Source organism: Pongo pygmaeus, chromosome 3, assembly GCF_028885625.2.
Source record: "Pongo pygmaeus isolate AG05252 chromosome 3, NHGRI_mPonPyg2-v2.0_pri, whole genome shotgun sequence".
Classification (NCBI taxonomy): domain Eukaryota; kingdom Metazoa; phylum Chordata; class Mammalia; order Primates; family Hominidae; genus Pongo; species Pongo pygmaeus.
This window is the reverse complement of record NC_072376.2, coordinates 10,373,665-10,445,753: the sequence shown is the minus strand read 5'-3', so window position 1 is coordinate 10,445,753 and position 72,089 is coordinate 10,373,665. Positions and strand designations below refer to the sequence as shown.

At 41.6% G+C, this 72,089-nt stretch overlaps 1 protein-coding gene across 1 annotated transcript; it reads left to right on the top strand.

The window, feature by feature from the left end:
* The first annotated feature begins 24,929 nt into the window (after window positions 1-24,929).
* Window positions 24,930-55,414, top strand: HS3ST1 (heparan sulfate-glucosamine 3-sulfotransferase 1). Its single transcript, XM_054486887.2, has 2 exons — window positions 24,930-25,317; window positions 54,053-55,414. The coding sequence occupies exon 2, from the start codon at window positions 54,161-54,163 to the stop codon at window positions 55,082-55,084; it is 924 nt and encodes a 307-aa protein (XP_054342862.1). The 5' UTR covers window positions 24,930-25,317; window positions 54,053-54,160; the 3' UTR covers window positions 55,085-55,414.
* The last annotated feature ends 16,675 nt before the right edge of the window (window positions 55,415-72,089 follow it).

Sequence of the window (72,089 nt, the reverse complement as noted above, 5' to 3'; positions counted from 1 at the left end):
ATGTATTGTGGATTCATCCATGTTTTTGTGTATATCTGTAATTTGTTCTTTTTTATAGTCCTATAGCATTGTATTATACGGATATACCAGTATTTGTCCATGCATTAGTTAAAGAACATTTGGGGTGTTTTCAGGTTTTGGTGACTACCAATGAAACGGCTCTAAACATTTATGAGCTTTTCTATGACATAAATTCACTTCACTTGAATAAATACCTGTGAGTAGGATTGTTGAATCATGTGATGAGTATGAGTTTACATTTATAAGAAATTGCCAAACTATATTATTAAAAAGTCAAGGGCTGTGTGCAGTGGCTTATGCCTATAATCCCAGCACTTTGGGAGGCCGAGCTGGATGGATCATCTGAGATCAGGAGTTCGAGACCAGCGTGGCCAACGTGGTGAAACCCACCTCTGCTAAAAATACAAAAATTAGCTACTTGGGAGGCTGAGGCAGGAGAATCACTTGAACACAGGAGGCAGAGCTTGCAGTGAGCCAAGATCATGCCACTGTACTCTAGCCTGGGTGACAGAGTGAGACTCTGTCTCAAAAAAACAGGTCAAAAAATAACAGATGCTGGCAAGGTTATGCAGAAAAGCAAACACATATACACAGTTGGTGGGAGTGTAAATTTTCTCAACCATTGTGGAAAGCAGTGTGATAATTCCTCAAAGAGCTAAAAACAGAACTAACATTCCACTCAGCAATCCCATTACTGGGTATATACCCAAAAGAATATAAATCATTCTATTAAAAAGAACACACATATGTTCATTGCAGCACTATTCACAATAGCAACATGAAATCAACCTACATACTCATCAATGGTAGACTGGATTAAAAAATGTGATATATATATATATATACACACACATATATAATATATATATATATACACATATATATAATATATATTATATATATGTGTGTGTATATATATATATATACACCATGGAACACTATGCAGTCATAAATAAAGAATGAGATCATGTCCTTTGCAGGAACATGGATGGAGCTAGAGGCTATATCTTTAGCAAACAAATGCAGGAATAGAGAGCCAAATGTGGTATGTTCTCACTTATAAGTGGGAGTTAAATGATGAGAACACATGGACACAAAGAGGGGAACAACAGACACCGGGTTCTACTTGAGGGTGGAGGGTAGGAGGAGTGAGAGGATCAGATAAAATGACTACTGTGTACTAGGCTTAGTATCTGGGTGATGAAATAATCTGCACAAGAAACTCTCATGACGTGAGTTTATCTATACAATAAACCTACCCATGTAATCCCGAACCTAAAATAAAAGTTTAAGAAAAAGAAACTGCCAAAGTGTTTTTCAAAGTGACTATACAATTTTGCAATTCCATCTGCAATGTATGAGAGTACTAGACCAGTAGAGAGTCTACAACCTCATCAACTCTTAATATTGTTAAGTATTATTGTTGTGGTTATTATTATTATTACTGCAATTCTAATAGTTGTGTAGTGTCATCTTATTGTTGTTTTAATTTGCATTCACCTAGTGACTAATGATGTACCTCTTTTCACATGTTTTCTTCAGTGAAATATCGGTTTAAACCATTTTTCTAATTTTAAATGATTTTTCTTTCTGCTGAATTTGTTAAATAATTTCTAAACTTATGATTTTTTTTGGTGGGGGGATGGAGCCTCACTCTGTCACCAGGCTGAAGTGCAGTGGTGTGATCTCGGCTACTGCAACCTCCACCTCCCGGGTTCATGCGATTCTCCTGCCTCAGCCTCCCGAGTAGCTGAGAATACAGATGCGTGCCACCATGCCCAGCTAATTTTTGTATTTTTAGTAGAGACGGGATTTCACCATCTTGGCCAGGATGGCCTTGATCTCTTGACCTCGTGGTCCACCCACCTTAGACTCCCAAAGTGTTAGGATTACAGGCTTGAGCCACCGTGCTCAATCTGATGTTTTATCAAGTAAAAGCTACATAGTCAGAATCATAATACATAGAATTTGAGTTAATGATAACAATATGAAGCTAGATTTTAAGAAGTCGAAAGGCTTACAGTTCTAGATCACAGCTTCTCAGAGTTTAGTGTGCAAATAAGTCACATAGGGATCTTGTTCAAAATGTGTGTTGTGATTCCTCAGGTCTGGGTGGAACCTGAGAATGTGATTTCTAATACAGCCCCAGGTGATGCCAACGTTGCTAGTTGATGCATCACATTTTAAGTAACAAGAGACTAAAGGAATCTGGTTCAAATTACCTTTTTAGAACCCCAAAGCTGAACAACACTCAGCATGTAATTATGTTTACCTTTATTTTTGGAAGAAATAGAAACATGTAATTAATAAATACATCAAGATAGTTGCAGCTCCTTTAAGACACAGTGCGAACAGCTAGAACTTGAATAGGTATGTCACAAAGTCCCTGTAACAAAAACCTGTCCAAAAATTATGTTGTCATGTTTAATTGGTTAAAAAAAAATCACTGGGGGTTCCTTTCATTGAACTCAATCCAATGAGAAAATAATTCTATTCATCGCTCACTGGAATGATTTTTTTTAACCCCAAAATATTTTAATGTAGTCACTGGTTATAGTCAAAACTTTCTGTGTCCTTCTCCTATAAACATACATACACATGGAGTGAGTGAGTGGTGTTCAAATGGTCTAGGACCTTACTTAAAAAACATCATATACAGGGGATTGGAAATAATGTGAGTACTATATAAATGCTGCTTAACATTGCATAAGATATAAAATAAACTGACAGTAGAAAAATCCTTTTATTTTGCAAGTCTTATCAGAGCCTAGAATTTTTGTTGCACTTCTAATTTTAAAAGACAGAGATCTGAAGATTCCAGAGAAGAGAATCACCTACGATTTTGCCAATGCAAACACTGGTCTTTAAGAAGGTAATTTGTGTTTTAAGGCATAAAAAATATGATCCATTGAGATTCAGGAAGAAAATATTAGAGCTTTTATTTTCACATATTTTTAAATTGAAAAAATAAGAAAATTATATTACACCAATGTTTACTTTATCACTTGACACATGGACCTTCATTCAGTCTCTATGTCATAGACTTACCTTGAAGAATTTCATTTTGGATATAAGTTTGAAATATTTTGGGGACATCCAAACAAGGACGTCAAGGAAGCAGCTAGACAAGTGATCACAAAAGAGAAGGGCAGATCCATAAGCCAAGAAGGTGTCTGAATATAGAAGGAGTGGATGGGATGCCTTTGGTGACAAAAGCAAGTGTAACTAGGAGGGGAGTGTAACATTTAGAGTTTTGGTACAAGAGGAAGAAATGAACAAGGAGAACTGAGAAGGAGGCAAGGGTCAAGGGTGGCAACAGAAGCAGGCGGGTTTCCAGGAAAAAATGATAGCATGTCAAGAAAGATGGATTAACCACATTAAATACTGCTGGAGGGTTGAGGAAAATGAGGGCACAGTGTGCGTACTGGATTTGGTTGCACAAGCACTATGGTGAACTCAGCAAGAGAGCAACTATCTCAGAAGATCCCGTGAAAACTGGAAGCTGTGGGTCCATTGTTTAAGCAAGGACATTTTCTCCTTTGGTTGTTAGCAAAAGTTGATTTTATTCTGGTGTAAAGAAATGCATGCATCTTGTTTCAGTGTGCTCAATGTGAACATTTTGGAAGATCAAAGAAATGCAAAAGGCAACAACAATATTTTTAAATCAATCACCAAGAATCCTATTATCTAAAAGCAATCCCTGTAACAGTGCTGTGTCTAACTTCTGCGTCTTCTCACTTGATAAGTTTTTATCCTTTTAACTTATTCTACGTAATTGTGATTATATTTTATGCAGCATTTTATGCACTGACTTTTTCACTTCACTTTTTAATAAACATTTTCCAAGTTTTAAATGCTTTGTAAGCATAATATATCATAAAGTGAGCATACCATGGAGATACTCATCCCATTTAGGTTGTTTCCAATTTGAAGGCTGTTATAAATAAAGCTGAAATGAGCATTTTTCTGTATAAACTTTTTCCCCAATTTTTCTAGATTATTTTCTTACAGAGGAATATCTGCAGGGAAATTTCTGAGTTAAATGTTAGAAGGGCCCTCAAACTCTAAGGCCTATTTTAAATGAACATCTGTGTGCTGTGGATTGGAAAGAAGAATCCAAATCAATGCTAAAGCAAGGTGATAAACTCTTAGTGGTTTTAATTCATTAACTCCCATGGACACATCTCATCCCAATTTCCTTTCTCACAACCTAAAATCTTACTTTTCCACTTCCTCCTCCAAGTTCATCTGGAACTTTCCTAATACTGAACAGAAGAACATAACTGCCAGTAAAATGAGAGGGAGAAAAGAGAATAAGAGGCAAAGAGAGAGAAGAGAAAAAGAGGGAATGGGAGGAGGGGGAGCAAAAAGAGGGAAAGAGAGGAAGATAAGGCCACTTGGTGCATTCATTGATATGGTTTGGCTGTGTCCCTACCCAAATCTCACCTTGAATTGTAGTAATTCCCATGCAGGGCATGGCTAAGTGGAGATGATTGAATCATGGAGTGGTTTCTCCCATAGTGTTTTCATGGTAGTGAACAAGGCTCATGAGATCTGATTGTTTTATAAGGGGCTTTGTCCCATTTTGTTCAGCACTTCTCTTACCTGCTGCCATGTAAGACATGACTCTGCTTCTCCTTTGCCTTCTGAGGTGATTGTGAGGCTTCCCCAGCCATGTAGAACTGTGAGTCCCTTGAGCCTCTTTCCTTTATAAATTACCCAGTCTCAGATATGTCTTTCTTAGCAGCATGAGAACAGACTAATACATTAATTTTTTAAAAGCCTTTGAGTTTTGTGTAATTTATATTTTTCTCCAAACACTTCAATTTTTTTAAGGCTGGAGCATTGTCATAGAAGACACATCAATTTTAAATTCTTTGACAGCCAAGCTTCTTTTTCTATTATCTCACCACTTTCTCCCTTTTGAGAAACTCCTCTTAGTGAAGTCTTGGTGAAACGCTCCAGTCTATCACTTAAAAAAAAAAGCAAGCGCAGCTCTTCCCGCCCTGTCCTGGGTCAACAGGAAGCTGGCACATGAATTGGGCTTCTTCAGTTATCAGTTAATTCTGGGGTTTGTATCCTGAAAGAGTGGCCAAATAATGCGGAGGCCTCAGCAGCCAGCTCATGCTTCTGTTGTGACCCCTGCTGCAATCTTCGATGATCAGCTCCCCTGGTGATTACCGGTTCCTAAGTCTGGTCCTCCTGCTTCTAGTTTCTTCTATAGATCCCCGAGAACCCTTCCAATAATCTCCCTTTTCACTGAGTCCATCTTTGTTGCTTGTAAAGAAGCCTCTGTCTGAATCAAGTAGGCAGAACCGGGCCTCATTTAGAAATTTGGACTTTAGAGCAGTGGGAAACCACTGCGCGAGTAAAAACTCTTTCTGCACTCATTGCCCAGGGGGAAAACAGAGACATGGAGTATGAAGGGAGTTAGGGGGGGAAAAAAGGAAAGAAAAAAGAGAGAGAGAGAGAGAGGGGAAGAACCAGAGGTCACACACGTGGAATAGCCCGGAAGGGTGGGGAGCAGACAGAAGGCTTCCGAGAGTGGCCGACACATCGAGATCAAGAACATTCAAGGACATTCTCGCTTTAGCGTCACACTCAGACTCGGGGGACCAGGAAGTGAAGACGAGGACTGAGAGACTGTAAAAACTTCATGTGTCTGAAAGCAATGGTAAGGGCAAATGAGGATGCCAGGAGAGACACTTTACGCAGCTCCTGAGCGATTTTGCAGGGCTTCATGTAGCTCACTTCAGGGGAACAGAAAGAATGAACAGTTTGGTAATAATTTGTCCTTCTGACAGCCTCTGACCCCGCAATACTCATCTCCAATATATACGACACAAAAAGGCCACCCCAGCATAGAGCTATCTCTCCTCAACTTCTAGAAGAGAGTTTCTTAAACTTTGCTGATAAGATTCACTTGCCACTCCGGTTAAAAATTTAGCTTCCCGGCTGGGCACGGTGGCTCATGCCTGTAATCCAGCACTTTGGGAGGCCAAGGAGGGTAGATCATGAGGTCAGGAGTTCAAGACCAGCCTGGCCAAGATGGTGAAAACTCATCTCTACAAAAAATACAAAAATTAGCCGGGCATGGTGGTGGGCGCCTGTAATTTCAGCTACTCAGGAGGCTGAGGCAGGAGAATTGCATGAACCCAGGAGGCGGAGCTTGCAGTGAGCCGAGATCGCACTACTGCACTCCAGCCTGGGCAACAGAGCAAGACTCCGTCTCAAAAAAAAAAAAAAATAGCTTCCTAGGTTTTGCCCCTGGAGATTCCTATACAGAGGGTCAGGGAGGGATCTGAGAAATTTTTTAACCAGTTCTACCACATAATTCTTGTCATCATAAAAGCGTGGAAAACACTACCATACAATTAGTTACTTGGTGCAGGTATGTAATAGACACCTAGCAGGGTCTATCAGGTGTCTATTGGAGCAGGGGCTAGAGGAAAGGATTGGCATAAAGTAAAAATGATGCTTTCCCTGCCGTGGGAAGGATTACAGTCTTATGGGATGGACAGAACTATTCATAACTAATTTGAATACAAGCCAAACTACAAGCATAGGAGTGACTGTCCAGTTAAGGGGCTATAGAAGACAGAAGACAGCATTGAAGGGGTAGATGGCAAATTGTGGAGACTTGGTGAGAAAGGAGGCCTTTGATCTAGGGCCTAAATGGATTTTGAGCAAAAATAAAAATCAATCCCTTTGAGGCTGGCACTGGAAAGAAAATATCCTGGAGGAAGAAGCACCGGATTCTGGAGCTCCAAACTTGTTTTCAGATCCTCTCTTGCTTCGCCTCCTTCTCTGGTTCCACTATCACCATCCTGCTGGCCTTAGAGGGTAGTAATCTTCAAATACTCTGGCCCACACAGAAAAAAGAAAGCCCTTTCAATGAACTCCCCATTGTCCAGCTGAGGCTGAGGCAAGGCTGAAATTAAAAATAATGAAAATCAATAGGCCCTTTACTAAATGCTGAAGAGCAGAAACAAGGAAATAAACAGTCCTATAAAATCAAAACACCTAAGAGGCCCACTCCATCCACATGGAACCCCTAAGGAAAGGGAATTATTCCTGACTCCTTCTCTTCCTATGTCCTGATCGCCCTTGACTTGACAGGTACTATTTTCATCTTTGTCTATCATTTGGACTCCTGAAAGTCTAGACAACGAGAAGGAGAATCATTCTCCTTGAATGGAGTGTTTCCCCTCCCAGGTCCAGCTGCCTTAGTTAGAACTCACCTCTCCTCCAAGCAACTGAGAGTGACTGACTTTCCTTTCTGAGCTTCAGTTTCTTTATGGCCGTTCAAAGAACACCGTGGCTACTTTGTCTGAAATCAAGTCTGGATGCTGTCATTAATTAACTGCATAAATTCTGTCTACGCATTTAACCTTTCTGAGTTTCTATTTTTCTGTAGGTAAAATTAAAGGTTTATATTAGAGCTTAGCTCCGTCCCATTTCTGATCTGTCTATAATTCTAGGAACATCCATGGGCACGACTCAAATTGTTCATAATATATGTTTTGCCTCAGCAGTAACACCTTAAATGAAATAGCCTGAACCTAAAAGCTCAAGTCTAAGAGGGCTCACGTACCTAAATTCAAAAATCCCTCTGCTTTTAGAGAGCAAGCCCAGTGTGTGGGAACTGAGCTCTTGGATTCTCTACATCTCTATGTATAGCATTTAAAGTACATTAGTACTGAGGGACTCCAGAAGACCTTTCTCTCTCTGGCAAACTTAGCTGCATGCAAAAATAGCTTACTGGTACAAACAGAAAAAGTGAGTCATCAGCTTCTCCCTCAGGCCCCCGTGTCCAGTGTCTGAACCATTAGAAATGAAAAGCAGGATTCAAGCTAGCCTCATGGCATCAAGCAGTTCCCCAGGATCTACAAACCATAGTACTTACAACTTCCTTTTCATACATAATATGTGTACAGGGCTTTAGTATGATGATGATGATGATAATGCTCAAAGATGAAAAGAATCTCAATGGAAATAACAAAATGGCTTGAGGTGTCTTCCTTGGCGTCTCCCATATCTATTCTTTTGCTGAAGTTCACACTGCCTAATACGGTTTTTTTTTTTTATCATTAAAGGAGCGTAGAGCATTAGAATCTTCTTTAACAGGAGATCTATAAGAGCTAGACCTAGAAAATATAGACAAAACAGAAGCTAGATTAAAACACTTCCCGTTGAGAGTATGGAAGTGATCAAAATTGGGAAACCCTGCTCCAATGATGAATCAAAGTTAGAAGGCCTGGAGGACAGGAAGCAAATATTCACAGCTAGGTATGGAACCAAGAAGTCCGAAAGGAAGGCAAAGAGGAGAACTGGGACATTGGAGAAGATGGGTGAGCAGAAAGTTAGTCTGGGGAAATACTAGAAAACAGCTCTACTGGGCAGGCACAGTGGCTCACACCTGTAATCCAACACTTGGGGAGGCTGAGGTGGGTGCATCACCTGAGGTCAGGAGTTTGAGACCAGCCTGATCAACATGGAGAAACCCCGTTTCTACTAAAAATACAAAATTAGCTGGCCGTGGTGGTGCATGCCTGTAATCCCAGCTAGTCAGGAGGCTGAGGCAGGAAAATCACTTGAACCCAGGAGGCGGAGGTTGCAGTGAGCCGAGATTACTCCATTGGACTCCAGCCTGGGCAATACGAGTGAAACTCTATCTCAAAAAAAAAAAAAAAGAAAGAAAAAAGAAAAGAAAAAACAGCTCTGTTACTACTACTACTACTAGTACTACTACTGATAAGTGGCCTTTTAACATTCTCATGGTGTAGGCCATGGAAATTATTAGGGGTTCTATAAGTCAATGCAACCCTTCAAAAAGAGACAGCAAGCCAGTGGGTATATATATATATATCTATATATATATATCTATATATATCTATATATATATATATAGATATATATAGGCTACATGATGTCATAGGCTTCCAATTGAATTTGGTTTCTACCACTTAATTGCATATTGCAGATAAACAATTTACAACAAATTTAGCAGCATAAAACACCACACATTTATTATATCACAGTTTCCATGGATGAGGAGTTGGGCCTGGCTTTGTTGAATCATCTGCCTCAGAGTCTCATCTGGAAGCTGCAATCAAGGCATCAGCCAGTGCTGCAACCTCACTTCAAGGTTGGATTGGGAAAGCATCCTTTTCCAGGCCCATTTGGTTGTTGATGGCATCCTGTTTCTGGCAAGCTGTCAGGTTGAGGGCCTCAGCTTCTTGCTCGCTGTCAGCTAGAAGTTGCCCTCAGTTTCTGACTATGTGGCCTCCTCCCAGGGAACAGCTCACAGCCTAGAAGCTTGCTCCTCACAGCCAGCAAGGAAGCAATGTTACAATCACACCAAATATAATCATGTACATGCAATCACATATATCCCATCGGCCTTGTCATATTCCATTGGTTAGAAGCAAGTTACAGGACATGTCTATACTCAAGCCAAGGGGATAATCAAAGAGCATGATTACTGGGAGGCAGGGGTCATGGGGAATACCTTACAGTCAGTCTATATGTCACACATAGGGCTTCTTGTTGGCGTGTGCTATTGATGCTACTCTTCTGTTCTCCTTGAGAAACCAAGCAACGACAGCACAGTACTAGAAATGAGCTACCTCACATAGTGAAGTATATGTTGCCAAACCTGAAAATGGAGCTCTCTAGCCATACCAGGATTAATGAGACACAGTTGTTTCTCCTTTGTGTGGACTACCTGCTGCATTTCCTTTTCCAGAAACCAAAGCCTTCATTTCCTCAAATACTGTAGACAGAAATCACTAACTAGATGAAATGAGGGGAGTAAGCAAACAGGGAAAAGTATAAAGATCTACATTTGGGTTCCCCAAACCACCTGCACAAGTTGAGGCAGAGCTTGACAATAAAGGCTCCTGGAAAAGAATTAAGGGATTTGGTTGACTCTACATGGGTCAGCAGCATGATGGGGCTGCTGAGACCAGTGAAGACAACTGGAGGCTGTGTTAGACTCAGTAGAATTGGTCTAGACAGAGGGAGGAAACACTCCTTCCTCACCCTGTGCTACTCTGACCACACATGGAGAATGATGCTAATTGCAGATCCCATGTGCTAAGAGAGACATGCATCAAGAGCACCTGCAAAGCGGACCTCCAGGAAACCAAGGACATTAAAACCATGGGAGATACCAAAATGGATAAGGACTGGGAATACCTATTCTGCAAAGATACAATCCTAAGATGAATAGTAGCACTGCTTTCAGGCATTAGAGGGCTGTCATATGGATGAGGAATTAGACGGTTTTATATGAGCCTAAGGGATATAACTAAAACCCATAGTGGAAGTACAGGAGGATTCAATTTCTGCTCAGGGTAAGAAACATTCTCCAGTCAGCACAAATTGCCATAGCAGGTAATAGATGCTTCTCACTGGGGATCTTCATTGAGTCATTCACTTATTCCACAAACATTTATTAGCGCCCACTGACTGCCAAGCTCCAAACTATGCAGACATCCAACGAAGAACATGTATTTCCTGAATGCACCTTGAATAAGACAAGCAAACAATTTCAATAAAGTGCTAAGTGCTGAAAGTGCTAAGTACTGAAGTAACCAATGACCCCAAACCTCAGATATTTCTTTCTTGCTCATGTCACATGTAGGAGGCCACATCTCAGGTCCCATGGTTCCATGTGCCTTCTCATTCTTGGGACCAAGCTGAAGGAATTTGGCACAGGAAAAGAGCAATGAAGCTGGTAAAAACTTATAATGCCTTTGAAAACTTCCTCTCAGAAGGAATTAATCTGCTCCCCTTCCATTGACTGAAGAATGTCACTTGGCCAAGCCTGGCGCCAGTGACAGAAAAGCACAGGGGGCCACTGAAAGTCATATAGCAAGAGGCAGGTATGTCTCATCCTCTATGGAGACGCAGGGAGCAGATGATCAAGAAAAAAAGAACTAATCAACTATAATGCCCTTGGAGACATGCTGGGGGATTTGAAAGAGAAAACTAGTCCTTTCCCCCAGAAGAAATCAGAGATTGTGTGGAAAAGATAACGCTTCAGAAGGATCTTTGAAGATGGTAGCCATTCTTCACAGGCTAGGACTATCACTGTCACTTTCTAAAGTCACTCTATATTCACACATATATGCATTATACAGAATAATACAATTTAATGTGAATGTTTATAAATCAGCACTGGTCTAAGCAGGATAGTTTCATTGCTTGGGGAGAAAGGTGAAAGAGTGAACAATCAAACTTTCCACTTGGGGAGATAAATCTACAGAAATTTAAATGAGGTAAATGAAATTTTACAGTTGAGAAATTATAGTTATAAAGATCTAGGTTAATCTGGGAACGAAAGTGGGTGAATCAAGAGAAAAATATAAGAACCTGAATTTAATTAAGAAACCTAGAAGGAAGATATTAAGAGCTGTTGTCCACGAGGAATAATAAATGAAAGATTTTTCTGTTATTTTTGGTTTCAAAGGCCTAAATTGTGTTTTTTCCATCCTCCTCAAAAAACTTTATCTGTGAAAATTCCACTGATAGAAGGAGAATAACCATGCTGATTAAAGTTTTTTAATTTGTTTATAGGAAATTTTTATTGTCTGGCTACTGGGAGCAAAACAATTTTCACTAGGGTGGAAGATAAAAATTGTCCCTTTTTTCTTAAGTGTGGCCAGTGAACCAAGGGAATTTGGATGAGACAAGAATGGGCACTTGGCCTAAAACACTTAATTGCTCCCATTGTGCACCCTTTAATTTTTAATACATTTTATTTCTGCATTCGGGGAGTAGTTTTTACTTTGTTTTGTTGTTGTTATTGTTGTTGTCTTCCTCTTCCTCCTGCTGCAATGCTATTCTTTTAAAACTTTTGCAATGAACATGCTAAATGCCAATTGTACCATGCAGTGCCTGTGAGAATAAGTGCCTCCCTATTAATTTTCAGCTTGAAAACTGCCTTCTTCTCCAAGGAAAAATACAATTTTAAAAAATAGTGTTGGGATTGTTACAAAGTTATCACAGTACTTCTCACTAAAGCTAGTACTGGGGCACAATTAGGGGCGAGTATAGTGAGTTTCAGAACTTCTGAATTGGTAAAGTTGTTGTGCAAGGCAAAATGTGTTGAATGGAAGTCAGAAGGCCTCTTTGGATTTCTGTGTCCACAGTTGTTAGCAGTGTACTTTCGGCTAATCACAATAATACTGAGCACTTACTCTGTGCCACATTTGGCTTGAAGCTTTTGTGTGTATTAACTAATACACTCCTCATAACAATGTCATATGTGGGGAGCATTATTATTTCTATTTTATATGTTAAAAAACTGAGTCACAGCCACTTATCCCAAATATATAGAGACTTTTTAGAAATCGGTAACAAAAATACAAACAAGCCAATAGGAAACAATAGGCAAAAGACAAGAATAGGCACTTCATGAAAGAAGAGACCCAAATAGCCATTAAACACTGTAACTAATTACAAGTAAACTAAACTGAAAGTACAGCTAAGTAAAAGTGTTCAACTTCATTTGTCATCACAAAATCCAGTGAAAACCAAAATGACACACTACTACCTACTCAACAAAATGGCTAATATTGCAAAGACTGATACTACCAAAATCTTTGAAAAAAAACCCAGAGAAACACAACTGGTAGGGTATGAGTTGGCCTCACTTCTTTGGAAAGCAGTTCAACATTAACCATTTGAGCATTTGAAAGTCCTGTGATGTGACAATCTCACTCTTAGGTTTACACCAAACATATGCTTGAAATCGTGTACCAAAAAGCATATCTGTGAGTATATTAGTCAGGGTTCTCTGGAGGAACAGAACTAATAGGATATATGTATATATGAAAGAGAGTTTATTAGGAAGAATTGGCTCACACGATCACAAGGCAAAGTCCACGATATGACTTCTGCAAACTGGGGAAGAAAGAAGCCATTAGTGCCTCAGTCTGAGTCCAAAAGCCTCAAAACCAAAGAAGCTGACAGTGCAATTTTCAGTCTGTGGCCAAAGGCCCAAAAGCCCCCAGCAAAACCACTGCTGTAAGTCCAAGAGTCCAATGGCAGAAGAACATGGAGTCTGATGTCCAAGGACAAAAACCATCCAGCACAGGAGAAAGATGAAAGCCAGAAGACTCAGCAAGCCAACTTATCCCACCTTCTTCCACCTGCTTTTTTTTTTTGTCTGAGAGAGGACTGCTGGCAGTGGATTGGATGGTTCCCACCCACATTGAGGAGCATGAGATCTTCCTCTCCCAGTCCACTGACTCAAATGTCAATCTCCTCTGGCAACACCCTCACAGACACACCCAGGAACAATGACCAGCCATCTAGGCATCCTCAATCTAATCAAGTTGACACCTGATATTAACCATCACAAAGAATGTTCATGAAACCATGATTTGTGAAAGTCCTAACGAAACAGCACAAATACCCTCAACAGAAGGATGACTAAGAATATTTAGTACATTCATACAATAGGACATTATTCAGCAATAAAAATGAGCCTTAGCCCATGCAACAACATGGATGAACTTCATAACAACGTCAAAAAAAGGACTGAGACGCAGAAGGATGCTATATGACGGTAGTGAAATAAAGTGTCAAGATTGCAAAAGTAAGCTCTAGTTTTAAAATTCGGGATAGTGGTGACTTTGGGGAAAGAAGAATATTATTATTTCTAATTTTTGTAAATTTCCCAATTAGCTATAGTGAACAGGTAGTAATATACAATGAAACAAATGCAAAAGTAAACTTTTAAAATTCAGCTTAACCCTTGAGTACTGACATGTGGAGGTTGAAAAGCAATGCACAGTCCAAAGTCCTCTCTTAGGTATCATCTGGGCCTGCAAATGCTTCTTTCTCCTCTCGTGCTTTCAGCAAGTGGAGAATTTTGCTATTCGTAACTTCTCCATTGACACTAAAGCTGTGCTTCCTGGGTGCATGTACAGATCCCACTTCCTTTCTGAGGCTTCCCCTTTTCTGATCAGCCAGCTAGAAGCAGAACTCCCTAAGCCCTTCCATTAAAGCCACATTATTTCCATGAGTATGTCAAACATTTTGAGAGTTGGTACCCATTTCTAGAACACAGTAGTATCCATTTCCTGACTGTTTAAATCATTTAATAATTGGTAAGTGCTCAAAATTTGATTTGGAGTTATTTTACTTTCTTTATTCCCTATTATAACATATAATATAAAAGATAATGTAAAAGTCACACAAAAAATGATGAGAAAATGTTCTAAAACATGACTTCAGGGTGCTGTTTCAAATGTTAAAAAATAACATATTTTCTTTACTTTAAAATGACTTTTTTTACATGTTAATATTTATGAAATGAAGATGATCTCAAGATTGATGGCATTTGAGCATTATTGTTGGCCAAGCAGTCTACATGATGTTGATGTCACTGACTGACATTGATGGCCTTGCTCCTATTGGTAGGCAGGCTCTAAACTGGCCTCCACTGATCCCAACCTCCTGGTATTTATTCTCTTGAGTAAACTCTTTCCTTGAGAATGAGCTGAACCTAGTAATTTGGTTTTTTGTTTGTTTGTTTTCTGAGATGGAGTCTTACTCTGTCACCCAGGCTGGAGTGCAGTGGCGCAATCTTGGCTCACCGCAACCTCCACCACCCAGGTTCAAGTGCTTCTCCTGCCTTAGCCTCCAGAGTAGCTGGGATTACAGGCCTGTGCCACCACACTCGGCTTTGTATTTTTAATAGAGACAGGGTTTCGCCATGATGGCCAGGGTGGTCTCCAACTCCTGACCTCAGGTGATCTGCCTATCTGGGCCTCCCAAAATGCTGGGATTACAGATGTGAGCCACCACTCCCGGCCCTAGAAACTTGTTTCTAACAAACAGAATATAGCAAATATAACAGGCTGTCACTTCTAAGATTAGATTACAAAAAGACTATGGCTTCTATCCTGGGCATTCTCTTTTGCTATCTTACCTGCTCACTTTCATGAAGCCAATATGAACTGACCTATGAAGAGGCCACATGACAAGATGCTAAGGGAACCTCTGGAACAGCCAGCAAGAAACTCCGTCCAACAACCTGCATAGAAATACATTCTGCCAAAAGCCACACTAGTTAGCTTGGAGGCAGATCCTTCCCTGGAGAGCCCTGACATGACTGCAGTCCTGGCCACCACCTTGATTACAGCCTGGGACTCCAGGAGCCAGAGGACTCAGCTAAGCTATGCCAAGACTCCTGACCCAAAGAAGCTGTGAAATAATGAATATGTGTTGCTTGAAGGCATGAACTTTGGAGATAACTAGTTATTCAGAAAAAATTAACTAATACACTCATGCCACCATTACTTCAATTGAGAAATCAGTATAATTTGAAGTACATATGACAAGTATAATTGCTCTTTAAGACATCATTTAAAATGCACTATGATTTCACCTTGAAAAGGTAGCATATATGAAAGCAAACAAAACCAGAAGCAGAATACTGGGGTATATTTGTAGCTTTATAAACGCAATGCCCTTATTCGTAGGAATAACCAGGAATTATACATTCTCTTGCAAAGCAATAACCAAATCTTCGTGGGACTGTATTAGTTTGCTAGGGCTGCCATAAACACAGTATCACAGACTGGATGACTTAAGCAACAGAAAGATATTGTCTCTCAGTTCTGGAAGCTAGAAGTCCAAGAGCAAAGTGTCAGTGGGGTTGCTTCCATATGAGGGCTGTGAGGGTGAATCTGTTCCATGTCTCTCCCTTTGGCTTGTAGATGGCTGACTTCTGCCCCTGTCTTCACATCATCTTTCCTCTGTGCTTATCTCTGTGTCCAAATTTTTCCTTTTTATGGGAACACAAGTTACATTAAATTAGCGTCTACCCTAATTATCTCATCTTAAATTGATTACCTCTGAAAAGACCTATCTCCAAATTTAGTCACATTTTGTGGTATTGTGGGCCACATCTTCAACATATTAATTTTGGCAGCATGCAGATCAATCCATAAAACCATGTAAAGTAACATATTCATAGGTTCTGGGGATCCAGATGTGTATGTCTTTGTGGGGGGCACTATTCTGCCGACAGCAAAAGCGAATGATGTGTTCTCACTCATAGGTGGGAATTGAACAATAAGAACGCTTAGACACAGGAAGGGGAACATCACACACCGGGGCCTGTTGTGGAGTAGGGGGAGCGGGGAGGGATAGCAATAGGAGATATACCTAAGGTAAATGACGAGTTAATGGGTGCAGAACACCAACATGGCACGTGTATACATATGTAAAAAACCTGCACATTGTGCACATGTACGCTAGAACTTAAAGTATAATAAAAAAATATATATACATATAAAAGTGAATGATGAAAGAGAAACCACGGGGACTTTCCTACTGCTGCAGTATGAATGGCATGTCACCCCAGTGAATGGGGTACAGCCATGCAACATAGAAATAAAATTATGTGCTCTGCACAAGGAACACCTCCCAGACTTGATTATTCAAACAAAAATGGACCAGTTGTTTAGTTTTCCATAGAGGGCCTCTTCCTCTTGCTCTGCCCGTTCAAGGTCACTTGCTTTGCAGGTAAGTACAAGTCAACTCAGGCAACATCCACAGCTCTGGGTAATGGCACTACTTGAAATCAGTTGCAGAAGGAATATTCCCTGGATTCAGTTATTCAACATATATTGATGTACAACATGAATACATATTGAATAATGAACAATGAATAATGAACAATATTGAATACAACATATAAAATACAACATATAAAATACAATATATTGATGTACAATATGCCATATGCCTTATATTATTAGTGACTTTCAACTGCACCATTTAACCTAAATCTCAAAATATTGTATTATATGTAAATATCATTGTATTATTTTATTTAAAAAATGAGGTTCAGGGAGGATATGTAAGTGGATTTGAAGGAAAGAGATTCAAACATAGCAATATCTGACCCAAAAATCTTGTTCTTTGAGAACATTCTTCTTTCACTATGATCTTTAAGCATCAATGACCTCTGGAGCAGATGTTGTTTGTTCTCAAGAACTGTTCCCTTAAAGCAGGTGTCCCCAGCCCCCAGGTTGTGAACCAGTACTGCTTTGTGGCCTGTCAGGACCTGGGCAGAACAGCAGGAGGTAAGGCAAGCCAGCACTGGCTGCCTGAGCTCTGCTTCCTGTCAGATCAGTGGCGGCATTAGATTCTCTTAGGAGCCAGAACCCAACTGTGAACCGTGCATGCAAGGTTGTGTGCTCTTTTATGAGAATATAATGGTAAATGTAATGGACTTGAATCATCCCAAAACCATCCTCCACCCCACCTGGGTCTGTGGAAAAATTGTCTTCCTCGAAACCAGTCTCTGGTGCTAAAAAGTTTGGAGACTGCTGCTTTAAGGAGTCTGCAATACAGAGGTCATTCATTCAGAGTACTTAAGAGAGTTGAGGAGCTTTTTTTTTTTTTGTCTGTATTAATTCTTTCTAAGGAAGGTAAAACCATCTGATTTAATTCCTTTTTGTAATAACAGCACACATGCATTCAGTGTGTACTCTGTGTCAGGAACTTTATGTGTGATAATATGAGAAGGGTGTCATTATTTTCCCCATTTTCCAGAGGAAGAAACTGAGGTTAAGTAATGTGGGTGAAGTTATAGAGCTAATATTGCAGAGCTGGAATCTGCTGGTTCCAGAACTTGCCCTCTTGGGGTTTGTGATATTGACTGCATGTCTATTTTGGGGGAGCTCACTTCCTGTTCTCTTTCTACTTATAAGTAGGGCCTAAAAGACATAAGCTATAAACAGGATAGACTCACAAAAAAATCAAGAAAAAGCCATAGCCATGGTAACAATTAAAGAACAGGACAGTGCTAATTATGGGCAAAGGATAAGTGAATTAGGAGCTAGAAGAAAGGGATACAGAAAGCTCATCAGTTTTGTAGCTTTAAATCAGCCACGATGAATGACACCCCTCTTCCCTGCTAATGCAATGAAGACTAAAATAGATGAGAGCTAAGTATCTCCTTTATTACCAATAGAGGCCATGATGGAGGGTATAACTGTGACAGAGCCAAGATACCCAATAGCTGAACCCCAGAACTAGGCACACTCACCCTGGGAGGAAGAGGCCACCCCAGACCCAGGTAGATCTCTCTCCTACAGGGAAGCATCCCTGAGGAGCAGCAGAGAAGCCTCACAGGCTAAATGCTCCCTGCATGCATCTCATTCCCAAGAGGAAGGACAGAGCTGATAGAAGCATTGGTAGCCATTCTTCCCCAATTTATCAATAAATAAGTCCCTCTGTCTCCTGAGGCAGGCAGAGTGTTTCTGCCAACTCAAAGTGGCTTCCAGGAAGAGGTGAATACACAAAGACAGGCAGACTCCATAGCTGGAAAGGACATTATATACTCCAAAGAATACACCAATACCTCTCTAATGTTTAGCTCCATGAGAATAAGGATACTGTCTCTAGCTTGCTTTTGCATCTCCAGGGTCTACCCTAGTGCTGGATGGAGACTAAGAGCTAAAGAATTAAGTGATGCTGTAATGAATGTGTGACCCTCGGACGAAAAAGCTGATCTGAAACACCACATAAAGTCAAGGGCCTCAATGTGAGATAAAGTTTGCTGGAAACTGCATCTCTGTAACAGCTTTTATATTTAAAGGATGATTATATGTGGGGAGAGAAAAATAATTACACTGAGAACTGAGCTTTTAAGCATAGCATTTTCCTTTGTCAATTAGTTGACTCAGGGCAATTAAAACAATATCATGAATATAGGATTTAAATACCTTATGGATAGTTAAATTCCTGGAATGTAAGTACATGTTGAAGGCATTAAGAACTCAGATCTCTTCTTCATTTGAAGAAATGATGTAAAATATACTGGAGTCCTCTTTCTAGTTTTATGAAGTATATATGTGCAGGTAGAGAATGGAAGGAGAGAATTCTATCATGAGACAGGAAGAAAGTATGGAACTTGACTTTGACCTGTTGCTAAATCCAACACGGCTAGTTGCAAGCTGGAACATACAACCTTAAAGAAGTTACTTCTCTGTACGTAAAATTAGGGAAAAGGAAAGGAGAATATTCAGATTTCCCAGCATACAGCTACTCAATAAATGCCATGTTTTTATTTGCCTCTTCATTTCTCTTTCTTGTTTCCCATACCATCTAATAGATTTTTCTAAGATTGCACAAAATAGTTATTTTTCCTTAGTTTACAGAACTTACTTTACAATAATCATTATGGTGCATATATTGAAATATCCTAACTTGATTATTTTAAATATGAAAGCTTTTTTTTTAATTTAAGAACTAATTGCTGGTACATATACACCATGAAATACTATGCAGCCATAAAAAGGAATGAGATCATATCCTTTGCAGAGACATGGTTGAAGCTGGAAGCCATTATCCTAAACAAACTAACATAGGAACAGAAAGCCAAACATCACATGTTCTCACTTATAAGCGGGAGCTGAACAATGAGAACACGTGGACACAGGGAGGGGAACAACACACACTGCAGCCTGTCAAGGGGGTGGAGGGAGGGAGAACATCAGGAAAAAGAGCTAATGCATGTGGGGCTTAATACCTAGGTGATGGGTTGACAGGTGCAGCAAACCACCATGGCACATGTTTACCTACGTGACAAACCTGCACGTCGCGCCCTGCACATGTATCCTGGAACTTAAAAGAAAATTAAATTAATTTTTCTTAAAAAGAACTAATTGCCTAAGCTTCAAAGCATTCTACAAAATATTTATTTCCACCACAAAGCAGATTAATATATATATAGCCAGCTCTTATACGTGTCATTGTAAACATTTCCAAAAGAACAGTGTTCCAAAGTCTATGGAAAGAGAACTCTACCATTGTCTAAGAGACTTCTTGTGGCATTAGTGCTATTTTAAATCCAGAATTAAAACAAGGCTTTGAAAGGAAAAGCCAGCACCATCAGTTTTCAGGGACAATAGGGACATACTCTAGAGGGGACTCCAAGACAGAAGAGAGCTGCTAGAAACAGCATGTGCTGATTGAAGTTGAGAGTTCAGAGTAAGAGGTAAGGGTCTGAGAGTCACAGTTCAAATGTTCCTTGGACCTTCTATTACAAACGGAACTAGGGACTCATGAGAATGATTAGATTGAATTGTAATTTTTCTGTTAATGCACACTTGTGAGCTCCTAAGTAAGGGATTGAATTTCATTCTTCTTAATAAATCTCCACCCACTTACCTAGCACAGAGGCTGCTGTATGGGAGGTACCTAACACATATTGATTCAACTGAACTGATAGGCCTGCCAGGAAAGAAAACTTTTTTTTTTTCTGAAGAGTGTGAGGTTCCCAGTATCCTTGAATAAGGCCTAAAACAGCAAATCATTAAGACCTACTCATCAAAAGATCAGCCAGCTTTTGTCCCAAAATCTAAAATCAAAGAGAGTGCCACAATTTTCCATTGCCCTGAACGTATTCCAGCACTCAGCAGCGGCTAGTAATTTGAATAAGGGGACCACTTCAAGCCTGCAATACTGCAATTTTTGTAACACTGATGTGTGTAATTTTGGCCACAGTTTAACACAGGATAACAAATAAAAGCAATATTCTGTTTGTCTATAGTTGTTTATCTAACACCATAAACTATAAGCTTTTTTATGAAATTGTATTTACTGTGCATACTTTACCTAAATTAACTAAGCATTCCTCCTCTGCAATATCATCTGCACAGGGCCAAATTCTCCATTAGAAGTCTTAGGCACACTGCCCAGAGTTTATGGTACCTTGAGGGCTTCCCAAAAATGATTTAATTTCTTTTAAAAATCAGAAAAAGATAAACTTTTAAATTAAAGAAGATATGTAAATAAAGAAGAAAATATATTCACCTTTATACTAATGCAATCATAAAATATAATTTTAACTTGGCAAGGCAGGGAGCGGGATTCATAAAGGAAAACATCATAAAAGTCATAACTGGACCTCATAACCACATATGCCAAGATGTGTCAAATTTGGTGTCATAAAGTAGATAATCTTAAAAATCCTGTTTTCAGAAAAGAATCACTCAATTTGTCATAGATGGATGGATTGTTGTTACATACACAGAGACAAAATTGGGAGTTGGGACGGGCTGGTTGGGGAGGCGTGAGATGGGTGAGCTGAGTTGGAAGGAACAACAATCCTCCATGTTTTATGGCTATGACCCTCATTTCCCCTCTCACTAGCAGACTGCTCTAGCTAATTAGCAAATCAAAAGAAATAGAAACAATTCTAGACCTCAGCACAATCAAATTAGTGTAGTTATTTGAGGATATCATTTTCACACAGTGCATTCATGCTCTCTTTGTTTTGGTCAAACGAGTGAAAATTATCTTTCAAACCCAACGCTCTTCCCTCTACCCAACTAGCCCTGTGGATAGTGGCATTTCCTATCTGCTCTCATAAGTTTTACAGATGATCTTTTTCTATTAAGACAGGAATGTACAATGCGCAATTAAACAACACCCAACAAGCTTCCCTTTTAAAAATACATTTGACTTCTAAGGTGATTCAGCAGTAAGAGCCATTAGTACATCATCTAAATCAAGACTTGGAAAGTTTATTAAAATTGGATTTTTAACCTGATCCCAATTTCCTTTGCGGATAAAGAATCCCATTGGAGTCTTTAATATTCATGCTATTAACCTGAAAGGGTCAAACAGCCATGATGTGAAGAAAGGCTATACAGGGCTGTCCACTAGACTGGGGTTACAAATAAAACCCCATTGAGTCTGAGCAGGTAGACTACTGTGGATTCTTGACATCTTCAAAAGAAGCAACTTCTCTCTTTTTCTCTCTCTTCCCTTTTCCTGACCTCCCGTCTCCTATTACATATTTTGTGGGAAAGAGAAAAACCACAAAAATAGCAAACATAGGCATATTACTTAATTACATAGAGCACTGGACTAGGAGTCTAGTTTTTACCGGAAGGGTAGCTTCCTCCTCTAGTGCCCTAATGAATTCCCTCAATTACAAAATAGGGAAGTCTGGGCTAATAATCTCTAAGATTGGTCGAGAAGATGCACTTTGGAGTCAGGTGAGAACTATTTGAATATCAGCCCTACCACTTATTAGTATGTCACCTTGAACGAGTCACTAAACTCTTCTAAACCTCTGTTTCCCCATTTGTAAAATGAACAAAAGATGCAGCTCATATGATTCATTTTGCATAGTACCTGGCACTATAAGCCTTAGATACACTTTTGCTAGTATTACTACTGATTATGGCCCAAACTCATAGGTCAGTTGCTTTTGTTTCTATTTCACGCCTTTTCACTCCTTGAGCCTTTATCTTCTTCAGAACAGTTTACAACTGTGTTAACTGATGTCTGTGAGTGTCTGTAAAGGTAGACTAGTAGTGTTTGCCTTGTTTTTCTTTGAGATAAGATTTTATGCTCCCTTAGAGCAGTGGAGATGTCTTAATTTTTCATCTCTCTCTTAGTAACTGGCATAGTGTTGTACACATACTAGGTGCTCAATAAAGACTTTGAGATCTTAAAATATTAGCAGTACAGAGGTCTTCCACTAAAACCCTCTCATTTTTCAGTTGTCGGCACTGAGAAAAAGAGTCTTGGGCCACACAACTGACTGACAGCCACTTCTACAGTCAACTACTACTGTGTCTCCTAAGAGCCTCTATTCTCACACCCATGGCTTTGAAAGGGAAACATGTTTGATTTAAACCCTGACTCCTTGAGGGAAGTTCCATTTACAAAGTGTTTTTTGTTGTTGTTGTTTTTTTTTGTTTGTTTGTTTGTTTTGTTTTTTTTTAAGAGCATAGTATGTTTCAGACACCATGCAGGATTGTAGGATTCTGGGATTCAGATACCATGGAGGATTCATCATTAAATCACGATACCCAAGCTCAAGGCATTTATAATCTATCAGGGCAGACAGATCCCTAAATAGATGTTTCAATAATGTGATTGTGTTGTCATAGGAGAGCTAAGCTCTGGCACTATATAAGCTTCTGTATAGGAAACCTAACTCATGACCAGAAGACTTCAGGGAGAGCTATTTAGGAGCAGTGGCAAATGCCTGGACACACACATAAAGCTAAGTAAGAACAAAATAGCCAGTTAGTATTTTTATTTATCTGAATGTAAAAACAATGATTATCGATCAACGAACAATTGCTCAGATTTAAAAAGAAATGAGGAAAACTAAAATGTTAGTCCTCAAATTCCTGTCACTTCCCACATGTGCCCTGCAGTCATTTCCTGCAAATGGAAACTTCCAACAAAATCTCTGGGCTGGAGACCTGGGGTTCCAGTTTCTTTCAAGGTCTTGTGGTAGGGAACTAAGTAGGTGAGTAACCTGCCTTTGGCTTCCAGGGTGCAAACAGAATCATTGCTAACCCCCTTTGTGTCTCACAATGAGTAATGAAATTCACACTATGGCACCAAAGCACTTTGAACTCTTTAGAAAAAGTAATCATACCAACTTAGAGCATCAAAACCGCTCCATATTTTGAAGGACTCATGATCTGCACTGTGCTTGGCTGCTGGTGGAAGCTTAAAGACACCAGTAATTGGCAGAGCTTTATCTTAGACTTCCATTTGACCCTTACAACCTCACACATGATTTTACACAGCTTCCTGTAACGCGGGAGAAAAGCCCTTCTTTTGAATCTAATGTTAGTTTAAATGCTAAGGCTTTCAAAGTGGGGCTTTAAAGTCACTTTTTAGAATTTGTATTTTTTTTTTAACCTAAAATAGACACGCCAACATTATTCTGACTAAAAGAAGTAGACAAGGTCATTCAACTCCTAAAAGCTTATTTTCCAAAAGCACAGTTAGGTCTCAGCTTTCAGGGTGCTTCTGGCTGTATCAAAAAGACAGAATATACTGGTCACTGTGTTGTTTTCTGAAAGTGCCAAGGGTAATCTGTGTATGAGTTAAAGGGCCAATTTCCTATAGGAACCTTCTCTTAGATGGGAGAATTTTTTTTAATTCAACAATGTTGGTGAAATATATTTAAAAGTAAATCACAAATTCGAAGTCTTCCAAGTATTTATTTACTAATCTGGAAGACATGGAAACTACAGTAATCTCATTTAAAGGAAGTTACTTTGATGTGCATTTGCTTTTGGGGTGGGTATGATTGCTGACCTGCCTTTGAGGGCAACTTCCTTTGGCTCAGGTAAGCAGGCAAGCCCGTTTCTCCAAGGCGATTCCAACCCCACGCCCCTCAAAACCTTAAATCTTAAATTGAGTTATTGGGTGCAGGTCCTTTCTCCCACAGAACCTCCCAGCTTCCGGAAGAGAGGGGCGGGGCAGAAAGACCCTGCTTTTTATTTCAGAGCTGACGTTTGCAATCCTAGTGCACTAGCAAAAAAAAAAAAAAAATGCTGAATTTTCCGCGCTCTTCTGGCAAATTGGCGTCCGCTCTCCGACGCTAAACCAAAGGAAAAGGAGTGTTCAATGGCGACAGGGCGCTCTTTGAAGCCGTCTCCTTACGCGGATTCCGGCCCAGGCCGCCGCTCCGGTCCCAGTCCGGCTGCAGAGCGAATTGGAGAGGATGGCACCTCCTGCTTCCCGGGGGGCGGAAGCAGCGCCAGCGCCTAAGGTGGGTCACCTGCCAGAAAGGGAACACGCATGGTGCAGACGCACGTGGGAGGAGCACAGGTCCCGGGTACAAGTGCCGAGCTGGCGACTTAGGGAAGAGGTAGACTCGGGCTCAGACCAAGCAGGCATTAGGGAGTAGACGGGACGTCCCGGGTTTGCAGTGACGGCGGAGTCACCCATCCCAGCAGCCTCACCTTCTTGGAGCGCTGGTCCCTCCCCTTGGACTGAAACCCCAGGGGCCACCGCACCGGGTGGGCGGGACCGACTACTCCCGGACCAGCCGCTGGAGCTGCGTGCCAGGCGGGGCCGTGCGGAGCAGCTGAGCGCAGAGCGGAGCACCAGGCACCTAGCGGGCCGGACTCTGGGCGGCACCCGAGAGGGCCGGGCAGCAGTGGGCGCTCGCGATCCTCCTCTGCCCAACGCGCTCTCCCTCTGGGCCAGGCCTCCTCTGTCCCCTCCTTTTGCTCCCGCTCCTCCTCCCGCTCCTCCCCTCCTCGGGATTGAGCACCAAAACGCCCGCCTGCAAGGTCCTCTGCGCGCTGGCAGCCAGGAGTCGCCGCCACGACCGCCGGGTCTCAGTGGGTGCCTGCGCCTTCTCCCCGCCCGCCTGCCCCGGGTCATCCAGAAACTTGCTCTACCCTCCGCGGGTGCTCGGCAGTACTGCCCATGGCCCAGCCCAGGAGCCTATTTAGGGCGCCGGACGGGCTGGACGGAGGCGCGGCTCAGGTGAGTGCGGCGCGCGCGGGGTGGGAGAGTGGCAGGACGCAGGTGTGGAGGGCTCCCAGGCGCCTTCGTCTGGCGTTCTGGACTTCGGGCAAGTGCAGAACCTAAGAAGAATCGGGGCTGGAGCAGGTGGAGTGGATGCAGAGGGAACCAGGAAGAAGAGGCTGGGGATTTTCCCATCCTCCTCACCTCCTGCCCTAGCACCTCTGCTCTGGAAGTCCCGAGGGACTGGTTGATCTGTAAGGACAGGGACCCAGATTTCTGACTCTTACTGGATTGGATGTTTCCCCCCCCAGCAGAGTCGGGAGGTTCGCTCCTGCCGGCCGCTTCGCGACCGCAGCTTCACCATAGGACCCTGTAGGGCAGCGAGAGCGCAGCACCCAACGGAGCCTGGGTACCACCTTGGGCCAGAAACTGGGGCGAGGACACAGCCCGCAAAAGTAACTCGGCCGAGGGAGCCTTTGGGGGTGGAGAAGCCTTGGTCGGGTTTGCCTTTGCATTTGGTTGGAGATAGGCATCTCCCAAGGAGAGAGATTGAGGTGACAGCCCTGACAATAAACCTCTCATCCCCAATGCCAATTACATGAGGGTCTTGATTTTTTCTTGTTACTTTTTACTGATTTTTTTTTCCCCTTCGTGGTTTTCTATTTCCGGGCCCTTGGGTAGTGGCAGCGGATGGAGGTGAGGGATGGCGGGGCGCGAACCCGAGGTTGGAGCGCCTAGCCCCCAGCTCCCAAGAAGGGTCTTATTCGCGGAGCTTGACCTCTCCAGGTGCGCTCTACCAGCCAGGGGGCGGACCGCGCGCTGCTCCTCCTTCTGGCCCCAGCCTGTCCCAGGAAGCGGAGGACAGACCCAGAACGTAGGCGGATGATGGGAAGAAGAAGCTGGAGCCAAAGCCGGGTGCCAGCGCAGGATGGGGTGTGCTGGGCTCTGCAGTTATAGGTCTATAACTCTGCAGTTATAGGACCTATAGGTCTTCCATCTCTTTCCCTCCCCTGGGAGCCAGCGATTCCTCGCACCCTCAGGGCGCTCTCTTGGGCCAAGCGTTGCATCCTCCCTCTTCCTCCTCCTTTGCAGAGCCAGTGGTACCCTTGCCTTGCCTTGCGCGAGTCTCGCTCCTCCCTTTCCCACAACGTTATCATGAGCTATTTTTATCTACAACTTGTGCCAAGATGCTTTTGGGGGGATTTTAGGGAGGCCACTCCAAATCCACTGTCTTTGCGCTGCGCTCCGAGAAACAGTCTCCTGTTAGCATGGAGCAGCCTCAAGGAGTGGAGGGGAGGGTGGCCGAGAACCGAAGGAGCCAGTCCGCCCTCTTATCTTCCCTCAGCCCTAGGCCCGGAGGGAAACCCCGCCACCACCAGCTCGGCTGCGCCTCCCGCCAGTAGCCCGGGAAGAGGGTCCCCAGACGAGTCCCCACGCTCTCGCTCTCAGGCGCTGGGTGCTTGCGGACTGCTGAGGCAGCAGCCTGGCACAGGCAGGATCCTTCATTCCCACCCGTGTGTGCTCGCTTTGCAGGCAAATCTCAGTTTATTTTGTTGAAATGCTTCTACCCAAGGGTTAATTCCAGGAATTCCATCTTTAAAAAAAAAAAAAAAAAAAAAAAAAAGGAGGGAGAAATAACCGAACTTCTGCCTCCCTGCATTTCTAAAGCAAAGCGCATCCTTTGACGTTCGGATTTTTTTCTTGCTTTCTGCGTTCCTGGTAATATTGGCTAACACTGGGTGCAATTAGAATAAGCCTTACCTACTGAAATTCCAGGAGACGCGCGCTCGGCTGCAAATCCCTGCCTTACCCTTCCCGTTGTATATCCAGCGCTTAGATTTTCCCCCACAGGATTGCAGAAATAACATATTGAAATGGACCATTGTGTTACATAAGGTTTTCTCCAGCGCTAAGCAGAGAAAGAACAGCTTCTAAAAGAGTCTTTCCAGGTTTTGGTTAGCCCATCTCACTCTTTCAGCTGAGTTTGACAGGGGTGGACAACTTCATGACTAAGCACTCTTAAGTGGAAGCAGTTAATTACAACAGCAGCATAGATGAAGATTCCTTAGTGAGGCTTATTAAGCTGTGCTTCTAGACTGTGGGTCCTCTGTGAAGCCACAGGGTATACAATGCTCTGTAGTTTTAAGATGGGAGATTTTTGTTCTGAGAAGCTGGTGAGAAATTGACACCTTGAGATGGCATCGGAAAAAGCAAAGGGTTCTTTACTTTCCTGTGGTTATGCCTAGGATGAAGCCTCAAGCCCTCCCCGGGTCCCCCTAAAAGTTGGCGCATGTACTTTTCTTATTAAAATAAGAAATTATTTTACTGGAAAAATCCTGCGAGGGTTGGTGGCGTGGGGGGGGGGGGGGGGGCTCTGAAGGGAAAAGCTACATGGAAGCTTTTCTTGCCTTGAATTGAAACTCGATGTTGACTAGGAAGGGGCTAGAAAGATGGCCTGGGAGTTGTACATTGCTTCACCCATGCACACTGCCTTTCTGAGAACATAGCAGCTACCCACGATGGCATATCTCCACCGTGGTTGCTAAATCATGTCTGTCTATGGGGGCTAAGTTTTGGAGGAAGGCACAGTAAGATGTATTGGGTGTCCCGATGAAATTGAGCCTGTAGGCTGGGTCAGTGCTCAGGCACCAGGTTTCCGGGCCTGCATCGAAGCCTGGGTCCCTGTGTTAGAGATAGTTGTTGCAGGAGAGTGGTAACTTTTTAGTAGCTTCCAGGGAAATGCGGTAACTTTCCAGCTAGTGCTGGAAAAGATCAGGGCTATTCCCCAGTTTTTTTTCCCTCAACCTGGCTGCTTGACCTAGTGCTTTCAATTGAGGCTGCTCTTTTCTTATCGCAGAAGGCAAGAGAGTGCTAGCTGGATTTAAAGCCAAATTTTTGCCCCATGACCTTGGGCAACAATTTCTCCCTCCCTGAGCCTAAGTTTCTTCCTCTGCAAAACAGTGATGAAAAGATTATTATGAGAAGGTGAGAAAATGTATACGAAATGCATCTTGCCGATTATAGAACACTTGTGCAATTGTAAAGGGTAAAAAATATTAAAAAACTAAGTTTTATCGTAGATCTATTTTAATGTTCATTTTAATTGTAGTTTGCATATGTCTGAGCAAATGACATATGCTAAACATTAAGTGGGAGAGATTTCCTATAATTGGCCAGTCTCTTCTTGTGATCACTCCACCTGAAAGCTACAAGCACTGGGCCTCACTGCTTCTCAGAATGATTCCTTTCTTGTTTTCAGGATCACAGTCAATTTTTAGAGTGTTTTTCCTTTTAACATAATACACATTACACGTCTTAAGAAAATCTGTTTGAAGAGAGGGCCCTGATGTTAATTAATAATTTTTAAAAAAAGGAGAAAAGTCACAAATGGGGAGTGACTCCACTGGGGAAAAGTAAAACATGACCAGTGTCACGAGATGACCCGGGTCCCCCTTGTCTAAATCCTTCATCAGCATAATGCACTGGCTCCTCATCATTGCATTTTAGGTGTTGTTCCAAACGTGTCTCCAGAACCTAACTCAGTGCCTGCCTGGCACTTAGACATTCAATAAGTATATTTGGAATAATTGAATGAGTGATTGGACTGAATCTTCACAGCAACCTTGGAGAGCAGATGGCGTCATTTCTATTTTAAGGATTTGGAATCTGCCGATCGGAAAACTTAATTAATTTTCTAAAGGTACAAAGGATTCCAGACTAGAATTCAGGTCTGTCTGTTCTTATTCCACTCTATAGTCGTGCTTGTAGTGCCCTCTCTCTTCAGACTCACTTAAAACCCTTCTAAGCAGTTGGAACCAAACATCCTATTTAGGGAACACAACATTCCCTTCATAGAAGGATTTTTTTGGTGGGAGATGGGCCTCTTTCTCCTTGCCCATATCTCCCAGCCCTGAATTAGGGCTTAGTTGAATGATCCCACCTGGGGCCTAGAATCTTGAAAGACTAGCTAAAGGGCACAGGGACATTGGAGTGTTTATTTACCACCTTGGGTCATGGATCAAGTGGCATCGGCAGCAGCATGCATGTCCCAAGCTGTGGTCCCAGAGCTGCCTTTTCTGCAACGCCATCTTGACGTGCCCCTGGTGCCCAGGTTCCTTTCATTCCTTCTCATTTTCCAATCCTGGCTTTTCAGCTTCTTGGCAATTCCTAGAGGCAACCCATAGTCTTCAAGTGAATTCTCTTTCTCCCTGACTTAGCCAGAATTGCAACCCACTGATGTACAGCTTCTCCCCATTCATCTTTAGGCCTGTCTCCAGCATGAAGCATCCTTAGCTTCCTCTACCCATGGGGAATGAAGTCTATAGCTTTTTCAGATCGTTAGAATAATATCTACTGGGCCGTAGTTTGTCAATAGTTATGTGCTACTACAAGAGGTCTAGAAAAATGAATACGTTATTCTTCCAAGCAATAGTCTGAACATAACAGAAATAGATCCCAGTGGGCATCTTTCTTTTTCTCTGATACATTATGCTTTTTGGTAGTTTTCCAGCAGGGGTCGCAAACTCTAATGCCTTCAGCAGCCAGGCAAGTAACAGCTTGAGTGGAACAGGACTTGGGCCCTGTGCCTGGGTAAGTGGGGGTTGTAGCCCAGATCCAGCACAGGGGCTGCAGGTGGGACTTCAGGTCTGGTCTTGCCAGATCTGGTTATGTTTTTTTTTTTTTTTTTTTTCAAGATAGACTGTCAATTCACAGTTTTATGTGAAATCTACTCATTTTCAAGTGCCAGCAGCTAATTCAATATTCCTAAATAACACCATGTGGGCCAAACCAAACATTTCTGTGTGTAAGCCTTATATCTGTCACACAGGCCTCCAATGTATGGCCTCCGGTTTCCAGGGATATGAGGGAAATTTGGAATATGAAATTCAGGAGGGTATGTTATTCAGAATATCGAGGCAAGAGTGTAGGGACATGGAGCGCAGACAGTGCTCTAGTTAGTTACTGTTTACAGAGTGAACCTCTGTTCGGGATGTTCCTTCTTCCTATCTCTGCAAGTGGTTACAGCAATCACGTTTACTCCTTTTACACATGTTTATTGAGTTCCAGCCATGTACCGCGTATTGTTCTGCTCACCGGTGACACAGTAGGGAACAAAACAGATGGAAGTCCTCGCCCTTGTGCTTATCTTCCAGCAGAGGAGACAGACAAAACGCAGGATAGATAAGCAGAATCTCTCCTAGTTAGATGGTGATGTGCTAAGGATTAAAAAATAAATAAAAACTAGGGGAAAGTGATAGGAAATATCAGGATACTGGGGAGGAACCTTAGGCTGTTAGCCAGGGAGCCTGCAGTTCAGTCTCTGGCTCAACATAACCCAAAGTTAAGTTTCATCATCCAACATAAAATATTTTCTATGTGGGAGTTTGATTGTATCCTGGGACTATCATCTGTTGGGTAGTTTTGGATATTGAGCTATACTCTCAATTTTAATAAAATTGACTATTGAGCACATTTATTGTCTGCCATGTACCCGGCATTGCATTACGTGTTAAGAGTACATTGATGAACAAAACCAATCAAGGACTACTCTGCAAGAAAATTATAGACCAGCATGAAATACATTAAACATGATCTCAAATGATTAGGCAACTAAAGTGATTGAGGACTGTGGTAAGGATGCCTTAATTGTTGAGTTTTCATACTCAGAACTATGATGTTCAGCACATTTTTTTTTTTTTTTTTTGACAGTGTCTCGCTCTTGTTGCCCTGGCTGGAGTGCAGTGGCGTGATCCCAGCTCACTGCAACCTCTGCCTCCTGGGTTCAAGGGATTCTCCTATCTCAGCCTCCTGAGCACCTTTTAAATTGATCATTTGTTTTGTTCCAGGAACAGTTTACATCTGTGCTTATTAACTTACTTTAAGCCTGCTCCCATCGTCCACGGAAATTTTTTTGAGGCTTTAATTTCTTTATCTGGCAATGACATTTTTATTATAAAATTTCATTTTGCATTATGAAAAGTATTTAAAAAAAATGTGTTCCAAGTGTAAAGTGTGCTTGTGCCCTTGGAGACTCTGGTACACCTTCTCCCAAATCTGCCCCTACCTTTGCTATTGATTGTTGTTCACAAGGCAGTTGTGCAGGATATTAAGAAATAGTTCTTGTCATTGATGAATTTACAGTTTAGTATGGGAGTCAGATAAATAACCGAGTCTCTGCCTGTCTCATGAGATGGACCCTCCTAAGAATATTTCCTTTTCATCACCTTATTTCTTTCTTTCATGGTAATAATTTCTTCAGTAACATAATTAGGTAGCAAGTATGTTTATCTGGAGTCACCTTGTTACTTGATTGGCTTATTTGCTTACTTTCTCACACTCTCCCACCAGAATATGTGCTCCAGGAGAGCAGGGGCCTGGAAGTGTGTGTTTGCTCCAGTTTCTAGAACAGTGTATTGCTCAGAAATGAAGAAACAGGCGGCATTTCTGTCTGGAGGAGTTAGGAAACGGTTCATGGTGGAAGAAATATTTAAGAAAAGAGAGATGTGGTGAGAACAGCCAAAGAAGAATGATAAGATGTAGTCAAAATTGCATAGCCCTCAAACCTTTGTTGAAAACTCATTTGTCTATTTTAGGGATTCCCAATACGGTCAGTCCAGCTGAATAACTGGCATATTAATACAAGCCCTTTGCTGAATAGATCCTGGTCTGCTTGTGCAAAAGCACTCTGGCATGAAAAGAATGTAGTAGATAATTCCTTACTTTCACATAATGTGACAATACCCACTGCCTCCTTTATCTCTCATACCCAGTCCTGCGAGGACTGCAGGGGAGCTCTTACCATCTTCATTTGCTATTTAAGGAAACTGAGGCCAGAAGTGAAGAAACTTTTCTCAGAGATGCCCAGAGTAAAGGTGGCAGACTCTGGATCCAGGGACAAGATTCTCTACCTGCTGTGAGCAGTTGGCTTAAGGTGGAGATTTGTTAAATCCCTGGAGAACTGAGTAGCCCACATTTTCTATAAGCAAAGAAATACATTTAGATGTGAAACATTCACATCTCCTTTCATCCCTCAAGAATCTCTATTTCAGCATTTTATGTCTTGTCGAATTTCCCCTAGAATTCCTGCAGATGAAGTACTTGTACACCCTGCGGTAGATTGTTTTATGTAAATGTCTTCATTCTTTAGTTTAGGGGGGTAAATCAAAGTTCTGTATCAACAGTTAAAATACAGCGAGAGAAAGGTGATTTCGGATGCAGCTGAAACGAAAAGGCATGCTTGCCTAGCTGTGCTCCGAAAAATACCTACTTGTGTGGCAGGGAACGAGAGTGGGCTGGGAGCCTCCTCTGGAAAACTGGCTTGCACTTTACTTGAATTACTTCTAAAACCAGATCTCTCCCAGTGTCCTGGGTAGGAAGGAGGGGGAGGGTGTTGGTTACAGATTTCTGAGATTAGATTTTGGAGCTATTTTGTGGTTGAAAGAGCATGACTTTGGAAGTCATGTATGTTTGAATTTCTGGCCTGGTTCTTACTGGTTGTGTCACTCTGAGTAACAGACAATTTTTCTGGGCCTCAGTTTTTTTCCATACTCTGGTGAGGATTGAGGGAGATGGCCAATATATAGTGCCTAGCACAATGCTCAATGTGTTTTTTCTTGTGTAGATTTGCCAGATTTAGCAAATACAAATACGGAACACCTAATTCCATTTGAATTTAAGACAGACAACAAATAATGTTTTAGTATAGTATGTTTCAGATACTAAAAAGTAAGAAATGTGTCATGTTTATCTAAAATTTCAATTTAACTGGACATCCTGTATTTTATTAGCATCCCCATTCTCCGGGTAGCAGTTCTGAAAGATGCTTTTCTGAAAGTTCTTGTGCCATAGGAAGATAAAGAAAGCAGTGTAGTCTTCAAGGTGAAATGACTTGTCCAGGGAGTAGAGTCCAAGGTGAAAGAGAAGGGCTGTTTTCCTTGGTGAGCTAAGCAACAGAACAATCAAACCAAAGCAAGCTTATTTCTTTGCTTAAAAGGACCAAAAGAAGTGTACAGCAAAACAGAACTCTGGGCATTGAAGAAGTGAGCCTGATTCTTGCCTATGTCACCAAAGCACAAGCCAGATTATTCTCAACACCCTTCAAGAAGAAGGTGTTTCAACCCTGTGAGGCCACCAGGGTAGCATTCATTCCGCTAAGATAGAACCTTATTAAATACTAACATTGCTCCAAGCTCGTTACTGTAGGGCTGGAATTAGAAAGACTAGCCTCACACAGCGTTCCAGTGAGTACACTGAAGGGATACTTTGTGCTTTGAAAACTCACACCTGAAATTGCTCCTGCAATAAAAGCTAATAAAACTGTTAGAGAGCTTTTCAGACTCACTCCCCCCAAATAGATGAACACAGATTATAAATTGAGTCTGAGATCTCTCCTGCGACTGCTGGAGCATGCTGTTCTGAGGAGGGCTGTGAAAATGTTGCATTTCCATTTCAAGTGATAGACTGATGGGGAACTAAATTAACAACAGTTTTGTTGCGTGTGGTCTTTCCAAAGCAGAGTTTCATGCTTTCTTCAATAGTGAGGTATTGCTCATGCCAAAATAACCAGTTCCTGTTGCGTGTAATATCAGTGACTCCTCATTTAACCTGAGCTGCTAACTAGCAGGGTGTTTACATGAAATATGGGACAGAAAGAAGGTAGAACAGGAGTATGATTAGTGTGAAGGCTTAACCAGCCAGAGAGATCTGGTTAGAATCTGCTATGCTACTTTGCAGCCATGCCGTAAGAGGTGAGCTACTTTACAGCTCAACGTCTCAGGCTCCACCTCCGCAAAATAGGCTTAATTAAAATTATAGCACAGATTTTATTTCATGTGCATTAAATTCATAAGTTATGTCATGCACTTATATGGTGTCTGGTTCACGGTCAGAATTTTTTTTTAAAGGATGCCATTAATGATGAGGGAAATCAAGGAAGGCCTCTGGATTGTGAACTCAATGTCCTGTCACAAAGACCACAGACTAATTTGTTTTTTCAAATTATATTTTTAATGGGTTAAATGTGCCCCTACCATATATGTTTTATTACTAGAAGGCCCCTACTTTTTCTTTTTTTTTAAAATTTTATTGTATTTTACTTTACTAAGTTCCAGGATACAAGTGCAGAACATGTAGGTTTGTTACATAGGTAAACGTGTGCCATGATGTTTTGCTCCACCCATCAACCCGTCATCTAGGTTTCAAGCCCCGCATACATTAGCTATTTGTCATAATGCTCTCCTCCCCTCTCCCCAACCTCTGACAGGCCCCGGTGTGTGTTGTTCCCCTCCCTGTAACCATGTGTGTTCTCATTGTTCAATTCCCACTTACGAGTGAGAACATGCGGTGTCACAAACTAAATTTTATGCATCATATTCATGGGAGAGTGTCTCATTCTTTTGCCCTTTGTTTCTTTAGTCTTAATTTATATAATTCAAGTAAGCACTGTTATTCATTTTCTAGGCCAACCAATGAGATGCAGCAATGTAGCAAAGTATGGAAGGAACAGTGAGGGGAAGATGCAGAAAAAGTACAAGGAGACGAAGAGAAGTGGGGAGATATGGCGAGATGGATAGAGGGTGAGAGAAGGGAAGAGAATACAAGACAAGAGAGAACAGAAAAATCATGACAATCAGAAAAAAGGATTTGAAGAGCATAGAAGTCCAGTGATGTTTTGTGATAGGGTGGTCTTCAGCAGCCCCTGAGTAAACCCCAATGCAGCCAGGCCACTGAGAGTGGTACATGCCACTCCCTCTCCCTGCCTCAGCAGAGCTTCTCAGGACCCCAACACAACGCCTCATGACCTTGAGGGAAAGACATAGAAATGGTAGTGTTCCAACTAGAAAGCATATGGAGCATGATAGGAGCAGTAAGCCATGTGCTTTCTCCCCAGTCTGTTTCTGTGACAGCTGAACATCACAGATGAAAACTGAAGACAAGGGACCTGAGTGCCATCTTGTGGAGGGACAGGCCATGGTGCCCCTGGTGGTCCTCTCACTGTGTGGGGGTTTGGTTTGGTTTTAATGGTTTGCATGGTGTTTCCTGGCCTTCCTCCTGTCCCTAAGCCCCACCTGCCTGCACCGTGGGAACTGATCCTTTCTGGGGTGATGAGTACATTGTCACAAGTCATTCTGTGATGGAGGATCATTCTTGGGACCAGAGCTCCATTTGCCACGCAGTTTGAAATTCATGGTGGCTCTGGGTATGAGAGACTATTCCCTGATCCAAAAGGGAGTGTAGTATTTGAAGCATTTGATGACAGGGAAATGACTTTGCATCATTGAACTTTGGTCGCCTTATCTGTCAAACGGAATTATATTTCCTTATGGACTTTTGTTATGAGAATCACATTTCATAATGTAAGCAAAGCACCCATTAGAGAGCCTGGTATGTAGTTAAGTGTCTATAATGTGGCACTTAATAGCAATTATTATTTTTCTTGCTGGTAAGCCTGATTTTGATTGAAAAGCAGATTACAAATGTCCTCATAGATCTAGCTGCTTATTGCCTTCCAGTCCACCTCTGCCTTGTGGCTGATCCTCCCCTCCAGGTGGCTAAAGTGCCACAGTGTCCCAAAGCAGCCGATCTCATCACTCTGCTCTAAAGTAGGAGGGGAGCAAGGTGCAGAGGGGCTGGGAAGAGAGGGGCTCTCTTTTAATCACAGAGGAAAATATTTCTCAAATGCCAGAATATTTTCCCCTTGTGTCCCCTAGGCCAAAAACTAGGTCACAGGCTCACAGGCAAAATCATTACAGAATAGGAAACTGAGGCACAAAGACATCTGAAGCAGTGAAAGGGCAAAATGAATCGAATATGGTAACTCTGAATTGATCCCTCTTGCCTTTGGGCAACAATTACACTTCGGTTTTTATATTACAATTGGAGATTGATCCTGCTCAGCTTCATCACTTCTCTTTTATTGCCGTCTTCAGCTAAAATACAAATCTTATATCTTTCTGGCTTCTGTTTTGTTTTTCCTTCCCAGCTCTGTCATTTTTACAGCCATTTGCAATCTGCAATATTTCTCTATGTTAATCTCTCTTGCTAACCTGAGAAATCTTTGTAAAACACAAATATAATCAGGTTATTGCCCAGTCCCGTAATTCAGAATGTTCCATGGATTTCCATTATTCATAATATTAATGTTTAAGTGCAGGACTTTTAGATGCAAGAAGAGATCAAGTCCCAGCCACATCACTTCATCACAATATCACCTTGGGCACGTGAATAATCTCTCTAAACTTCAGGTATTCTTCCATGATTTTTAATTTTGTATTTTTCATACACTCATTTATTAACATTTAATTTGTTCTAATAGATAAAATTGTAGGAGGGTGGGGACTTTGTCTAGAGCCACCCCCCCACCAAAATCGGTTTCTAATCTGAACCAATGCCTGGCAGACAGTGGTCACCCAGGAAATAATTGTGGAGTGAAAAACCATGGAACCTAACGCCCTCTATTTCATAGAATAGCCAGGATTAAGTATGATAATGAATTTACTGATTATTTTAATTATAATGCATTTGATTAACTTAGAATGTTTAATACACATAGTGGGTGCTTGAAAGCTGGCTCTCCTTTCAGTTTTTGTTTTGTTTTGTTTTGTTTTTTTAATAATGAAAGTAGTACCAAAATTCAAGTTCTGCAGGATGGCTCTCACATTCCAATTTATTAAGCCTCGTCATTAGCCACTCTCTGTTCTGTATACATACCTCATAATCTGACCTCAGGACCACCCTTTGTTCCCAGATAAATCAGGAATGTGAGCATTCACACCCCTACACATACTGTTTCCTCTGCCTAGAACTTTTGTACGTTCTCCCTTTTCTTATCAGGTTCAGACTGTATCATTCTTTAAGAGCTGTCTAGCTCTGTCCCAATACACTGCTCCCTCTCCATAGTAAATCACTGCATGTGTGCCTTTTGCCTTGGATCACTCTCTTCCAGGCACTTGATGGGATGTGCTTTCCTTCCTAGTCGGAGTTCAGCAGGGCCATGCAAAAACGAGGGGAACTGATGTGTGGTCACCTGGCCTGAAGCTTTAAGAGCCAGACCATGCTTTGTGTCGGATCTCCTCCCCACCAGCCTGGTGACTGGCACTACTCCAGAAAGTACCTGCTCTGTCTTTCTGCCTCTCTCAGAGACTCGAATGAGCAGTGTCCTGCCACCAACCCTCATGAGACAAACAGCCAAAGGGAGAAGGGACAGAGATGTAGGTGTTGATCTCAGCCTAACCTGGCATACCCTGAATGAGGCACCACCTCTCCAGTCCTCCTGGAGCTCTCCACATTGTGCAGGTGGCACTGTTGTCATTGCTTGTTGGCTTGGCTGCATCCCTCAGGAGACAGCTCCCAGAGAGCAGGATAGAACCCTGGTCATGCCCCTTCATGCCCCTTCACACCTCTCGTGCCTAGTCCAGAGTATAAGTCCTCAATCCCTGAGTGAAATATAGATTTATGTGGTGAAAGGCAATGAAAGGAGGGGTCTTTTGTCATGGTTGTTAGGAAGTGAAAGTACCATTATGATAAACAGAATTATCAGTCTTTGAGGGGAGGCGGATCTTTTCGTTCGGATTGCCTGAGTTCAGATTGGCAGCTGTCCTTTGTCATCTCATGAAGGGTTTAAAGTGACCTGAGAAAATGTCCCCTGGATAAGGTCAATGCTACCTGCACTCTGCCCTTCCCTGAACTCTCTCATGGGAGTTCTTATGTGCATCAGCCCTTCCCCAACCAGGAAGGCACCTGTTCTAGGAATGTTTTTACACTTTCAGCCTTACTGGAGCAGCCTGCTCCTGCCGGCTTCTCGCCCCCAGACAAGTCTCCTTAGCTGCACACATTTCCGCAGAAGCACTCTCTCTGCATTGTCATCGGGTCATTTGGTGACATAGACCACTGGGCCCTATTCATTTAGACAAACCCATGTGTTTGGTTTAAGATTGTCATCACCTGCTACTTTTTCTTGCTTTAGTTCTTAAGGTTCTCTGCTAAAGGCAGCACAAAGGCTAATTATCTTATGATAGTTTTCCTTTAAAAACACTAGATTAAGAGCCACTTTAGGCTTTTTATTCTGCTTTTTCTTTGTCATCTGTCTCTGCATAGCTATCAATACAGCAGCATTTTTCTGCTTTCACTGGAGAATGTTTCTTTCTTACTCATCAATTTTCAGAATGTTTTTTCTTTCTTTACTTATGACAACTATTTAAACAGACAAAAATAGTTGTTGTTAAACCTAAGTTATTACTAATATTTTTCTTTCACTTTTCTCTTCAAGTTAATATCATTGAGCTATTATTGATTGAGTGAATACTATTAAGCAATTATTTATTGTGAGTCTATCATATGTCAGGTGGGCTAAAATGTTTTTTCTATAATATTTTACTTAATTCCACCTAAGAAAACAGGCAGTGGTCCCTTTCTTCAAGATAGGGAAATTGGGCCCAGAGTGAAAAATAGCTTCTTCAAGGGCATGTAACTAACCCAGAATGCAAAACCAAGATAATTTAAACATGATTGCTTTGATCTTTCTGCCCCATCCATTTATTTCTCTGTTTCCCTATTTACATACTTTAGCCTGGACATTAGTTCAAAGGGTTGAACTTTGTTTTTGTCCTCACAAGACCCCTGAACTTTCCTCAGGTGCCTTCTCCATGAAGCATATTCCAAATTTCCTCATCCCAACCTCCTTAATGTTGACGAAATAGTGTCTATTCCACAGTTTCTTTCATCTCACTGGATTGGCAGTGTTTGTTTCCAAATCCATCTTTCCCCTTACACAGTGGGTTCCTTGGGATGAGACCTCATTTTCTTCCTACACTTCTGGGCTTGGTTACCTATGTCCTGAGCAAATGACATCTAACCCTCGTCAGTGTCTGAATTTGCTAATCTTACATTGTGGGGGTGAGGAAAGGGGATAATAATTGTAGAAAGAAATCCTGGATTCCAACTTAGTGACTCACAGCATTAAAATTCTCTCTCTTTGTGAATCTAAGCATTTAAAGAAAAACTGTGAAAAACCAATCCAGAAATCTCAACACAATTTCCAAAGCTTATTTAACATGAACTACTGTTCCTTGGCCAAGCCTACTCATCTTCCTTGGCATGTTGGACACTAATGAATCTGTTGGTTTAGATTTGATATCAATCTGGAATACAAAGCCAGGCCTGAGTGTTCATGCTAGCTGGTTGGGGAAGTAAATATGGTTGTTAAAGTAGAAAAGCAATGGGACTGACTTGACCAAGGCAGCCACAGTCAGTTTTATTGTTTAGACGCCTCTGAAAACTCATCTTTATGGTAGCATGCTATGGGCTAGAACATTTCAGGACCTCTAGGCATAGCTTCCTTTATTAATGTGCTGATGACCTTGAGAAGGTTGTGAGAAGCAGGAAGTCTTGAAAACTTAGTTCATCATTGGAACAATCACACACGCGTGTATATGTATATATACACACACACACTCAGAGAGAGACACAGAAATTATATGCCACAGGCTCCTCTTGAAAGGAGATGGAACCAGGACTTGATGAGTGAACATTGCTAAGGTCCCATCAAATCTAATGAACATGACAGAATAAACAGCAACATAGCAAAGGCTGTCTTGCCTGCAGCTATACTGCCCTGCAAGCCTGACTGCAAAAGCTAAGCATGGTCAGGCCTGGTTAATACTTGGGATGGGAGACTGTCCAGGAAGATCCAGTGTTTTATGCTTTAAAAAAAAGAAATGAAAGAAGCCTATCTCATGCAGCCTCCTGCTTGTCCTTCATTTCTCCTGCCAATATCTTTGCTTTTCCTTCTTTCTCACTATGATTTAGAGGAAGGAATGCAGTTATTAACAGACAATAACTCATGTTCACATGGTTTTTTTTCAATTTTGAAACACAAAGCAATCTATTTCTAATTGTATCTCTGCTATCCTTCTTCTTATCTCATAATGCATGAATAAGACCAAAATGGTTTTCATGTAGATCTCTTAGTCCATTATCGATGAGTCTCTGTGCTCTTCCCACAAGCATCCTGTCCGTAGCCCTCTCACAGCCCTAACCCTAAGGTGATCATGGCTGTTTTTGTTTTGTTTTGTACCTTCTCTCCTATTGTTCCCTCTCCACACCCTATACCTGCATGGTCTCAAGCTGTTTGAGGGAAGAGACAGGGTGAGTGTCAACTGTGTCTCTAGTTTCTTAGTGCCTGATGCACTGTACATTTATTTAGGCCTTGACCTTGAATTGTGGATACTCTCACACCCTGATATTTTACAAAGTTTGCTTCTGCATTTGCTAAGGAAGAGGCTGAGTGTCATATGTGTCACAAACCAGGAAACTAGACCCCTGTGGCAGCTCTCAGTCCTCGGCTTTTTTCCTAAGCAATTCTACTCACTCCCAATTGTCCACACCTCATTTAAGCAAGCAGAAGCCTTAGAGCAAACTGCCTTCCTCCAGCCTAGAAGGTGATTAAGCTGCCTGTTTGGTGTGGGGATAAGGGAAATCTTATCCCACTACATGCCCCAGGTTGAAAGGATTCTCTTCTAATGGTATGTTTTATTGTCACTGATAAACTTTTTATATAATACTTATCTTAGTTAATTAGGGCTACTATGACCAAGCACCATAGGCCGGATGGCTTATGAACAACAGAAACTGACTTCTCACAGTTCGGCAGGCTGGAAGTCTGAGGCCAGGATGCCAGCATGCTTGGGTTCTGGTGAGAGCCCTCTTCTGGGTTGCAGCCCCTGCTGAATTTTCCTTGTATCCCCACATGGCAGAAAGAAAATGAGCCAGATTTCTGACCTCTTCTTAGAAGGGCACTAATCCCATTCATGAAGTCTTCACCCTCATGACCTATTTACCTCCTAAGGGCCCCACCTCCAATACCATCATGATGGGGATTTGATTTTAACATATTAATTTTGTAAGGACACGAACATTCAGCCCATAAGAGTATAATGCTTTCTTCTTTGCCTTGTTTCATTCTAGTAATGGTTAAGCATTCTTCATAGATTATTTCTCAGTCTAACTGATCCACCTCTCAGTCAGGTCCTAGGTTCAATGAATATTCACTGAATGAGTGCTAAGTATGATCTAAGTAGAATCAGAGCAGCAAGTGCAGTTTGAGAGACCCTACCCAAGGAAACAGCCTCTTTTCCACTAAAGGCTGTATTCTTCCCCCTCCCCATCAAGAAGACCTCAGCAGCTTAGAAGTTTGATATATGGTGCTACCTTTAACCTGTAAAATGTTAGATGCCCACATTGGTGACAAAATTTTGTGGTTAATTTTTAACTGTAATCACTTTGGCTAGGAATTTTGGATTCCGTAGCTCTTGGAGAATTCTCTTGAAATTTTGGCTTCCAAGAGAGCCATGCGTGATCAACCCGTATGTTTCTCAATCCTCTAAAGCATTCATGTTTTAGATTGATCTTATATGATCTTAGAATTTACTACCCAATCGTTTCACTCTGTAAACAAGGCTTAGAGTATCCCTGCGTCTTGCTGACCATCACATGTAAGTCAAGACAGAACCAGGGACTAGACCCCAGCTCCTATCTCCCAGTTCAGCACTCTATTTACCCTGGTGCTTTGGCCGTTTTGAGCAAAGAAGACTTTGTGGATATGCATCTTATGTGTCTGAATATTGATTACCTGAATAGAAGCTTTATCAGCTATTGGGATATGGAAGTCTGACAGTGACAAAAACTGAGATTTCGTGGGAGTTTTCTACGCCAGCCCCACTCTTTAACACTTCACACAGTCACATCCCCTTTGATCCCCATGACAGTCCCACAAGGTTGGTGCTGTTACCATCCCCATATTTCAGACGGGAAAATGTATATAGAAGTCACATGGCTTGCTCTTGGTCATATGGAGCCAGTATGGGTACAGCCAGGATTCAAACCCAGGCCCTTAATCACCAGCCTCCCCACTCCGAGCTCCTGTAATTCATCTTGATGATTCCTGAACTTCTCCTTCTGACATTACTTTATTTAAGTAATAATAAATAACATTTTAAAAGTATAAAATGTAAATCATTTTGCATCAACATTCAGAAAGAACAAATTACCAGGCCACTGATGGATTAACTTGACATACACCAGTACATTTAATCTGAAGATAGTGTGATTATAATAAGAGATAACAAAAGATTACAGAGAGGGCTGTGTGGAATGCACGATCTAGGTGTTGTTTCTCTGGATAGATTACATGGCATTTAAATATTTCAAGATTAGCAAGATGATTAAACAGCATCTCCTGTTTAAAGTAAAGCTTGAGTCAGAGGCAAATGAGATACTAATTTACTTGTAGAACCTGAAGCATCAGTATAATGAAATATTCAACTTGAATGACACTTTAAAAACATTTCAAGCAAGGGACAAATGGAAATCACAGTGGTGTGTATATGTATGTGGGCCAGAGGAAAGAACCATGTACTATTGCTTTATTTAGTGCTATCATATGAACTGCAACAGTTTTTTCAATATAAAATCAAAACCCACTAGGGCATACTACTCGTATTATTTCTATGCCAGTTTTCCCCTTGAGCTCTTTCAGGCATGGATGCCGCTTTGTCATTGCTCTACCCCTGGTGTTTTTCATAGTGCCTGGCAATACTAAGAACTCTCTTAAATGTTTGTTTTCAAATGATCATGATAAACCAAGAGCACACATACCTAAAAAGAAAGATAAAAAAAGTTCCTGGGCCAAAGCTGAACAAAAGTTTCCAAGTTATGCCATTAACTTTTCTCAAGTTACAGCCTGTACATAGTGAAGTGACACTGCTGAGATTTAAGTTCAGTACTATATGCTTCGTCCCAATGCCATGGCTATTTTTCCTCTACATTTTTTTTTTTTTTTTTTTTTTTTGAGATAGAGTCTCACTCTGTCGCCCAGGCTGGAGTGCCATGGTGTGATCTTGGCTCACTGCAAACTCTGCCTGCCAGGTTCAAGCAATTCTCCTGCCTCAGCCTCCTGAGTAGCTGGGATTACAGGCGCGTGCCACCACGCCTGGCTAATTTTTGTATTTTTAGTAGAGACGGGGTTTCACCATGTTTGACAGGCTGGTCTTGAACTCCTGACCTCATGATCCACCCGCCTTGGCCTCCCAAAAGTGCTGAGATTACAGGCGCATGCCACCACGCCTGGCTAATTTTTGTATTTTTAGTAGAGACGGGGTTTCACCATGTTTGACAGGCTGGTCTTGAACTCCTGACCTCATGATTCACCCGCCTTGGCCTCCCAAAAATGCTGGGATTACAAGCATAAGCCACCATTCCCAGCCTCCTCTACCCTCTTTCTAAATTTCTAGGGAGAGCACTGCAGCCTCTCAAGCTGTGGGTCCTGTAGCCTCATCCACACCAGTACTTGCCATGGCCTGTGCTCCCCATAACAAATCTTAGCAGAGGCTGAGGTTTTCCTTGTACCCCATTTAGCTTTGTCTCCTATTGCCCTGAATGAATGCTCCCATGGGACCTTCTTCTGAGCAATGGCCAAGTTTTCTCCAAGATTGTGTTCTACATGATCTTTGCTGTGAGGTCCTTCCAGGCCCTCCCTGACCCTCTGCCAGCTCCCATCTCTTTCCTCTGGGCTCTTGAGTTTCCATGGCTGGATCTACGTCTACTCTGAAGTCTAGTCATTCATTCCTTCCACGTGCATCTTCTGCATTATAAGGTGCTCCTTGAGGACAGGGATGGGATTATTTCAGTGTCCCCAGGAACTCAGTACAATTTTAGAAACATCGTAGATGTCTTGTAAGAGTTTGAGTGATCACCTATGGGCAAAGCATAGACCTTAGGTATTGCTCTTTGCTGACTTGCCATTCAGTCTTTTATTTTTATTTTTTCCTTTTCTTCACTTTACTTGGCAACTTATATCCATTTATGAGATGCCTAAAAATCAGCACTTTTCACATAAATATCCATAGTTGAGTTTTGAAAAATGTGAAGATCAGACCACTCTGGTCCCTGGTCTCTGACAATATCTGCCAGGGTTGGCAGCACCTGCTTCTTTAGCCAAACTACACACACAGCTGCTTGCCACGGTCTCCCACTAGCCAGCTGGCTTCATACATAGATGTCACCTGCCTAAACCTGGAAGCATCTGAGTGCTGCCCCTGGAAAGACATACAGTGGAGGAAGTCCCAGCCAAACTGTTTTGCTTTACTAATTATTCTGAGGACCATGTACTAGCCAGCTAGGGCTGCTATCATCAAATACCGTGCAATGGATGGTTTAAACAATAGATATTTATTTCTCACAGCTCTGGAGGCTGGAAGTTCAAGATCAAGGTGTCAGCAGACGTGGTTCTTCATGAAACCCTGTTCCTTTCTTGCAGAGGACCACATTTTGGCTGTGCCTTCACATGGTGGAGAGAATGAGAGAGAGAGACAGAGTGAGCTCTGTTTTGTCTTCCTCTTCTTATAAGGACACCAATCTTGTCAGAATGGAGCCCCGCCCTTACAACCTTATGGAAACCTAATCATCTAAAGCCCCCACCTCCAAATACCATCACACTGAGGGTTAGGGTCCCAACCTTTGAATTTGGGGAGGAAAAAACATTCAGTCCATAACAACCTGGCTCAAGAAATGAAACAAATCATCTCTCCCTGTTTGTGCAAATTGTTCCAGGGGAAACAATTTACTTTGGTTTGTATAAATCTATTTTCAGCTGTGAATTATTCCAATCTTCTTTACCCAAACAAAAAAGGACAGATTTCCATGTGTATGGAGGTTAGTAAGGTGCAAATTGGGAGACCCATGTTTCTGAGTCAGTTCAGTCCCTGCAGGCCTGACCTTGGGGTTCTTGTTCTCTGCTTACCTCAGTTTCTCTATCTGCAAAATGATAAGACAGAACAAGATGATGGCACATGGCTATTTTGCCTCTGATGCCTTGTGTGTCTTTCCTGACCACTTCTGGGTTAACACAAAAGATTTGTGGGTACTCACCATCTGCAGGGTGATAGATGACCATTCACCCCAGCCAGGGGAGCTTCTTCAGCTAAGATGGCACCTCTCAGAGGCTCAGTCACACCTGGAGCAGGGGCTGAAGCCATGTACCCCAGCGTGGGCCCAAGGCAGCCCAGCTCCTGTCTCCTGTCTGCTATGGGACCCCTCTTCCACTCAGTTGCACTGAGTAACAAAAGAAGCCCCATCTGTCGGCCCTCCTGTCATGGAGCTCTGCTGCGCAGTGCCTGAGACAGTGTGTTTCTGCTTCTAATGAAGGATTTATTTAGGTCACTGCTGCCTTAGGTGCACAGCAATGCAGATTAAACATGTTGAGAAGTAACTCCTCCTCTTCCTTCACTGGGGCCTGCCTCACCACTGCACACACCTGGCTGATCATCATTCATTCAGGAGCCCTTTATGAAGGACCCACAGCCACCGCGTGCCCTTCTACAGAGAGCTAAATTATTTCTATGTGTCACTGTCCTTTCTCCTTTGAGCCTCTGTCTGGTTGAGTCACTGCAGTACTTTGCATCATGAACAAATGTGTTTGACTAATTATCATCCCAGGATCCCATTTATACCACTCAACATTTTTTTTAAGGGACAAAAATAGCTACCACAATTTGAGAGCTTATCACAGGCCACAGAGTATGGCAATGCCCTAAGCATGCCACGTGTACTATTTTATTTAATCCTCACAGTAAATATGTAGGGCCAAGACATTCAGTCTCAAGCTCTGAGTTTCAGGGCTGTCTTGCAGATTTCAAGTTACAGAGCTAAGATTTGAGACTGGGTTTTTGGCTCTAAATCCTGTTAATTCCCAGCATCTTCCCTCCATCTCCCGCCTCCCAAAATACAAACTCAGCAGCCAAAACAATCCCTGTCTATTTTGTCTACCACAATTGTTTTCAGTCCTGGAATTAAAAATATACTACCCCAACAACAGTAGGAAACAAACAAATAAAAACAAAAGACATTGCCCATCTCTGCCCCAGGCCAAGAGTATCAGAATATGAATTGACACCCACTTTCTAAGCTCACAGAGTCCTAGCCATTCCAAAGACTATCGAGGGTTAGATCAGCTCCTCTGGGAATTTATGAGGAATACAGAATCCCAGGCCTCTGCTCAGGCCTCTTGCATTAGAATCTGCATTTGTAACTGGCTTTCCAAGTGACTTGCATGCATATGCATGTTTGGAAAGCACTATGCCTGATGATTGTAACTTGCAGCCACAAGTCCCTCCCAGGAGGAAATCTTTAGTTACCTCTCATGCAAAGTTTTTATCCAGATCCTTGGGCCATAATCCTTTACCTGACCTGGGCAATAATGTTGTGTGGGTTGACTTCAGACAACCTATGGGACAGGTTGCATTTATCATTCTCATTTTATCAAGGAGCACTTAGAGGCTCACAAATAACACCAAGATGGGAATCCTTATCCCAGTGACCACACCAAGCTGCCTTCCTTGGCTTGCCAAGGCATCTCCTTCCTTCAATTTCAGAGAATTCAATTTATTATCCAGTTAAACTTTTGTACATATGGCATCTCTCAGACATGCAGAGGATTCAAGGAAGCATAGAAGGCTAGAGGAGGAGATATTCGAATAGTCCTCCTCTTTTTCAAGGGAAAGTGGGGCCAATTACTCTAATTTATCCCCCACTGCATAGTAAATGTGGTCCAAGGAAGCTTATTAACATTATGTGGCCTGACTTATGGTCCTTTCTACCCTAAACTCTTTTCACCCCATCCCACCTCACAGCAATTACCATAAGGAAATCCAAACAAAAGTGAATGTCAACATTTGTTGAAGATTGACATGTATAGGCAATTTCAAGAAAATAAATATTTATGTAGGTCTTGAAATATCACTGTCCTCTCATAGACTGACAGGCACAAACTAAATCTATTTCCAATTTCACTGTTTCCAAAATGACCTGCCAAGGATGAAAATCTGACACCACTGTGAGGTGCTCTTCAGTAGCTGTGCAAAGATGAAAGTGAAGACATTTTTCGTTCTTAACAATGAAAAAATAATCTTATACTTTTGATTGCCCAGAAGTTTGGTAGATTAAAAAAAAAAAATGACAGTTCTGTTGTTCAACCTGTCTTTCTCATGTTTCAGTACGTTCCAGAAAATTAAATCACTCAACACCATGGGATTCTTGGAAAGAAGCAGTTCTTGCATAACAGTATAATAAATCTCACACTTCTTCTATCTCATTGTCGTTTTAAGTAAGCTCTCCCTCGCCTGGAATGCACTCCCCACTGCCCCAGGGGAAGCATCACCATTCAAAGGGGACAAAAGCACACCATGGGCTTTGAGGATGGCCAGTGGAATATTTCAGTTTTGATATTTCCTCGTTCTGTGACCTTGAGGAGGTCATTTAACCTTAACAGCATGTTTCCATTTCTGTCATGGCAGATATGAATATGAAAGGCAAGTCATTAACATTTGTTGAATAACTGTACCAGACACTGTGCCGTGTATTTGGCATGGGTCATCTTATTTAATTATGATGACACCCCATCAAGCAGATTTAAGCTCATATTTGCAGAGGGGAATGTGGAGACCCAGAGAGGTTAGACATTTACTGAGGTCAGTTAGCAGTAAGAATTCTAGCTTAGATCTACTTGATTGCAAAAGCTTCTTTGATCATCTACTACTCTACCACCTTTTTATTGCTTAAAAATATAAAATGAGAACAACCACCTCTTGTATTGTCACAAGTATTAGAAGAAATAATTTATACTCAAGTGCTTACCACCTGACACCCAGTGAGTGCTCAGCAGGTAATCTCTTCCCTTCTAACCCTTTTGTTAAATCCCATAAGTGTCTTGTGGTTGTATGCTTTGATCACCCCTGCTGCCCTAGAGGAGATTCCTGCCTGTGACAGTGTGTCACCATCTCTTGTTGAGGGGCTGTGAAGGTGTCCTGCAGACAGACAGATGGCAGGCATCACTGTTCCAGATTCATTAAATGTACCTCTTGTGATATATCCTAGTTATTTCATTTCATCTATGAATATGTTCCAGTAGTGGGACTGAGAGAATATATTACAGTTAATTACATTTGAAATCTAGGTCATGATGTGAATTATGTAATAAGGAGACATAAGGAGAAAATGAAAATATTTTTGAAGGGTTAGTTCATTGCTTCCCCTCCTTTTTTAATCCAAATATTTTCTAGGCTCTCAGGTGATGTCGCCCAATCACGATTAGAAATGCTGAGTCCCCCTTTCAACATCTGGTTTCTGCTTGACTCTCTAGAGACAGAAGTTTCAAACCCTTTAAGTTTCTCTTCCTACTGTGTTAAAATATGTTCCCAGTACCTTCCAGCTATTTGCCTGTCTACTGCATTTGACGAGTTCATTCAGCAAACAAAATGTCTAGTACGTGCTATATACCAGAAATCATGCCAGGCCCGAGGGGATAGAGCAGAGCAAGGCAAGACCTCCATTTGCAGGAAAGGCCTCCTTGGAAAGGAGTTTAGATTTAATTCCAAGTGCAAGGGAAGCCTCCATCTGGAAGATTCTGCAGAATCTCCCTTGGGTTTCCCATGCCTGGCATGTGGCTACTGTCTTCACAGTGGGACTTGAGGAAGCTTACTGTTGCTGATAGGAAGGACCTTACTCTTTTCAACTCATGAAACTCAGGCCTTAGGTTTTCACCATAACACCCAGAAAACAGCCTCCCTGATAAAGGGAAGTAAACAGAGAGGTAGCTGGATCTCCCTTTGGGACCTATTAACCCATCGGAGGTTCATTTTGCCCATCTTAGCAAGTCTGGGCCTTCACAGAAATTCTGTCCTTCATCAAAGAATTGGTGCAAGGCACAACTATTCAACAGGACCGAAGAAGTCGAGCCAAGTTCATTAACAACTTGCTCACTAACTCCAGACATTGCCAAGAAAAGTGAAAGTGACAGTGAAGTTCCTGGTTTTGTCTGTTTAGACTGAGTTTGACTCCTTTCACCTCCTCTAACTTTCTAGACACATGACTTCATTTCTCTGAGCCTCACTTTTTAAAATACTAACATCACTTACCTTGAGGACTTGCAATGAGGATTATAGCAAGCCCTGTGTGGAAAGTTGCCAGCCTAGTGGCTGCTCAGTAGCAATTGCTGCAGATGGGAGCTGCGATCATTGCTTTTGCCAAGGATGTGGCCTCAGCTCCAGGTGCTATGGAGAATTCTGTATCCATGCCCATGTCAGCCAAGTGCTTCAACTGTCAAAAGGTCCCATTTGTTTACTTTTATCTGGTTTGTTTCTTGAGGGAGAAGATCGAATTTACCTTTGTGCTGCCTGCCGGTTCAAACCTGCCTTCCTGGTTCTTCTCCTGTTCAGGAAGCTCCTAATCTGTGAGTGGGTAGGGAATCTTGCTTTCAGGAGAGTGTGTTCAACACTTAAAGAGCTCTCAGATTAAGAAATGCAAATGTGCCCAGTGCTCTCTATCTCTGTGCTCTCTAACTCAATTGCCACTAGCCATATGCGTCCTTGAGATGTGCTACACGGGTAAATATATACGCACTTGGATTTTGAAGACTGGATAGAAAAAATGCAAAATACCTCATTAATTTTATATAGTGATCAGGCCAGGTATGGTGGCTTATGCCTATAATCCAAGCACTTTGGGAGACTGAGGCAGGTGGATCACTTGAGGTCAGGAGTTCAAGACCAGTCTGGCTAACATGGCGAAACCCCGTCTCTACTAAAATTATAATACAAAAACTAGCCAGGTGTGGTGGCACATGCCTGTGGTCCCAGCTACTTGGGCGGCTGATTCACAAGAACCACTTGAAACCAGAATGCAGAGGTTACAGTCTACTGAGATCATGCCACCGCACTCAGCCTGGGCAACAGAGGAAGACTCTGTCTCAAAAAAGAAAAATTATATAGTGATTATATGTTAGAGTGATAACATTTTAGATATATTAAGCTATGTAAAATATATGTTTTAAAATGTGACCATTGGAAAATGTGTGAATGCATATGTGATACACAATGTATTTGCATTGGACAGTCCTGACACACATTGTTTCATTTCGGTCTCAAAGTAATCATTTGAAGCAGATGGAATTATTACCATTTTACAGAGGAGGAAACTGAAGCTAAGAGAGGTTAAGTCACTTTGACCAAGGTCCAAACTAGAGACAGGAAACCTGATTCCAGGGCCTGTGCAATTCATTTGGACCCTTCTACTGAACAAAACAAATGAGCAAGTTTGACCCTGTACTGCACGTACCCTGTGTGTCAGCTGACACTGGAAATTGGTGGCCAGGGAGTTGTCATTGCTGGGTAGATTTTGTTGGGTTTTTCTTTGCAATCCCAAAAACATTGTCATTATTTTACATTACAACCACTTACTCGAAAGATAGTAATAACAGCAACTAGACTACAGAACTAGAATTCTGGAGCCAAAAGTCCTAGGAACAGATTTATTATGTGACATTGGGCAAGTCATCTTGGGGTGTGAAAGGCAGGGACTAAGTGACTCCCTTCTTCCCTGATGTTTATAATTTCATTGTCAAGATCAAGGTGGCCCACAGGAATGGCTTACAAGTTCACCTGAGCTTGGGAATCTTTTTGTTTCTGAGAGTGTTACAAAAAGGACCAGAAATCCTTTCTGTGCCACTGGGAAGTCCAAATTACAAAACCACAAGAGGAAGTTGGCTCCCAATGCCCATGGTGTGTATGTAATATAAAACAGGTTATACTATATTTAGATATGAATATATGTGTGCATACATTTACACACACAAACACATATGTACTTATACACATCTTTACATATACACATAAAAGATACACATGGGGTATACACATGATATATATGCTATATATAGTATGTGTGTATGTATATGTGTGCGTTTATACTTGCATATGTGTATATGACATTAGCTAATTTCTTTCTCTGTAAGCCTCAAATATTTTTGAATGAAAAAGGTTTAGACAAAAGTAAATACATTTTTAGAAAGGATTAAAGTACAAACAAGGAGCTTATAAGCTGCTTAACTTCCCAATATGTTGTTGTTATTTTCTTTCATAAAGGACAAACTATATTTAGTTTCTTCTCTACTGTCTGCTGGTAATTCCCCTTCAGGAAAGAAACCTGAGATGTACACTACACTAACCAGGATGCCTCAGGTTAGAGTGGAAGGAGCATAACCAGTCAGATAATATGAATTTCAGATCTGGCCTCTGCCTCTACACTTAGGTATCAAATAATATGGATGTGTTGTTCCCTGAGTCTGAACATGGAACTATAAGATGGTAACAGCAGTGACCAACACACAGTATAGCTCTCTAAAGGGTAGTAGTTAGTCCCTCTCTCACTTGACCAACCTGTTTACCTGCACACACACACATGCATGCACACACATACAGACACACTCAAGCCTGCACATACAATTGCATACATTCTCACATCTCAAACATGGAAGAGCCAAGCACAATTGGTACATTTGGTCGAACCACATAGGTGACTTGAGAAGGAAATGAAATTCAGTTGAAACACCCTGAAACCATCAGTTGACTAAAAAAATTGGCCTGTTAAATTGAGCTCACCAATCGGTAGAACCAACCTGAAACCTCATGGTTCTTGGCTATCCTTTCTAAAGCATTCTTAATTTTTTCTTAAAGAGTTAAATCACTGATCACTCAGGTCCCTTCTCCAGTGCACTGTGGTTCTGTAAAACCTTCCATCTATTTGATTACTTGCTCTTTAATATGTTTTTCAAAGCAGATAACAATATCTGAGAAAGGTAGATCAGCTGGTTGATCATAAAAATGGATGTCCTGGAATTTGTTCTTCCTTTATTCATTCTGGACAAGTTTTAAACTAATGAAGTAAATTTTGAAACTATCATACAAAAGATGATGAGTCCTCTTGATGGAGAACATTTTTACTAGCTTTGTAAATCCCGCAGTCCCCAAGCCAGGCCTGTCTCTTACGCTTCCCTTAATGTGTTTTAACAGAGATGACTCAAGTGACAGCATCTAATCTCCTCTTTAGGGGAGAGCATGAAACACAGACTGATGAGTATCAGCTCCTTGAAAATATAAACCCTTGACTGGTCTGTCTTGTGGAACCCCACAGCATCTAGGCCAGCAGTTCCTGTGTCCTTTACTGCCTAAATGTTATAAATCTTAAATAGGTAAAGAGGAGAAGTTTTGTGGAAAAGAAGTGGTTTGTGGATAAAGAACACTGAGTTTAGAGTTTTCAATTTGGGCTCTGAATTTTGAAATAGACTAATAGAATTGTGTCCTTAGACAAGACTACCCTCTATAAAATGGTGGTGACAGGCCGGGCGCAGTGGCTCATGCCTGTAATCCCAGCACTTTGGGAGGCCGAAGCAGGCAGATCACCTGAAGTTGGGAGTTCGAGACCAGCCTGACCAACATGGAGAAACCCTATCTGTACTAAAAATACAAAATTAGCCGGGCATGGTGGTGCATGCCTGTAATCTCAGCTACTGGGGAAACTGAGGCAGGAGAATCGCTCGAACCTGGGAGGCAGAGGTTGCAGCACGCACCATTGCACTCCAGCCTGAGCAACAAGAGCAAAACTCCATCTAAAAAAAAAAAAAAAAAAAAAGGTGGTGACATCTGCCCTGCCTTCCCACCTTACAATGTAGGGTTGTAGTGACAATAGCTGAACATAGTATGAGACCACATTATCAATAGTAAAGCTTTGTACAAATGAAGGCCTTTTTGCACTTTGTAGTAATTTCACTCGTTTATCCCTCCAGGACTACTTCAAATGTTTCCTCCACTGTGAAAACATCCCCAATTATTTTAGGCAAAATGAATGAACATGTGTCTTCATAGTACCCTACCTAAATTACAATCATAACATATATCTCCCTGATGCCTATAGTCAGGCTGCATCAATTAACTTTTGCCAATTTCCTGCTGCAATACAAACCACTCCAAAACTCAGTGGCTTAAAACCACAATCATGCATCTTCACTCATGAGCTGGGATGGCTGTGTGTGTCTCTCATCCTCCCTCTGGGACCATGGGCTAGCCAGGGCATATTCTTCTCATGGCAAAGGCAAGAGTGAAAGAGGGTTAGCAAAAACACACAAGGCCTCTTGCAGCCAGGCTGGGGACTGATACGTTGTCACATCTGCTCATATGCTAGTGGCAAGGCCAATTCAAGGGTTGGACACAAGGTGAAGAATTGAGACTACTCATGCAATCTTTCATACTAATTCACATGCTTTGTTAGATTAGGAGCCCCTGGCTGGAAGAGTGGGGGCAGGAACAAAGCCTGCTTCTATATCACCTGCCCCTCTGCCAGGGACTGGTGAGTAGTAGATATTTTATTGATTTTTGCTGAGTTCCAAAGGGTCTTCCCAACCCTTTGCTTTATAGCAAGGGTTAGCACGCTCTGACTAGGGGGCCCAACCTGACCTGGTTGTATGCAGCCAAACAGCTAAACATATAAATGATTGCAAAAAATAATAATAGTAAAAAGGAAAATAATATTTAATGACACGTGAAAATTATGTGAAATTCACTTAGTGCCCATAAATAGAGTGTTGTTGGAACACAACCACACCCATTCCCTTGTGTGTTGTCTATGGCTGCATTCCATCTATAATAGCGCGGTTGGAGTTGGAGTTGGCATAAAGTATGTCCCTTAAAGCCTAAAATACTTATTCTCTGGTCTTTTGCAGAAAATGTTTGCCATCGGCTCCTGTATAGGATAAGAAACTGAGAGTCGTGGGGAGGTGAATGTAGCCCTCACTGCAGAGTGGCTACAGAGTTGTTAGTTGAATTATCCCTGTATTTGTTATGTGTTAATATCTTCCCTTTTTGTTCCCTAGTAATTGAAGGCCTGAAACGCCCATGTGCCACTGACTAGGAGGCTTCCCTGCTGTGGCGCTTCATGACCCAGCGGCGCGTGGCCCAGTGAAGCCACCGTGGTGTCCAGCATGGCCGCGCTGCTCCTGGGCGCGGTGCTGCTGGTGGCCCAGCCCCAGCTAGTGCCTTCCCGCCCCGCCGAGCTAGGCCAGCAGGAGCTTCTGCGGAAAGCGGGGACCCTCCAGGATGACGTTCGCGATGGCGCGGCCCCGAACGGCTCTGCCCAGCAATTGCCGCAGACCATCATCATCGGCGTGCGCAAGGGCGGCACGCGCGCACTGCTGGAGATGCTCAGCCTGCACCCCGACGTGGCGGCCGCGGAGAACGAGGTCCACTTCTTCGACTGGGAGGAGCATTACAGCCACGGCCTGGGCTGGTACCTCAGCCAGATGCCCTTCTCCTGGCCACACCAGCTCACAGTGGAGAAGACCCCTGCGTATTTCACGTCACCCAAAGTGCCTGAGCGAGTCTACAGCATGAACCCGTCCATCCGGCTGCTGCTCATCCTGCGAGACCCGTCGGAGCGCGTGCTATCTGACTACACCCAAGTGTTCTACAACCACATGCAGAAGCGCAAGCCCTATCCGTCCATCGAGGAGTTCCTGGTGCGCGACGGCCGGCTCAACGTGGACTACAAGGCCCTCAACCGCAGCCTCTACCACGTGCACATGCAGAACTGGCTGCGCTTCTTCCCACTGCGCCACATCCACATTGTGGACGGCGACCGCCTCATCAGGGACCCTTTCCCTGAGATCCAAAAGGTCGAGAGGTTCCTAAAGCTGTCGCCGCAGATCAATGCCTCGAACTTCTACTTTAACAAAACCAAGGGCTTTTACTGCCTGCGGGACAGCGGCCGGGACCGCTGCTTACATGAGTCCAAAGGCCGGGCACATCCCCAAGTCGATCCCAAACTACTCAATAAACTGCACGAATATTTTCATGAGCCAAATAAGAAGTTCTTCGAGCTTGTTGGCAGAACATTTGACTGGCACTGATTTGCAATAAGCTAAGCTCAGAAACTTTCCTACTGTAAGTTCTGGTGTACATCTGGGGGGAAAAAGAATTTTAAAAAAGCATTTAAGGTATAATTTATTTGTAAAATCCATAAAGTACTTCTGTACAGTATTAGATTCACAATTGCCATATATACTAGTTATATTTTTCTACTTGTTAAATGGAGGGCATTTTGTATTGTTTTTCATGGTTGTTAACATTGTGTAATATGTCTCTATATGAAGGAACTAAACTATTTCACTGAAAAAAAAAGATTTTTTCTGGAGACGCTATCTTTTCTTGAATATAATTAACTTGCCCCCAACTCAAAATAGCTGTCTGTGTTGCAATCATTGCAAAATCTAAATTCTTTTGTTACTTAAAAAAACATGTTTTTCATGGCTATTATAATCCTCTCTCTCCCCTCTCCTTTCTGCATTGCTCTTTTTAATTTTTAATGTCTCATTCTGATCATCAGATTTATTTTTACTTGGATTGTAAGATTTATCTCCTGAGCAATTCCTTGTCATTTTTGGAGGTCACAGTTTTACCCATTCCCACATGTAAACTTCAAGTAAACAAAGCAATATTCAGGATGGAGAAGCAGTTAGTGACTGGCTAGAGGTCTCTTGGGATCCATCTTGACCTCAAAGAATATTTGCATATGCTTCTGATCTCAGCAGTTATAATAAAGAGGATTAAATTCTTGGCCTTCAGAATGATCTTGGACCTGGGTACTTTGCCCCAGGTGGCAGTTGGCCTCCAGAAAGCCAATTAGAATAGAAAAGAGAAACCGCAAAGTCTATGTGTGTCTTCATCCTGTAGGTTCTGTGAAATGCTGACTAAAAGGGTAGTAGTCTTTTGCTTAGTCTGAAAGTCTGCTTACTTCCTGAAAGATACATTGGCATTATAGACATATGTTACATATGCACTGAGACATAAATATGTGTATGTTTTAAAATCAACCCTAAATTTGGAGTCCTGAATGTGAAAGAAAAAGTAAGCTCCCAAGGGTTGAAGTTAAAAAGAGAAAAGGGCAGAGTTGAGGGTAGCACCTAAGAGAACCACTGTACCTGCCCCCAGAGGAGAGGCTGGAGTTTCAGTTTTACTTCTGCCCCTGAGCAGCCAGCTTGTTGGAGATGGTCACATAAACCCTTCTTATCCTCAGTTTTTTCATGCATTCTTCATGCAGTCAGCCTTTTACAGAATTAAACACATTGGATTTTAATAAAAATAAAACATTCATTACAGTAAAAGAGAAAATACAAACAAGCAAAATAAACCGGTTTCCTGACATAGTTTATACAGAAGGAAAATGACAGAAATGGATGTTATTAATCATCTCCTACACTTAAGAACTCATTGAAATTTCTCCAAGCAACCCCAGGATGCAGATATTATTATGGAAATTTCAAAAAGGAGGAAATAGGCCCAGAGAACATGAGAAACTTGCCCAAGGTCACATTTACTATAAACTCAGGCTTAGAGGCTACTCAGAGCCAAAGCACAGGTTATTTATGTATTTAGTTTTCACCCAACTCTTTCTGAACTCAAAAGGAAAAGCCCAGACTCAGAGCCAGTTCTTCCTGACCTGACTTGACATTTCTTCCCAGGTGCCAAATATCTTCCATCCTAAGAGGTGTGTCCCAGATACAGGAAGGGCAAGAAGAAGCCTGCATTTTTCTCAGCAGTGTTGTCAGGGAAGTGAGTCACCTTGGTATGTTTCAGCAGCTCCAGCCTGACCTGACCTTAGCATGACCTATGCCCCACCCCATATCATGCACAGAGAGCAGAGAGGATGCCTTCCTCTTTAGAATCCATTAAAGTTGTCATTAAACCATCATCTCCCCTAGAGGAAGTAGCAGAAATATTTACAGCAGGCCCCTGGTGGACATGGTACTTTTCAATAGGCAGAGAGCCTCCCTCTGCAACGCATCGTTGGATCTTGCTTTTACCATACTTGTTGAAGAGCTGAAGAAATAAGAGGGCCCAGCAAGGTTAAGTCAAGTTTCCAAGCCTGTTCAGGAATATGGTGACTGAAAGGAAACTGCAATGAGAGTCTCTGACTGAAGAAGATGCTCTTTGCAAACTGCCTGTGAATTCCTGTGCCCTGACAGGGATGGTCTGGTTGAAGCATGAACTGTTGATGCAAGAGGCAGCGGGGAGGAGTGGAGGAAGACAGGACCAGCACATGGAACATATAATCTAGCTCCTGGGACTGGCATAGTCGATGGAGGGGGTGGTCCAGTGTAAAATGATCAGTGAATGTAAATTCAATATGTTTTCATTTGGGGGTGCAGAGTCGTGGCTAAAGGAATGTTCAAATGAGTCTACCATGAGCAAGGGATCAGAGGTCCTAGTGGCACTATCTGTTCATTCATTTTTGGTACAACCCCAGCCAGTCATTGAGAAGGTACACTGGGTAGGAAACCATCACTCCAGACTTATCCAAGGTATTTATTAATAGATCTCACCAAGCACTGTCAAATTCAAAGAAGGCCCTGTAGTAGACCCTGGGCTGTCCTTATAGGGCCAAAATGCAGTGACTCAGGAGCCTAATAGCACCCGGTCCCTCCAAAACATGCCTTCTACCAATTCCATTAACAGAGACGGATGTCAGTGGAAGGGGTGGGGCTCCTGTCCAGACCTCCCCAGCCTAGGAGCAGCCTGGGGGATCTAGGTAGGTCCTTCCAGAGAGGCAGCTGAGAACAACTGAACCAAGCCTCAGCTATTAGATTTGGAATATTCACACACTTGACACTCCAGAGTCAGAACAGCCCCTTCCCTTTCCCTTCCTCCTGGAATCAGATAGGGTTGAAATCCTTTTAACACCATTTGGTTATCAGCTCACAACCTGAAGGTTTGCGAGTTTAGGAAAAGTGACATACCTCTGAGCACAGGGTGCTTTACTCCTTCTGTGCTTGGAGGCTTACCCAACTGAAAGGAGATGCAGGGCAGGGGAGGCCAATGCCTAGTGTGCCTGCTGCTTACAGGGGTGGTGTCACAGGTCACCATTATTCATTACAATTTTACTTTTTTGAGCCCCTACCACATGCTCAACATGGTATTGAGTCCTCAAGAATATAGAAAGAAAATACAACAGGAACCAGTAGTCATTAACTGTTTGTTCTGGACTTTAATAAAAGTACAGAGGTTCTTGGAGTACAATGGGAAAGACATTTAGCTTTGTATAGACTGGGTGGGGGGATGTGTTCCACGGTTTGGCATTCAGTTCAGCAACATTCCTGAGAGAAATCAACTAGCCCCCTTATAGAGAAGAGGAAACTGAGATTTAAAAAGTGGTCCTGGCTGGGCATAGTGGCTCACGCCTGTAATCCCGGCACTTTGAGAGGCCGAGGCAGGTGAATCACGAGGTCAGGAGTTCAAGGCCAGCCTGACAAACATAATGAAACCCCATCTCTACTAAAAATACAAAAATTTGCCAGGCATGATGGCGAGTGCCTGTAATCCCAGCTACTCAGGAGGCTGAGGCAGGAGAACCTCTTGAACCTGGCAGGTGGAGGTTGCAGTGAGCCGAGATGATGCCACTGCACTCCAGCCTGGGCGACAGAGCAAGACTCCATCTCAAAAATAAATAAATAAATAAGATAAATTAATAATAATAAAAAAAATGTAATCCTGACCTAAAGTCATTTTTTTCAGAAGAAAGGATTCTTGCTCACTCCAGGGAAATAGTCCAGAAATGGGAAACGTTGACACCACATATCACAAAAGAAGGTGAAAAATATCAGAGACGCTCTCCAGAATGTCATTTGTCAGAAACAAGAAATAGGGAATCTTCCCAGAGGTCGCATGTCAGGGCAGGTCACTTAACTTGTGGGCCACAGAGACCCTGACCTTTCTATGGGAAGGCTTCATGGAGGAATTGCCGTAAAGCTGGGGCACGAATGGCAGTGGTGTCACCAGAGCAGGGCATTCTGAACAAGGGAAGCTTGAGACATGAAGATAGTGGTCATGGGGAGAGGCCGGGGGTAGAGGGTGGAGGTAGGCAAGAGATTTGTCTAAGTGGCATGTCAAATGTGTTAAACTCAATGAGAAGCTACTGCTTTCCAAGGCTGGAGTGTTGGAAGCTTACTTAGCAGGCACCCATGTGAATTTGGCTCCTGTGCAGGTGTATCTGTTGCATAAAAATAGCTATCATTTGTTGCACACCTGCCATGTGCTTGGTATTTTAAATATATTGCTTCTAACCTATATAACAACTCTAGGAAGTAGAAAATGGGCTACTAATTTTACAGAAAAATAAACTCGGAAATTAAAGGGCTTGCCCACGTTGATAGGGCCGTTTCTTCTTACAAATGAAATTTTGTCTCCGGTGTCTCTGCTCCTTTTCAGTCCATCTATTTGTGGGTAAGTGGAGGAAGATATAAAACATATGTATCTGTCTATTAGGCAGAGCCTGTAAGGGAAATTATGGGCATCTAGGATTTGGAGTTGGACAGTTAGGATGATGTCAAGATTACCTTCAAGCAAAGCAGTGGCTGGGATTTGATGCAACAGGGACGTGATAAAACATGCTCCTAACTGGCAGCAGCTCATTTAGGAAGACTGAGCCAGAGTTAAAGGCCAGAGCAACGTAACAGAGTTCTCCGAACAGCACACAATGAGAGAAGGCCAAAGCTAAAGAGGACATCATCAGATTTAGCTTCTTCATTAAAGTGTTTCGATGTAGAAAATGACCTTGGTGCTTTAGTTCTCCCTGATGTCAAGACCTTTACTCCATTTTGCCCAAATTTCCCAGTTGGATAACAGCAAAGAGAGAGAGCCAGAAGACCTGTGTGTGCATCCTAGCTGTACTAATCACTGGCCATGGGATCTTAGATTCAGATTCTGAGAACCTCCATTTCCTTCTCCATAAAAATGGGCAGATATGTACTGTACTCTGTTTGGGGACTCCAATTCGATGAGATAAAGTAGGTAAAAACTATAAACCCGGTGCATTAAAAACATTTGGGACTTTAGGAGACAGACCAAAACTGGTTTTGAACCTGTCAGCAGAAATGCATTGCCTTTTTTCCTCCTCTGCTTCCCAGCTATGTGACTGTAGCTATTGCTGTTATTGCTCCATCCAGAGCTCATTTACCAGGGAAGTGCTCTGAACCCCAGCTGCCACAGAGATTGTCTTCTGTACTATTTTCTGAAGGATTTCTCTTAGTTGGCAGGAGTTTCCTTACCTGAAGATGCCTGGGAAGTGTTGTCCACCCCACTCCCCTGCTTTCCTAGGGTTAGGGCATGACTAATGATTGACTGACCGATGTGGGATGGGGCATGGGGGTAGCAGGGTAACAGTCCACCCTCATTGCCTCCGGGCAGGACAACCTCTGGTGCGACTCATGCTCAGAGCTCCTTGTGAGATCAGGCTGAGGCTAGACTTCTCCTGAAACCCTACTTTTACTTATTTCTTCCCAAACTCCATCCTTTTTACCTTACCCATTTCTTCTGCTACCCTATTCTCCATAAATGTGTTTCCCAAGAAAACAGGAATCCCCCTCAGGCTTCACTTCTAGAGCAGCCACTCTAAGGTCTTAACCTTGCATGCATGTTTTCTTCTCTCTGTATTTTAAATGTATAATGTGATCAACCCACGGAGTTATTAGAATTCTTCCAATTAAATGAGATACAGCAGAGAATGAGTCTATTTTATTGGCTAGCAAATAGCAAAGTGTTAAATTCAATAATGGATGAAATTGTTACCAAGTAGTAGGCTCTTTTATTAGCTTATCAGACTACCAAAATAGTATAATGCATCAATATCAAACTTAAATTTCAACTTCATAAAACAATTCTGGGCCCAACAAATACGAAGGTATTGCTCCATCTTATGTAGCAACATCTTGTATTTCTATTGTTTGATAAATATTCCACTTAGAACTAACACATGGATGTCTCTTCCTTTTGATTTCAACCCTCTGGCACTTAACACAGTGCCTGGTACATGGTAAGTAAGGGGTATTAATACTTGTTTGTGGATTGAAGGGTAACTCTAGACTAGTTGTCAGTTTTATGCAAAAGCCCCTTCTACCACATTCCAGCCTCATGATCTGGCCCGCCTCCTGGAAGTAGCCTTTCTGGCCCAGACACTGGTAGGTACTTTAAAATATGCTGTTTTATGTAATCTTCACAAACCTCAGGGGAAATAATCAATTCAAGTTTCCTGTGTTTATTTACCATTAGATCCCCATCAAATAGTAACAATACTTGACATAGGAGCTATAAATATTTATTAATCGAACAAATCACCCTAATACCCAAGCTCTTTTCACTATGCCTTACTATATGACATTTTCTTGAATATTGAACCAATGGACAGTTCTCCAAGGTAACCCATTATATCTCCAAACTGGCTATTGAAATTCATACTTACTGTACCTCGACCTACATCCCCCAACTTTCTCTCATGAATCTGAGTTCTACCACACAGTGCCAAAATGAACAGGCCTAATACCACTTTCTCATGTTGGTGTACTGAAAAGAGCTCTGACCTCGGATTCTGAAGACATGAATTTAGAAGTTTATCTCTCAGCCTTTTTCACAGCTATGTGACCTTGGGCAATTTCCTTAACTTCTCTGAACTTCCAGTACCTTTCTGTAAAATAGGGATAATTATACCTTCTTCACAGAGATTCTATGAACAATTTATGGAAAATGGACAGTGGACATGTAAGAGATCACAATTTCATAAACTCTCCAAATGTGTAAAAGTGAGTCTTTCTAATTCCTAGTTAGCTCTCATGGCTGGTATCATCTTCGACAGAAAGTAAAGGAATAACACTCATGTGTTTATTAAAACCTAGGTATTATCTCATTTAACCTTCATATCAACCTATGAGACAGATGCTACTATTTTGCTTCTTTTATATATGGACGGAGAACCAAGGCACAGAAACATTAAGTAATTTGCCCAAGGTCACATGGCTAGTAAATAGTAGAGCCAGATTTGTCTCCTGCGTGTTGTCATCATAACTAAAATGCTTTACCTCTAGGTTATAATGCCTGTCAATGCAAAAGAGAATCTCTTCTTCAAAATATTTGTTCATAAAACGAGCTAGAACACAAAGAAGGCAAAGATAGAGACCAGAAACTTAATATAAATATCAGCCAAAAAGGCTGTGGCAGGCAGAATTCTAGAATGGTTCCCTTGGTTTCCACCCACTTGTGTACAAACCCTGCATAGACCCCTTGCCTTGAATATGAGCAGAAGTTATAAATAAGATGAGTCATTTACTCTCTTGGTTAGAGTACTTTATATGGCAAAGGTGATGGGCTATAATGACATTGTGTTATGTAAGACTCCAACTTAGCATACTGGGGAGATTCTTCTACTGACTTTGAAGGCATCACCTGCCATGTTATGAGAGGCCTTTGAGAGGGCCATGTAGCAAGGGACTGCAGTGTCCAGTAGTAGCTGAGCGTGTCCCCAGCCAACACCCAGCAAGACAATATTCCAGTTTCAAAGACTAAATTTTTGCAACAACACGTGAGCTTGAAAGAGGGCCCCAAGCTCTGGATAAGAAAGTCATCTGTCTGAAATCTTCATTGCTGCTTGGGAAGGCCACAGCAGAGGTAGGATGTGATTGGACTCCTGTCACAGGGAAGTTGAGAGAATAGGTGTATATTGGTTTAAGCCGCTAAGTTTGTAGTAATTTGTTAGGTAATAGGTAATTAATTCAAAGTGTAATTCTATTATCTAGTCTATTCATCTTGCCTCATGCTCACTTTTCTGTATGCTCCCTTGAAAACAAACAAAATGTATGGATTTTTGTTACCCAAGGAATGCATTTCCATTGTATATTAACCAGAGCCTTACAGCAAGATTATTCAGAGACGACAATTGTCAAATTTTTATTTATATCCTTTGAGATAAAAAGAAAAACACATATACACAACTGTGGCTCCATCAGTTGACAGAATTGAAAGGGAACTTACCGGTCATTTTAGCCAAACTTCTTTTTTTATAGAAGGATTTGAGGTCTGGAAGAGTAAAGCAATGTAGGTAGCAGCAGAATCCAACGGAGAACTCAGAACTACTTCGTCATATCTATCACACTGCGTATCTGTTGTCTAATCCCTTGCTCTCCAAGTGAAGGTCTGTTGCTTACTGTGGAGACAAATGCACCACACAGTTCTCTGCATAAAGCAGATACCCAGCCGAGAGTTGATTGAAATTATGCTCCTCATTTAGTAGTGTTTTTGGTACAGCAGGAAAAACAATAATAGCTAAACATACCGGGTGTTCCAGTTACCTAAGGCTATATAACAAACCACTCCAAAATTTAGTGTATAAAGAAACAATCTATTACCTCTTATGGTTCTGTGGGTAAATTGGAAACATCTGAGAAAGTCTTGCTTGGGGGTTTACCTGGTTGTAGTCAGGTGGTGGCTAGGACTGTAGTCATCTGAAGACTAACCTCACCTGAATGGCCAAGATGGCTTCTTTAATCGCATGTTGGGATAACTGTAACACCTCCATGTGGCCAACTTGGGTTTCCTCACAGCATGGCCGACTTAGAGTTATTGGTGGAACTTTTTATAAGGTAGCTGGCTTTCCCTAGAATGTTCCAAGAAACCAAGGCAAAAGTTGCAAATGTTACATAGTGAAACTATTGTCACATTTAATGTTTCAAAAAGGCCAGCCCAAATTCAGTGTGGGAAAAGACCACAAAAGAGGCAGAATAATTGAAGGCGTGGTTCACAGGGGGGCCCTCTGTGGAGACTAGCTTCCATACCTGGTTGTTCCTTGACAATAAAATGGACAGAACACCTGCTTAATGGTTATGTGGTCATACTTAAAAAGGGAGATTAATGTAAGTGTAAGCTTTCAGGATATTAGTGTTCATTATACAAATGTAAGTTATCATTATTATAAGTCCTTGGGCTTGCTATGTAATTTCAACTATTTTGACCTAAGGAATGTGGCCAGTTCACTCCTCTTTTGATCCTATGTGATGGTGATTAAGTGATTTTGCATAAATCAATTTATTCTACAAGTAGAATCCAGGCATGCACACTATGTTGCTTCCTCTGAATTTTTTTATGGCTCAACCAAACCATGTGAAGAAAAGATACACTTAGAACAAATTACAGGCTGGAGTCAGCTTGGAAAACTTCGTGTTATATGAAAGCACAAACCCTGACAGACCTGCAAAACCTCTTAGACAATTCATCAGACATAAAAGACTATTGCTGAGACATTTAACACTGGATATTAAAAGCTGTGCACAGCACTCAAAAGACAATATATGGCAGACTCTATTTCCACTTTCTTTAATTTGGAAGTTCTATCTTTAGCAGCAATTTACATTTTCCACACAATTAAAGACTGTACCTAGTTCTGATATGCACTTCAAGTATCCAATTCAGCTGTGATTTACATTTGCTTCTCTGTTTTTCTGTTTATTTTCCTCTCCGTTAGAAAACGAGGTTTTAAATTTTGGCATCATCACTTAAAATCTGGGTAATGCTGGGCAAATTTGATTAACCATTTCAGAGGGTCAGTTGGCTGATATGTTAAATGGGAATATGATTTTGTTTCAGGAATTGTTGTGGCTCTTGAAGGCTATGAGCACGGCCAGGCACGCAGTAGATATTCAACACATACATATTCATTGATCTTTTAATACACTTTTTGTTGGTGGATTCAAAGGGTCTGTAAATAGGAATTCACTTGTGACAATAGAACAGTCCTTCAGATATCATTGTGCCATCATGAATGTCAAGGCCAATACATCTAAAAATCAATGAGATTTTATTGTGCCTCTAACGGTAACCATTTACATAAGTCCAAGCCATGGGCAAATGTGATATAAGGGTATAGTAAGAACTATGTACAAATACTCCTTGACTCACAAAGGAGTTATAGCCCAATAAATCTGATTTATTGAAATATCTTGATAAGTTGAAAATACTGTAAATCAAAAATGCATTTAATATCCTAATCTATTGAACATTATAGATAAGCCTAGCCTACCTTAAACATGCACAGAACACTTATATTAACTTAAAGTTGGGCAAAATAATCTGCCACAAAGCCTATTTTAGAATGAAATGTTGAATATCTCATGTCATTTACTGAATATTGCACTGAAAGTGAAAAACAGAATGGTTGTATGAGTACCCACCACTAGCACATACAGCTGAAAGCACACTGGGCCTGAAATATGTTTGAAGCATTGAACTAAAATTAATTTTTGAATGACGGGGGTGCTACAGCCACAGGGTCATCAATTTCTCTCTCTTCCAGTGAGGCTTAAGAAGAGCTGATAGAACTCCTGGAACATGGACGCTTGTTTATGAGTCAGCAGCAATAGTGTTCTTCAGGACGATACCAAGTGTCAGTTTAGCCCAGTGAGCATGTGGCTGAATGGGAACTACCGCTCGCTGCCACTGCTCAGCCTTGCTAGAGAGTATCTTACTGAATATCACTAGACCAGGAAGATATCAAAATTCAAAATTGGAAATATGGTTTCTACTGAATTTGTATTGCTTCTGCTACCATCACAAAGTCAGAAAATAGTAAGCCAAATCATTGTAAGCTGAGAACCATCTGTGTGTTTGTCTTCGTCTTGTTCTTGACATACAGCTTCTAAAACTCTTGGAATTTCCTAAGGGATAAAAGCAATAAAGCACAGAAAGGAGCCTTTTGTTATTCACAGCAGGCTGCTTTCCACCACACCTGAGTTAACATTGATGAGATGACTTTTGTAAAACTCCTGGATAACCACAGGATGGGAGGTGGTTTCCAGGGGAAACAACCACATGATTAAAAGGTCTGAGCTTTCAGCCCTAGCTGCCACACTTCCCCACTTCTGATCCCCTGAAGGAAGTGGGTGAAGAGGGGCTGAAGATTGAGTTGATCACCAATGGTCAATGATTTAATCAGCCATACCTACTTAATGATGTGACCATAAAAACCCAAAAGGACAGAGTTCAGAGTTTCCAAGTTGATGAACATTTGGGGGTGCTGGGAGGATAGCAAGCCCAGAGAGGCCATGGATGCTCTGCACTCCTTCATTCTGCATCATCCCATGGCAGAAGGTGGAAGGGCAAGGGAGGGTGAGAGCAAGAGAGCAAAATATGCTGAACTCACTTTTAAAAGAAACCCACTCTTGTGACAGCTATTTCACTCCCTTGATAATGACATTAATCCATTCCTTCAGGCCAAGTTCTCATGACATAATCATCTCTTAAGAGGCCCCACCTCCCAATAGTGTTGCATTGGAGATTAAGTTTTCAACACATAAATTTTGGGGACATATTCAAACCATAGCATTCCATTCTTGGTCCCCCAAATGTAGGTTCTTACAATGCAAAATACATTCATTCTATCCCAATAGTCTCAAATTCTTAACTTGTTCCAGTCATCAACTCAAAAGTTCAAAGTCCGGAGTCTCATCTAAATCAAATATAAGTGACACTAAAGGCACAATTCATCGGAGGCAAATTGTTTTCCAGCTGTGAGCCTGTGAAATTAACAAGTTACATGGTTCCACAATACAATGGTGAAACAGGCACAGAATAGACATTCCCACATCAAAAGGGAGAAATAGACAAAAAGAAAGGAGTAACTGGACCCAAGTAAGTCCAAAATCCAACAGGGAAAACAACATTCAGTCTTAAATCTGGAGAATAATTTATTTTGACTCCGTGTCCTGAATCCTGAGCACAAAGTGGGTTAGGAACTGGGCCCCCAAAGTCTCAGGCAGCCCCAAGCCTATGGCTTTGCTGGGCACAATCCATCCAGAAGCTATCATGGGTTAAAATCTTGTGCCTGCAACTGCAGGGTTCCTGGAGCTGCACTCTGGTGGCTTTACAGTTCTGGGGTCTTAGGGGCTGTTCCACTCTCATAGCACCGTTAGGCTTTGCACTAGTGGGTGCTGTCTGTGGTGTCTACTACTGTGACAGGTCTATGCCCCCAGACTGTCCAAGACATCCTTTGAAATTTAGACGGAGGCCATCTTGGCCACATAGCTCTTGCATTTTCTTTGTCTGCAGAATTAGAATCACATGAGTTCTCCCAAAGTTTATGGCTTGTAACTTTTGGAACAGTGGGTAAAGCCACACCTGGACTCACCTGAGCCACAGCTGGGGTGGCCAAGGGGTGCTGCACCAGAATTCAGGGATCCCTGAATTTTAGATGTCACAGGGCAGCAGATTCTGAGGTTCCATGGGCATTTCTTTGAAAACCTTGCCGTCAAGTTTTTTCTGGCTTACTTGGGATATCTCTGAAATGCTTCCAAGAGCATTTTCTCATTGTCTGGTTAAATGGAACTTGGCTTCCTTCTATCCATATTAATCATGTTAGCAAATGGTCACTTGGTCACACTCAGTGTTCTCTCCCAAGCATGTTTTTTTTTTCTATTCCTGACATGGCAGGCTGAGCATTTTCCAAGTCTTTTCATTCTGCTTCCCTTTTAATTATAAATTTCATCTTTAAATCACTTCTGACTTCTATCATTTCACTATAAACAGTTAAATGTAGCCAGGCAAGTCTTTCAATATCTTGCTTAGAAATTTCTTCCACCAGATATCCTATTAGGTTGGTGCAGACGTAATTGCAGTTTTGCCATTACATCCAATGGCAAAAACCAACATAATAGTTTATCACTCTTACTTAAATTGGACCTTCCATAGAGCCCTTGAGGATGGACACAGTTCAACCAAATCCTTTGTCAATTTATAACAAAGATAGGCTTTATTTCAGTTTCCAATAAATTATTCCTTGTTTCTATCTCAGCCCTCATCAAAATGACTTTTACTGTCCATATTTCTACCAACATTTTGATCATGACCACTTAAGTAACCTTTAAGAAGAGTCAGACTTTTCTTATAGCTATTCTCTTCTTCTGAGTCCTCCCCATAACAGCCCTTAAGGCTCTGTTTATGGCAATCTAGGCTTTTCCTAGCCTGCTTTCCTAAATTCTTCTAACCTGTGCACATTCCCCAGTTCCAAAGCTGCTTTCATATTTTCAGGTATTTGTTATAGCAACATCACTTGTTCAGTACCAATTTTCTGTCTGAGTCCATTCTATTTTGCTATAGCAGAGTACTACATGCTGGGTAATTTATAATAAACAGAAATTTATTTAGCTTATGGTTCTGAAGACTGGGGAGTCCAGGAGTATTTCAGAACCTTAGTGCCGTGTTGTCTCATGGAACAAGGCATATAGGTGAGGGTGGGAGTGAGAGAACATGAGGGGGGCAAACTCGTTTTTCTAATAAACTTACTTCTGTGGTAACTAAACCACTCCCTTGATAATGACATTCATCCATTCATGAGGTCAAAGCCTTCACGATTTAATTACCTCTTATTAGGCCCCAACCCAAAGCATTGGAGATTGAGTTTCCAACATATGAATTTTTTGAGATATGTTCAAACTATAACACATATCTCCCATTTGTCAGCTTCTGAGTTGTATCTTTTATAATAAACTTGTAATCGTATGTAAAGTGCTTTTCTGAGTTCTATTAGCTATTGTAGAAAAGTATTAAACCTGAGAAAGGGGGTTATTGGAACCCTTGAATTTGTACTTGCCAAGTCAGAAGCAATGATGACACCTTAGATCTTGTTATTGACTTTTGAAGTGGGGGCAGTCTTGTGGGACTGAACCTTAGCCTTTGGGGTCTGATACGATCTCAGTATCATATCAGAATTGAGTTAAATCATAGGACACCCAGCTGTTTTTGTCTGCCAAGAATTTAAAAATTGCTTGGTCTGAGGGAGAAAAAAGCACACATTTGATGACCAGAAGTGAAATAGTGGTGTGGAAGTTGAATGAGTATAAAGAAAAACTATTTGTTTTATCCTGTACAACAAACAAACACCATTTTTTGAGATAATTATCAGGATTACAAAGATCATTTTGTTTTTCTGAAATATTCCAATAGTGTAGAAGAAAAGGCTGATGATTTTCCTGTTCTTTCTTCTTACACATAGACAGATGCAGATTAAAGTTAATTTTCTTAAAAAACTTCTACTAACTAGTTGAGAAATTTACTTCTTTTTCTAAAGATGATTGTTAACTGTTTTTCAAGGATGTAAAATGACTATTTTCAATTATCTATCAATTTTTTTTTCATTTTTACCAAGGTGATTCTTTTAAAATTCAGTTTTTTCCCTCTCTCAACGCAAATAACCCTACTTACTATTATTATTTTTTTTCTAGAGAGGTGGAGGATGGCAAGTTTGAAAAGGACAAAAAGAATTGTAAAGGTCAAGGGATATCTCAGTCTTGCTCTTCTATTTATTAAAATCCAATCTTACCCTTATTCACAATTGTCAAAATGCAGAAACAACCTATGTTCATCAATTGATGAATGAATAAACTAAATGTGACGTATTTATACAGTAGAATATTATTTAGGCAAGAAAATGTATGAAGTTCTGATACGTGCTGCAGCAAGGGCGAGCCTTGAAAATGTTATGTTAAGTGAAATAAACCAGACACAAAAGAATAAATCTTCTATGATTCCACTTATATGAAATATCTATAATGGGAAAATCCATAGAGAAAGAAAGTAGATTAGCAGATACCAGGGGCTGGCAGGTAGGCAATGTAGTGTTATTGCTTAACAGGTATAAAGTTTCTGTTTGGGTGTTGAAAACTTTTTAGAAATAATGGTCATGGATGCACAACATTTTGAAAGCAATTAATGGCTCTGAAACATATAATCATACACATGAGATTAAAATGGCAAATGTATGTTACATATATTTTACCACTATGTGAGTGTGTGTGTGTTTCTGTGTGTGTGTCCCAAAACAGGGGAAAACATTAATCTTAGGTTCTATGTGAACTTTGTATTTAATTGCAAGCAAGTCAATTATGTTCTTGACTCATTTGTAGGATATGCATAAAATCTTCTATAAAAATGCTAAATCTGTGCATCACTGTTGCATGACAATTTCAGTTACCAATTGCTGCATTATTTATCAGTTTATAGATGGGAAATAAACATGGTACTTAAAGTGAAGCAGGCCTAATTACACCCACTTTTCATGTGCCTAACTTGTGACTTAGCTTCAAATCAAATAAATCATTTACATTTATAAGTTAAACTACTGTACAAGCAGTTTTCAGTTTCTCCCATCCTAAGAAGTATGTTATTGCCTCTCTAAATCATGTTGTTCCCAATCTACCTGTGAAACGTTCAGCAACACAACCTCAGTGTGAATGCAACATCAGTCAGCAATTTCCAGGGTGGAGATTAAACCCTTGCCCTCTCAGTTCTGTTAAACAACAATTCCTGATCATGGGTTGAGCATAGCTGCCCAAACTGGAGTAAGTACTAAATAGATGAGCTCCTTAATAGTCAAAAGCAGATAGTATACTTGAGCTGTAATAAATTAACCAACAGAATACATTAAACAAGGGGTGGGTGTACCTTCAAATTATTTTTGTTTTGTTTATCTCCATCAGACACACAGGCTAATTGAGTAGGTATCACTTGGTCTTGTATGCCAACTTCCTGCTAGATAGCAAGTGAAAAATGTTATATAATTGGAAATAAGACTGACTATATTTAATGTTACATAGAGTTAAGTGTATATATATATGCAGTCTTATATGGAGAAAAGTTGACACCTTAGAATCTGATTGGATTCCTTAAATAATAGTTTAGTTGTTTAAAATAAGTCCTGGGCAACTGGGCATTCTCCTACTAGAGACCAGTAAATAGGAAGTTCAAGGGATTTGGGGCCTGATCAATAAATAAGATATGATCCTGAAAGGCTGTAACACACAACAAACCTTATGGGGCAATACTTGGACAGGGTTGCGTAACAGGAAAGTCCTTACAGGACGAGTCCATCCAGTGGTTTGAGTGCCCAGGTGATGTTGCTAAACAGCAATACTGCGTCAGAAAGCTCCCAAGGGTAGCAGCTGCTTCTTCTGAATTTATAATTACAAGGTCCTATCTTATCAATGGGTAACAATTGTCTGGTGAGGTTTCCCGGAGTATGCAAAACAAGCAGGGTACAATTGGCTTGTTTGGGTTATATTTTAAATAATTGGATATGCAAAAATATTTGACTTTGGAGCGAGTGGAATTTTGAGCTCAGGGGTCTCAACCTTCTGCGAAGAAATAAACAACCCAGTAGCCAATACATAGAGGCCATCTTTGGCTCACTTATATAAACATAAGAAACTAGAGTGTCTGCCTTATACAGGAATGGATTGTTCATCTTCAAGTAGACTTCTGTCCACTCAGAAGATCCATCAAATGGCTTGTATTTGTTTTCTATTGCCACAGAAACGCATTACCGCAACTTAGTGGCTTACACAAGAAAAATGTATTTTCTTACAGTTCTGAAATTTGGATGTTCAAACTCGGTCTTGGTGAGCTAAAATCAAAGTGTTGTCAGGAATCTGTTCCTTCTGGAGGCAATGGGAAGAACGTTTCCCAAAGTCTTTTCTAGGTTTTAGAGTCCATTCTCACTTCTTGGCTAGCGATCTCAAATCAAATCACCTTCCTTCAGACTCTGATCTACCTCTGCTTCCCTCAAGATTCTTGTGACCACATTGGGTTCACCCAGGTAAGTTATCTCTCCATTTCAAGATTCTAACCTTCATCATACCTGCAAAGTCCCTCTGCCATGTAATTTAACATATTCACAGGTCCCAGGGATTAGGATGTGGATATCTGTGGTGACATTATTCAGCCCCCCAAGGGGTGCTGGAGAAAACACAGACTCCAGGTCTGTGAGGAGCCTCAGGTTCAGGACACAGATAAAAGGAAGCTCAATGGACTCCCTTCAAGGTAGCCTCTTAACTGCACTGAGTGACTTCTGGAAGGCAGTATAGCTATTTTCAAACATACAGGTAGTGAGGATGAAATTTATGGTTTTAACAACTCAAGTTCTTCTAGCCCAGGGAAGGATTCTGACTCCCAGCCCTGGAGCAGTTTAAGAGATGGAGCCAATAAAGTCAGGCTTGTCTTCCTCAGGTTTCTTCCTCTTTGGACCATACTGTTCTGTGTTCTCTTTTCAAA

Excerpts from the sequence above, each read along its gene's own strand:
- HS3ST1 (XM_054486887.2), top strand. The coding sequence starts at position 54,161 with ATGGCCGCGCTGCTCCTGGGCGCGGTGCTGCTGGTGGCCCAGCCCCAG.